The sequence below is a fragment of the Schistocerca americana genome, chromosome 11 (genome assembly GCF_021461395.2).
Source record: "Schistocerca americana isolate TAMUIC-IGC-003095 chromosome 11, iqSchAmer2.1, whole genome shotgun sequence".
NCBI classification, from domain to species: Eukaryota; Metazoa; Arthropoda; class Insecta; order Orthoptera; family Acrididae; genus Schistocerca; species Schistocerca americana.
Window position 1 is genome coordinate 181,807,642 of NC_060129.1, and position 63,493 is coordinate 181,871,134.

General features: G+C 42.3%; 1 protein-coding gene across 1 annotated transcript; it reads right to left on the reverse strand.

The window, feature by feature from the left end:
• Positions 1-11,683: 11,683 nt before the first annotated feature.
• LOC124553616 (ankyrin repeat and KH domain-containing protein 1-like) lies at positions 11,684-56,191 on the reverse strand. The gene is made up of 8 exons (XM_047127469.1): positions 56,157-56,191; positions 51,416-51,587; positions 51,254-51,301; positions 43,694-44,270; positions 39,479-39,556; positions 34,750-34,890; positions 23,102-23,251; positions 11,684-12,505 (listed from the first exon to the last, which is right to left on the reverse strand). Exons 2-8 carry the CDS (start codon positions 51,561-51,563, stop codon positions 11,827-11,829), a joined length of 1,821 nt encoding a protein of 606 aa, XP_046983425.1. The 5' UTR covers positions 51,564-51,587; positions 56,157-56,191; the 3' UTR covers positions 11,684-11,826.
• Between the last annotated feature and the right edge of the window lie 7,302 nt (positions 56,192-63,493).

Consider the following 63,493-nt stretch of genomic DNA (forward strand, 5'->3'; position numbering starts at 1 on the left):
GTCGCTAAATTTATAATTGAGAGGGGGAGAGTAAGTTGAGTGGTACACACAAATGTTAATAAGAATTGGAAAGTGGAAACTCAGCTTAAAAACTTGCATTGTTCTTCAGAGCAGACACACATGCTGGCAGCTGTTTTCTCTTGACAGTAAGATGAAAGGGGCACTATTAAGTGAGATGAGTGAGATGAACAAGGGAGGTGCTTAAGGGAATGGTTAGATAAAGAGTGGTTAGGAGAGTGACAAACAACTGAAGAAAAAGATGTCAACATTATGATCTGTATTGCTGCTCTCTCACTCCCTTGGTTTAGTTTGCTTTGTGACCCTTTGAGTCTGTGAATTTTAATCCACAGTGTACACTTTGCAGCCTCTCTGTTCTACTCTGCTACTTGATTGTTTGTCACTATCATCACTTTGTGTCAGTAATTTCTAACTGTACCTGCTTCCTCTGGTGCCATGTTCTTACCTCTGACTTATACTGAACTTTCCTCATCCACTCCTTGGTGCTTCCTTTGACCTTCTTTTGTTTATCTTTCCTGCTCCAATCAAGTCACCTAATCATCAGGGTTGTGCCACATTGCCAGTACAATGTAGCTATGTTTATATCTGTGTACTCTGAAAAAGTTCTTATTCGGAGGTACCATTTTGCATTTTTCTTTATGTCACGCAATGTCTCAACTATGCAATGACTGGTTCTGTTTATTCATGCCATTATTTCCAAGTGTAGATCTAATGGAGAGAGAACTTGTATTTTAATTTTTTGGTTTGTTATTTGGGGCTCCTCTTGACAATTTTTCACATTTGGGCCATATGTTTCTTTCAAATTGTTATGTCAAATGAAGAAAAGGCACCCACTCACCAATAGCTGACTGATATGTGGTGCATAAAGACGCACAGAAGAATGAGTCTTATAATGGCCACTGACGTCTGCATGGTTGTGTGTGGCAGTGTGTGCTACAGAAAGAGCAAGAGCTCAAATGCTACTGTAAATACTTTTTTCTGTGGAGTGTCTCTATGCACCACACACCAGTTAGCTTCAGATCTGTGTGTGTTTGCCTGTCCTTCATTTTACATATTATTCTATCCAGGAATTTCCATTCTCTCAAACTTTTTAATACTAAGTGAGAGTATTCTCCTCATGTGATTTCTAAGTGCACAAGTGTTTGTGTACATACAATGGCTGTAAATAAAGTATTGGCAACATTGATAGAATACAATATTTAATGAAGTAACAAGTACAATTGCATTATGTTTCGTCAGTGTAGTCACCCACAAAGTCTATTACCTTTTGCCACTGCCGGGAAGCTGTTGGGGACCACTGGCAACGAGTTCTCTGTTGATGATAGCAACAGAGGACTCTACTCTCTAGAGTACAGGTGCCACACCAGAAAATTGGTGATCTTGAAGGGGTTCCTTCAACTTTGGAAACATGTTGAAGTAGCAAGGACACGTATCTGATAAGTACAAAAGGTGCTCCAAGACATCCCAATGCCACTGTTGCAATAATATCTCGCTATTGTTTGCGATGTGGAAACATGGGTTATCATGGCATGTAACAGTATAATGATCTGACAATAAAAGTGGATGTTTGCACCACATAGCTGGATACAGAAAATGCTCTAGTAATTGGCCGTAATAGTCACAACACCCATAAGAATAATACCTTCATAGTTGTATGCTAAAATCTGGATAAACTTCTCCCAACTTCGTCTCTGTCAAAATTTCTGTGGACATAGCGAATCAGGGTGATCCCTTTGCTTGATTGATGCTTTAATTCAGGCTTGTAGGCTCTTGTTCACATCAGATCAGTGGTGAAAGTATACTGTAGAAATGCGATATCTGTCCAGATGGTTGCCAGCCAGTTCATACTGGTGCAACTTCTGTACACTGGTGAGTCAATGTTGAACCCAATGGGATGCAATATTCCTCATTTTAATACATTTCTTCAATAGGTGCCAGACATACTGGTGACTGAAATCAACCTTGTTGGAAAGATTCTCTAACAGTCCATCAAAACTGTATGGAAACAAGACTGTCTGTGATGTCAGTCTCATCTTGAGAAGGCAGACTGTGAGGCGAAAATCTGCAGTCTCATTCTGACCCACATGAAATTCCTTGACCCATCGTGTAACCATCCTGTATGGTAATGCATTCTTGCCACAAACTTCATGCAATCATAGACAATATTCTGATGAATTTCTGCCACAAGTACATTTGATTTTAATGCATGACTTTTGATCATTTTTTGAAAATGTGCTTTAGAGTGGTGAAATGTCTGTGACAGCTGTTCTGCCTAATTAGGCAGTTTCCTTTCTCACATCTTTTATACATGTGGTATGAAACATTTGATGGCAATGTGTAACTGTCTTTGCCTCAAGGTGAATTTTTTTTTTAAAAAGGCAGCTATATTTGATATAGTCTTGTATTAAATTGTTTCACTTTGGTCAGCATACTTCCAGTGACATTGATTCATCCTTGAAGTGAGATTCAGGAAGGTCTGTAAAATACTAATTTTTGGCTACCATGTTCAGAACACATTTTCTGGCAACAAATGTCTTCTGATGTGGGAAAAATTGAAAATAACGGGATGCCAATTCAAGTTAATTGCTGGATGTTTGTATAGTCTGCAATTCAGACCCTTCACTTTTCCTAATGCAACAGCACCTTAATGGGTATATGCATTGCTTGCATGGAAAATAAAGTATTTTCTTTCACAATCCATCTGCTGTGTAGTAACCTTTGTTTCAATGAATTCGTGGAGAAAGCATGTGTGATGTTTTCCAGCTATTGTTTTATCCCATGTAAGGTAATTAATAACCAGAATCCAGTTTGCTAGGAATTTACATATTGCCAAATGGAAGTCACACAGCACCAACATAATTACATTTACTGAAATTTTATAAAACTTCATGTTCAAAGTGCATAACTGGAATTGTTGTTTATCATGATGAAGCCATTAATGTATTGATAACATGTGAATATGGCAATAAGGTGCTACAACTAATAATGTAAACACTGTAGTTTCAGGTGATCATGATGTAATAAATTATTATGTAACCCATTTTGCATCTTGGTAAACAGTTTGATAACTTTTTTATCACTTGGTTTTGCTCAGCATTGACCAACTGTGACATCTGATAGAAGAATGCTTTCTAAAAACTAATTATTGATGTATAACATACTCATCTGTATTATGATATTCCTATCCCATCAGGCATTTAATTGCGGATCATCCAATACCACATGGCACACTGTTTGTGGTTGCTGTTACTTGACATTATTCATCTGGATTATCTTCAAGAATAGTCATATTTGAATTCTGACAATCTTTTCATAACCATAGAAAATGAAAGGAAAGGACACCTGTAACTGTTCATGAATTTTGAGCAAATTTAGATTGATGATGAATCATGCAAGATAATGTTTTTGTTGGTACAGCATTCCAGTTTGTTTGTTTCAGTGCTGCTATCCAAAGACTGTTTTGATGCAGTTCATACTAGTTTATTCTGTGATAGCCTCTTAATCTGTGTAACTACCGCAACTGACATCCATATGAACTTACGTCTCTGTCTACCTACACAGTTTTTTGCCCCCTGCCCCTTCACGCATGTATGCATGTGTACGGGGCATGTGTGTCCACACAAACAACTCAGAGAGAGAGAGAGAGAGAGAGAGAGAGAGAGAGAGAGAGAGAGAAGGAGAGAGAGTGCAGATAGGTATTTAGTTTCAGAGTAACTGCTTAGTTTTTCAAGGTCACAGATTCTTTAAAATTATGAAATAAAATTTATTTAAGAAGGCTCTAACTGTTGCAGAGGGTCCATCTTCATCCTCTCCTCTACACTGTGTAAGGTAATGGAGGTTGCTTTTTTTTATATGTCCAGTGGGATAGCTAGTTTACACTATATGGGTGGCAAAACTGAATTTATTTACATGTTTTAAATGTAGTGAGTCAGTGTGCTCTTTTGTATCAAATCTTAAAATTTCATGCTGTTTGTTCTGTGTACTAGCAGGAGAAGTTGTCACATGTTAGTTTATATACTCCAGACCAGCAAAAAGTTGTTGTGAATCTATTGTTTTTTGAATTTTAATGTTTGACTGAAAGCTTATTTTGATATTGTATTGTTCATACAACTTTGTGAATCGATATGTTACTGAGAAAAGGTGAGAAACACATTTGATTTCTTCTGCTAATGGGGACTGGTGTATTGATGGTGTTTAGTTTGAATTTTTGTATCATATGTCCTGTCCAAAATTTTCCTTTGCCTCTTTCACTGCTTGATGAATGTCCACTTTGAACAACATGGGGGATGGTCTGCAGCCTTGTCTCATTCCCTTCTCAACAACTGCTTCCCCTTTACGTCCTTTGACTCTTATAACTACAGTCTGTTGTAAATAGCCTTTTGCTCCCTTTCTTTTATCTCTGCTACCTTCAGAATTTCTAAGAGTGTGTTCTAGCCAACATTGTCAAAAGCCTTTTCTAAATCTAAAAGTGCTATGAATGTGGTTTTGTCATTCTTCAAACTATGTTTTAAACTAAATTGTAGTCAGTATTGCTTGCTGGGTCCCTGTAGTTATCTAGATCCCAAAGTAGCCTTCTCCCAGATTGGCTTTTAGTGGGTTAGTGACACTTTCTAGACAATTTGGATTAGTATTTTACAACCCTGACTTGTTAAAATAATGATTGTGTTGTATTCTCATGTCACTACTGCCTTCTTTGGTACTTTTATTTTGTTGTTCTTGAAGGCTGGTGGTATTTCAACAGCATCACATATCTTGAGCACCAGATGGAACAATTTTGTCCTGACTGAGCTTAATAATTCTAAAGAACGTATTTCAGCTTACATCTTTGAGTGTTCCATCAAGTTTTTCATGCAGTATTGCTTCTTCTGTTTCATTTTATCCATTTCGTCTACCCCTTTCTTTTCTATTATAATATTTTAAGTTTGTTTCCTTTATACGAATGTTCCATGTGTTCCTCCCACCTTTAACCTTCCTTTCTTTGCTAAGTACTAGCATAAATAAAAATTGCAGTTGGCTATGTTAAGAAGTCAGTTAAATTTAAACTACATAAAGAAAGTTGACTCTTCTCTCATATTATTGCAAAACATGTAATAAGACAACATGGGGATACACTAACCATCACCTTTGCCTGAATTGGAGGATAATCAGCAAGTTAGATGGGTTTCTACAGGAGGCCACTGGCCAGGAAGATTAAGTTACTATGGTTATTAGTATCAGTAATTTTGTTGCATTAGTCAATGTGGCCTTTCTATCTTGGTACTGGAAACATCGCATGTAGCTCTACTGTTGTCTTAATGATAATGGCATCCTTTCAGGTAAAGTATTCCAGAGGTAAGAGAATCCCCCATTCGGATCCCTGGGTGGGAGTTAACTCGGGAGGTGGTCATCATCAGGAAAAGCAAATCTGGTGTTCTATGGTTCCAAGTGTGAAATGTTAGATCCCTTAGGTAGGTTAGGGATTGTGCAAAGGGAAACAATGACTGAAATTACATATTGAGAATTAGTGAAGTGCAATGGCAGAAATAAAGACTTCTGGACAGGTAGGTTTATGATTGTAAATATATAATGAAATAGTGGTAGTGCAGGAGGGGTCTAATAATAAATAACAAAATTAGAATGTGTATAAGCTATTATGAACAAGATAGTGAATGCATTATTACAATGAAGAGGTTGAAGCAATCTATAATTATACAAAAGAAATTCTTAAGAGAGTTGAGGCAAATGAAAATCTGATTGTGTAGGGCAAGGGATTGCATTTCAATAGTAGGAGAAGGAAGAGAATATGATGAATATGGACTGGGGGAAAAGAAAGAAAGAGAAACCACCTGGTAGAATTATGCATATAGCGTAATTCCATCATTTCAGGTACTTGGTTTAAGATTCATGAGAGAGAGTTGTGTGTGTGGTGGACACCAGGAGACACTGGTATGTTCCAGATTGCTTATAAAATAGTTAGAGATTTTTACAAACCAGAATTTAAACTGTAAGAAATTTTCAGTTGCTGATGTGGTCTCTGACCATTATTTATTGGTTATAAACTTCAGATTAAACTAAAGGAAAAAATGCTGAAAGGTGGGAAATTAAGGAGAGGGTACCTACATCATTTGAAAGAATCAGAGGTAATTAAGAGATCATAGGCAGCCCTTCTGTACCCCCAACTACTCACTATAGATGTGAGTGCTACTCATCACAGTTTTGTGTGTGTGTGTGTGTGTGTGTGTGTGTGTGTGTGTGTTTGGGCGCGCGCGTGTGTGTCCTCACTCACTTTCCTTCATGTCTCATGAAGGACTTTAATAGTACAATAATATCCAGTTCATACTATTGTTATTCCATTCAGATTTTTAACTGTTTTACAGTACCTGATGAATTTGACAGAGCACAGAGAGATCAAAGTTGAAATGAGTCCCCTACAGTGGACTACATTCCTTCAGAATTATTGAGAGCCTCGGTGGAGCCAGCTTTGACAAAACTAGGCCACCTGGTTTGCAAGAAATAGGAGACAAGCAAAAATACCTTCAGGCTTGGAGAAAGAAGTAACAATTCTAATTCCAAAGAACGCAAGTGCTGAGAAGTACGAATACCACCAGACCATCAGTTTAACAAGTCATGGTTGCAAAATATTGACTCTGTGGAAGAACGGAAAAAGTGGTACTGAGTGACCTTGGAGAAGATCTGTGTTTGCACTCTGGAGAATTGTTGGAATACATAAGGTAATACTAACCCTACGGCATATCTTAAACACACCTTAAGAGCAAACCTATGTTTATAATATTTTAGATTTAGAAAAAAGTTTTGACAGTTTTGACTGGAGTACACTCTCTGAAATTCTAAAGAAAGCAGGAATGAAATGCAGAGAGCTAAAATTATTAACATATTGTACAGTATCCAGGTTGCAGTTGTAAGAGTTGAAGGATACGCAAGAAAAGCAGTAATTGAAAAGGGAGTGGAACAGATTGTAGCCTATCCCCAATGTTATTCAGTGTGTAGAGGAAACCAAAGAGAAATCTGTAACAGGAGATGAAGTTCATGGAGAAGAAATAAAAACTGTAAAGCTTCCTGGCAGATTAAAACTGTGTGCCCGACCGAGACTCGAACTCGGGACCTTTGCCTTTCGCGGGCAAGCTTCGCAGGAGAGCTTCTGTAAAGTTTGGAAGGTAGGAGACGAGGTACTGGCAGAAGTAAAGCTGTGAGTACCGGGCGTGAGTCGTGCTTCGGTAGCTCAGTTGGTAGAGCACTTGCCCGCGAAAGGCAAAGGTCCCGAGTTCGAGTCTCGGTCGGGCACACAGTTTTAATCTGCCAGGAAGTTTCATATCAGCGCACACTCCGCTGCAGAGTGAAAATCTCATTCTGAAAAACTGTAAAGTCTGTCGAGGATGTAGTAATTCTGTCAGAGACAGCAATAGGCTTGGATGAACAGTTGAATGCCATGGATAGTGTCTTGAAAAGAGGCTAGAAGATGAACACTAGCAAAAGAAAGAGGAGGGTAATGGAACGTAGGTGGTTGAATTAAATAAGAAGGTGCTGAGGGAATGACATTAAGAACTAAGATACTAAAATTATTAGTATCTGGTTTTGCTATTTGAGCAGCAAAGTAACTGACCATGGTTGAAATGGAGAGGGTGTAAAATGTAGACTGCTAATAGCAAGGATAATGTTCTGAAAAAGAGAAATAATAAATGTAAATATAAATTTTAGGAATTTTTTTCATCAGGGATTTGTCTGCAGTGAAACCTCGCACAGAAAAGAAATATGGATGATAAGCAGTTCAGACATGAAAGGAACAGGAGTTTTTGAAGAGTTGTGCTATAAGAGAACGCTGAAGATTAAGTGCATACGTCAGATGAGACTGAATTAAATTGAGCAGAAAAGAAATCTATAGCATGACTTGACTAAAAGAGGGAATCAGATGACAGTACATGTTCTGAGGCAGCAAGGAACTGTCAATTTGGTAACTGAGGGAAGATGCAAATTGTAGAGGAAGACCAAGGTTCAAAATGGATGTAAGTTGCAGTACTTAAGCGATGATGGTGGGTCTTTCACAGTATAGACTGTTGTGGAGAGCTACTTGAAACCAGTCTTTAAGCCAACAATAGTGTGTTATAAGGTATTTGAACCTATTCAAGGTAAATGTAATATAACAACATTTACAAGAATGCCACTGAATTGGAGAAGAAAAAACACTGGCTATTCAGCTACATTCACAGCTGCTCATGATCACATTTTTATCTGTCGTGCACAAACAGCTACTGATACATTGTAAGAATGTAGGCCTATTCATAGTGGATATCACCCACTGAGTGAGATGCTTCATTGGTTAGTTCACTATACTTACATTAGGGATTATGGTGATTTTTAAGTTCCCGTGCAGCAGCACAGGTTTAGGAGTTCCATGCTTTTACCAAATTTATTGCTGAAATTAAAGTGTAATAGACACAGATGCTACCTAAAGCGACATATGAAAATTTGTGCCAGATCACGACTTTAGCATGGATTTTCCAATTATTGTCTGTCTGGCACAAATTTTCATGTGTAGTTTTAGATAGTACGTTTATACCTATTACGTCTAAGTTGATTTACAAGTATAAATTTCAGCATGGGAAACTGTAGTTCACCATTTATATATCAGGCTGAGGTGGCTGTGTGTCAAAAATGACAACGATAGTCTATGACTTCACGTTGTCTGTTGTCTTGATTATGAAACCTGACATTTGGATCTGTCTGGGGAATGTGCTCAGATAGCCTAAGTTGAAATTTAACTGCTCATGATCCATGGGTAATCAGTGTTAGAGTCCCGGTTTGGCAACAAATTTTCATATGGTGTGTGAGGTAGTACAGCTATAGCTACTAAAGTTAAGTGCAATTCCTGAAGTAAATTTCAATATTTGCAACTTTAGTTCACCATCAAATATAAATGCTTTACTAATTTGCTGAAGGCAAATTACATGTTCGTTCATTTGAAAACAACGTGGCTGATGTCCTTCACTGTCATTTTGCATATGTGAGGATGTGCTCCGTCTGTAATGACCTCGTCGCTCACATGTGCTCCCAGAAATATGTTAGAATTTAAATATGGTTTTGCGATCTAGATTACCATTGTATAATCTCTCTGGAATCTTTCAGTAACCCCAGATCTCTTCCACATATACAATCTTCATGATTCGTAAACTAAATATTATGAGTTGTCCCATCGTGATGATCCAAATGAGGGACTATTTTACCTCTGGAATATTTTACCCAGGAGGATGCATCATCATTTAACCATACAGAATAGCTCACTGGAGCCATACTTGCTAATGTTACAAAGCTCAGTCAATCACCCATACTGTTGCCCCTGCAGCTGCTGAAAATGCTGCCTCCCATTTTCATGAACAACATGTTATTTTGGCCTCTCCACAGATACCCCTCCATTGTGGGTGCAACTACCATATGGCTATCTACATCTTTAAAGCACTCAACCCATTTCAACATGGCAAATTCCAGAGTTTCTGTGGTGATGTAGTATCCTGTGACTTCCATACAATGAGACACAATAGGAATTAGTTACTCGTATAAGTACCTGGTTATAACAGTTTTTAGAAATATGAAATGAAGTGATCACGTATGCTCTGTTGTAGATAAAATGGGGCTCAGGCTTTGGTCCATTGATAGATATTTACAGAAATGTGTGTGTTTTTATAAATCTTGTGAAGGATTTTGTCTGTGAGCTGTGCTTACTTTGAAATGTACTGTGAAGTGTTCTGTTCAGCAACTCAGTGCCTCCTCTGTGCAGTGAGTAGCAGTCTATCCTCTCATATTGTTATTAAGACTATTACACCCTGTCACTCTAGATTCAGCTTGAACTATTTATAATACACTGGGGCATCAAACAGACAACAATTACAGATTCCTTCATGGAATGCATAAATGATTCACAATTAGCTTTAAATTTTGTGAAGTAAGTGAATAAAAACTGTCTACATTACCTGGAAATTGTGCCTTTGCTGTGTACAAGTTAGTGTTTCAGAGGAGGGGTTCATGTGCTGCATATCAAAAAGCTATAATCTAACTTCATTCAATATTAAGAGAAGGATAACTTATTTTGTGTACTTTTTATGTATTTTTTTTTTTTGTTTTTTCTTCATTATAAATGTAAACCACTAAATTCAAATTGTGAACGGCCAGGCTAGTGGCCCCACGTTTGTCTCTCTGTCAATAGATGGCAGCACTTTTGCCACTCTGATGTACCAATTTGCCTCCTCGTTCACATCCACTACTCCCTGTTCTGCGCTCACAGGTAGCACACCCTGCATAGTACATGTCCACTTCGGCACTTGGGGCCACAGCACAGCGTAAGTGTCATGATATTATTTGTATATTTGCCTACCTAGACAGTCATCCGTAGTTCTGACTGGTGTCACTTTCGCATTGACATAGGTTTCACAGCACATAGCCTGACTGACAGTTTCTAAATGTTTTTTAGAAGTTTTTAGAATTCTTTTTTTCCATGCGTGTTGCAGCGTGTGAAAATTGTCTCCCATCTTGTGATATTTCCAGTACAACACCAGAATATGGGCTTATAACAGTCTGAAACCAGTCGTATGAAAATAAAGAAATTTACAACTGAAGTGGTATTTTCAACATATAATTCTTAGTTGCGAATGTTCTTCCAGCAGGATTGTTTGTAGTAAAATGCCACATAGGTCAATTGGAACGTATTACTGATTTCTGAATTAACGCAAGAGACTCTGTCTGACATCAGCCACCATTAATTTTAATAAACTGTGTCTAGCATATAACGTGATCCCCAATTCTATCAGAAGACTGTTCCATAGAATTACTGGTAGCTCACTATGTTACATTCAGCAGCTCATGAAAACTGCTATAATTAAAGAAATTAGACATTTATATTTAAAAAGTGTCCTAAATAGGAAAGCCTATGTAATGCACCTTAAATTTTCTAATGAACTGACCCATTTTATTTTCGGCGATGCATATGCACATATTATGTATCTCGTTGATTGTCTGAAGGATAATATTATTAGTTCTAATGTCAGGAAGCTGGAGAGATTATGTGTCAGGTTTGACTCTGCTTCACAAGTAGCTCCTGAATGTAATTTTAACTTTTACCATACGGTTTAGAACCAAACTAGAATCATTTTTAATCACGAGCAAATGTGTTTTCTAAATAAAGGGCTAGCCCTTAGTCTCAGATCCCCATGTAATCAAAATATGGCATCCTCTTTGGTGGCCCACACTATCGTTGCCCTGGAACAGGCTAAATGAGATAACACTGCATAGTAGATCATTAAATACTGGCACTGTAAATACTGTTTTCATGTCTAGTCAAAGGTCATAACTATAATAATGAGTCTTCTTCTGTGCAGCAATCACAGTGACTGTGTGAATGCAGGAGATGAATACGGGGTGAGAAATGGAGGTCACAGCTGTAGTCTCGCCATATTTGCAATTGAGAACACATTTCTTGCAAATTCACAGTAGTTTCTCAATGCACCAGACATGTTCCTATCAAGTATCTTTCAGTACTCAGATATAGAGAACTGGTCTTTATCAGTAGCTGGGGCATGTTTCGATTTTTTCGAATTTTCACGAAAGGAAGCGTGCTTCCTGGTGTTTACATTAGTTAGTAGGTATCTCTCATTATTGTTTTTGTTGTAGTGCTAGTAGATTAGATGTAAGCACTATATTAATTTGTGTACAAAGAACAACTGTCAGATTATCTTTTTATATTCTTTGTTTTAAAAAGAACCAAAATTCACTTGATGAAACTCATCTGGTTTTGGTCTAGACATATCTGACGGACTTCTAGCTTCATCGTAGCATATCTATCAACTTCTGGAGTTTTTTCAGCCTTGCGAGGTCTAGTGATGTGTTCCCATCATTATCTCTGGCCTCCCTGTTAGCCCCTGCCTCGAGCAGCAGTGTCGCCACCTCACTGTGGCCCTGCTGGGCCGCATAGTGCAGCGGCGTCATCCCAAATTTATTCACGGCATTGGGGTTGGCTTTAGACGCCAACAGCAGCCGCACCACAGCTGTGTGGCCTTTCCATGCAGAAATGTGCAGAGCTGTGCTCTGCTTCCCATTCCTGGCATCCACTTCTCCCCTTGCCTCCAGCAACGTATTCACAATTTCTGCATGGCCGTGCTCTGCCGCATAGTGCATTGCTGTACTCTCATACTGATTCTTGGCATTGACGTCGGCATTAGACGCTATGAGTAACTGCACCATAGCTGCGTGGCCTCTCTCTGCAGCCAGTTGCAGCGGCGTGCTCTTCCTATCGTTCCTGGCTTCCACTTCTGCCCCGGCCTCCAACAGACGCCTCGCTACCTCCACGTGGCCCTGCTTCGCTGCCCAGTGCAAGGCGGTCTCCATGTTCCCATCCATCGCCTCCACGTCTGCTCCAGCCTTAAGCAGGGCCTGCAGCTCCTCCACTGCCCCTTCCTTAGCTGCGTGTATCAGCCTCCGGCCCTTCTCCTCTCCAGAAATACTCCTGCACAAAAGAAAGAAATTCTTAAACTCTTCAGGAAACACACAACTTGATGAAGAACACTATCACAGAAGCAACACTAAGGGCAGTTCTAAACACACATCTGTGTATTGACAACTGATCAGTCTATAATCCACAGTTCTCTCCAATAAAAAACAATGCGAAAGTCTCTGTATGAGAAGGTATAAATTTTCAATGGTACCATCCTCTCAATGTGTTCATCCACTGTCCAATTTGAATTGCTACATTCTATCTTTCAGGATGTTCACTTGTTACACTGTCACACTGAATCCTGACAGTGAGCCGCTTTGACCTCAGGATGTTTTTGTTAAGCCTTCATTGCTCTGCAATGAAAGAGTTGCTTCATGCAGCTGATACTGATCTTTCGAATGCAGCAATCCCTCCCCACACTTATACATAGGACACACAGAACAAATCACATCTCTAGATATTTAAAGAAACTTTGTCATGGCATAAGAACATCAGTCCACATACTTGCAACTTTACTGACAGCCTAACCAAACAGAGAATTAGTATGTCTAACAGGAAACCATTTACTGGAAACATTTCAGAAGCAGCAATGATGGTAACTAGATTTCCTGGGCTACACACACAAATATGCTGATTACTACATGCACACTGGCAGTGATAAACATCCTTGCATGTATAACCAATACACACTCACACATATGAGAGTAAATTAATGTGTCATGCAACTGTCTCGATTGCCATAGGAAATACTGCTCCAACTAAATCTTGGTTCCCTGAATATCCTGTAGTCAACACACCACGTTATTTGCAAGTGACAGACTCCCTACAAAGAGCTTAACGGATAGTACCTCGATACTGATAGAAGAAGATTCATGTTGCAAATGCCCAGCAGCTAGAAATAACGAATTCTTTGTGGAGTAATTATAATTAAGAACAAATTCATTCTGTTTTTCTGCCAAGTGGCATATTACAGCTGATAATTCCAATTTCCATCCATCGATCAGGTACTTACTATCTTCTTCTGTAAACGTTATGTGGATATGGAGGTACTAATGTGGCTGTTTCAACTGAAAATTGTACAGTGCATATACAAAAATGAATCTTAGTGTTCTGAAAACTGTGTCAAATGTGTCTTGATCTTTCCTATCTAATGGTGAGACATTAAACATGATTACTGCACTACTGTACAGTGGTTAACAGTCTGGAAGTGGTTTCCACCCCCACAGTTCTTTCCTGGGAGTGACCTTGGTGGAGACAGTGGGTCTTTGCCGGCGTCTAGAGAGTGTTCCCCACTTTGGAAACCTGGAGTCCTTTTAATGTATTGTTCAACTGCGTTTAATCTTACTGACAACACACATCCCTGGGGAATCATGCATGTTATCGATAATGGTGTTGTAATATAGCTGTACAACTAATTCTGGATGCCTTATCTATTGTAATGTTGTAGACTGTGATTTAAGAATTGAGGTGAGATATGAAATATGTCTGTATATTCTGCCAATAAATCTGTCTTGCTGCTAACTATGGTGATACTGAGTTTTTATGGTACTAATTCGTTTTCAGAAGCAGTTTTAATCTCACATTTACTAGTCATGCCAGAAGTTGTAATCAGCAAATATTATCAATCTACAGTCGTACAGTGATGATCTGGTTTAGTATTTTGTCATGAACGCTGCAAGATTGTCAATAAGATCTCTAGGAAATACTAGTTTGGCCAAAAGTTAATTATGTGTGCAGGTAAACTCTGTGCTAACTGCCATCAATAGCAATTCAATAAATGCAAAGGTATACTATCAATGCTGGCCGCTGTGTCTTTGAAGACGGTTTATCTCGCCAATTTCTTGTTTGGTATAAGTATTCACATATAGGGTGGTAGATCGCCTAAAGCATGTTCACTAATTTCATCCTTGGTCTGGTGTTGCATTCTGTCCTTGCTCATTAACTGTTCTTTTGTGGATCCCGATTTCCTTTTTATTCTCTGTGTAATATGCGTAACCTTTGGTTTATATTGAGTGTAATTCTATCCAACACACACTAACTTGTAAATATTAGATGTGCTATATTTATATAATTCTATGCCAGACACAATAACTTGTAAACATTAGAAGTGTTATATTTGTGTAATTCTATCCCACTCACACTAACTTGTAAATATTAGATGTGTTAAATTTATTATTACAAACTCTTTCCAGTTAATCATCTCAAAGTTGCTTTTTGTGTTACATCACTTTAGGCACATGCCATGAAGACCCATTCTGTGGTTTTCTTGATCTATCCTTTGTTTGCTGTGTCACATGTGTGTCACCATTTAACCCTCAAAACACTTGTATAGGAGGGGTGAAACACACTTCTGCCTTGATTTCTTTTTTGTAGCAGTGGGTAGTTCCTAATTTGATAATCACATTTCTGTCTATGCACACGTTACGCTATTTCCATAAATTACCGGATGATGGTCTAGAGGAGTGGAGATGCCACCTGGTAATGTCCTGGGAGTGTTATATTGTGCTCAGATCAGCCGAATTTCGTGGCCAAGTCATCGACATGAGTTTCCTATCATGCTCATCAAATCTGTATACCATGATTCTGGCCCTATGACTGGCAGTTACCGGAATTCAGTGGACAAGGAATCAATGCGAGTTCACCATCGTGCTCAACAAATCTGTATACCATGATTATGCCCATTTGAAACTAACAGTTATCCGAAACTGGTGGACAGAATATCACTCCCATTTTCCTGAAACAGTGTCGTAGTGACAGGGACAATTATCCTCCTGGAAGATGCAATCACTATCAAGAGACACACAAAGAATTCAAGCATGCAGCTGGTGTGCGGTAATGTTCACATAGTTCACAGCTGCCTTGATACCTCTGATTAGGGTTTACAGGACCCAAGCAAACCCACAAGAATGCCACTCACAGTATAATTCTTCTCCCAGAGTCCTGCATCTGTGGCACAAGTGTGCAGCCACTCACCTGGATGATGGTGTATCCAGACATGGCCATGGACACGAAGCAACAAGAAACGTCATTCATCTATGAAGGCAGTACCTTCACATTGATACACATCTGTGTTTCTATCTCGGTGATAGAAACACAGTCCTATCTCGATTTTCTGTGTAAAGCATAGATAAAAAATGTAATGTATTAAGTTATTTAAGGAATAATGCAATGAAGTAGCTATGAGCTACATTCTATTTCTGTTAACAAATTTACAAACATAAGTGTATTTATCATGTAAAGCTAAAATTCATGTGTTCCACGTATCAAATGCCTAGACAGTATTTAATGTATATAATACCAGGTGTATGTATCTAAGGTATCACATAGAATATACCGTAACTTCCAACAATGGGGCAAACAGCTGCTCATTGTTATGTAGTGTCCTGACTTGGAACATTTCCAGTAATATAATCACACACACAAACGCAGTAAACACACATAAGCACAAACCATTTCAGATGAGAATAGCTCGAGGTTCTCCCAAGACCTTTTCACCAGAAATAGGTAGAAACAGGGCATTACCAACCAACATGCTACATATGCTTTATTACACATCCAGATAGAGTACACCACTTCCCTCTACATATTGCAAATTATTTTCACCACACTCATTGTATAACTTTTTTTACGTTTGCATTGTACGAATTATATTCTCATCAACTAGGCAGAGACAAATTATATAGAACCATTTTAACAATTGTTAAGCACTCAATTCGCTGTAGCCTTAGAGAGATTTTTATATATTATGTTCTTTCTATTATTTAAAAAAGCATTAACAACTGTATACCAATAACATTGTAATAATGAGAAGTGTTTGCTGTTCCATTTATAAACATCCGACCTACCTTACATTTCAAGGCAGTGGGTTGATCTGTACTGTTAATGAAATAAATAAATAAATAAATATCTCGATCTTGTGCTCACTCAAGTTGTAGCTGACGACGTCATTGGGTCAATGGGGAACTCTCAGGGGTGGTGTGTTACAGAGTCCTGTGTTCGATCAATGAGTACTCGAAAATGTGCTTCAAATTGCTGCGCCTACACCAGCACTGAGCTCCATCGTCAGATGTGCCACAAACTGCCGCCTATGCTGATTTACAGAATGGATAAGGCTCCGATATCCATGTTCTCTGACATGAAATATAGGTACAAATTCTCGTCCCCTACTCTTGTTTTCACGACATTCATTGCCTGCTTACAACAGTTGCACATCAACTGTTGAGCCCTTTTCCCCGACGCCAGGCTGTCACAATTTGCCCTTAGTCAGAGTCTGTTAGATCATTAGATTTCCTCATTTGAGGCCCATACCGTTTCTAGATCTTCCACTCGTCTCTTTTCTGCTTACATACAGTCTTTAGCGGGTCGCGTGTCCATAACTGCAACATCTTGCATTTCATATTAAGGTCTCATCAGAATTTATTCTTGTCATGGACTGTTGTGTAAGTATAATGAGGTGCAGTATTGTGGATGTCTGAAGCATTTACCTCTTTCATAAAATTAAAATTTGGCTTCTACACAACTTTATGAACACACAGTTAAAATGTTCCCCTAATGAGAGCGCAGGCGCAAAAAAATATGCACTAACAGGTCCTTTGGCCATGCCACTGCATCTTTTCGATTTTTAAGTAATGCTGATGTTTTGCAGTTTACTCCATCACCAAATGGAATTGTTTTCCCATTCTTGTCGCTTACATTATGTACTGTGTCATCACAAAGTATTTAGTTTTTGTTGGTTTCTACTTCCTGTAAAAAAATTGTATATTATTCTACGGTCTAAAAGACAGTTTTTCAGAGTTTGTAATTTTACTTATGACCATGTACAGTTTATGTTTAAAGTACAGTGTGTTTGAAAAAGAATTTCCTAGTTTAAATGTGTCCTAGAATCTGTACAAAGACATACACCAGTTTGTGCTGTTTGATTAATCAACTCTCCAAGTTTGGCTCCCCTGCAGTTGGCAGGTCTGTTTGATCTTAAGATGGCACCACCGCTATTTTCCCCTCTGTTCCCTCAGTTCAGTCCAGGCGTTCACTGTGACATGTTGACAGAGCACGTCTTTCCCAAATGGACTATACTGAGGCGGAAAAGGGGCTTGTGTTTTTCCAAGAAGATGGCGCCCCACCTCATTACAGTAACCGTGTGTGTGTGGCTCTTGGTGCTCGCTATCCAGGAAGGTGGATAGGATAGGTAGGGCTGGCCCAATGCCTTGGGTACCACGAAGCCCGGACTTAACCCCACTGGACCTTTTCTTTTGGAGCAACATAACAAATGTTGTGTACAGTGAAAAGATCAGGGACATCAATCACTTACTGGAAAGAATCGTCAAGGCGGATGGGAGTTACACCTGAAATGTTGGTCAATACGTGGCGAGAAGTGGAACATTGTCTTGACGTGGGTAGGGCAACAAATGTATCCCACGTTGAAGCCTGCTAACATTAAATAAAACTTTATGGAATTCTCTTTCATGATATCTACTTATTGATGTAATTTTTCATTGATTTCCCCATTAAATTTATATTTAAAACTAGGGAGTTCTTTTTCCAACACCATTAATTGTATTTAGCCTTAGTTAGGCACTGATTTTTTTTTTTTTTTTATGTAGGTTCTTTTATATGTCCCCACATCAGGCAACTGCATATCAAAGAAGGAAATCTTCATTTTCTTTACCTTGTACGTCGTTTTTCGTATTTATATACCTATGTGCTATTTCTAAACAGTTGTCTTGTCTTTACTGACAAATTTTTAGCTTTGTATTTCACATATTGTCCTACTTTGTTTTATTTTCTGCTCTAACACTTTTACTTCTTCCTCTGCTTGTACATTTATCACGTTTTTCAGTTGTTGATAAACTGCTGTGGTTGTCTGCGGCAACATTTTTTCACACTCTATATTGATGTACCTTAAAAAGTTCTTTCCTTCCCATGTCATATTTCTGATTCTATTCCTCTACAGGTTTTTATTTTATGTAATGTTCCTTTCTCTGTAAAGGATCTACTACTTTATATTTTAGTATGTGCTACACAATTTAAGCCATTTCCTGGTCACACTCCACTGAACGTTACTCACTGCATTTATGGATATACATGTTGCTGTGTCATCTATCATTGACAGGTTGCCATCTTTTTTAGAAAGTGATCTCCACTTTGATCTGTCTGCTTATTCTTCAGTGGCACCGTCTTGTGGCTGGTTGTTAACATGCACATCTTCATGCGTCACATGATTCACATTACTTTTATGCATCAAATGTGGCAAATACTTCTCAGGCTCCTATTCTTGACATAATTTCAGAATAAGTGTTGTGTTTTCCATGATTATCTGTCACAGTGAGTAAACTTTTTTGTCAGCCTATACCATATGAGGGTTTTATTTGTACATTCGACCCAGGGTCATGTCTGACAGTAACTATGTTGGAACACATATTGTGGATTATGTGCTCAAGTTGTGATTATGTCCAAGGTGATAGAGAATTCCACTGAGAATGCTAAGTGTTCCTGATATCGGAGATTGGCACTGGCCACGATGTCATAGTAAACCATTTATAATGCTTATCGTGCTTCCAAGGAACTGGCCTTGTGGATTTTTGTAGAATTGACTACCTTCCAACATTCTCCCTGCAAGTTCTTAACTCAAAATTGTTACAGGTGGCATTTTATTGCAATGTGTTGTTGCCAAGGAGGGCTTTGAGTAAATTTTCTTATCGCTAGCTGGTGATTTTTCATGAAATTCCAGTTTATTCTTAATAATTGGAATATTTTCTTAATTTACGTTTGCGTATTGTATCAGAGCCTGATGTCTGCAAGTCTGTTGTTTAGTGCAGATGAGTTTACTGGTGTTTCTTCTAAAATTATGGGTAACTTTTGTTAATGAATGATTTCAGAGACTATTGTGAGTTGAATTTTTACTAATTTTTGGATTGTCTCTGTTTTTCTTAAATACATGTATATGAAAGGTACAGATCTGCTAACGCTAAATGAGTCGTCCCGCTCTTCCAGCCTCCTATTACATTTTTGGTAAGTAGTGCATTCTTAAAGTTAAGTAGTGGATTTTAATTAATTTGTATTTTCCACAATGTCTGGTGTTGTCAAGGATCCGGCTTGTCAGATGCGAGGTGACTTACTTTACGAATTGGAGCGACATGAGCTAGAGTGATGGGGTACGGTACAGAAGTTCACTGAACAAGTATGTCAGCACAGCCATCGTCAGATGGTACATAAAGTTACCACACCTGATGAGATAAGTTTCTCCCTGCTGCCATTTGTGATGCATTGATAGAAATCGTAGAAATTATTCAGGATAGTAGCAGAGTGTCAGTATAGACCCACTTAGATCATTATATTGATAGCCTGAATGACTTGGTCGGTGTTGATGCACAACAGGTGAAGGAAATACAGGATTATATTTTGGCGATTAAAGAATGGTATAAAAAAATGGAGATGTGGGTGTGAATTCGGAAAGTAATTTAGCCGTCCATGATGGGGACAAGAGCAAAAGATTTATGTGCCTTTGTTGTTCAAATATTTTCACGAATTCCCAGTAGGAGGGCATTTAGGTGTCTACAAGACGCAGGAAAAAATCCGACAGTCCTTGTTACCGAAAGTGGATGGGAGGGTAGCCAGCTGTCAGGTATGTGCTATGACCAAGCCAGCTCAGGATAACAGGGTTGGTAAATTCGCATCTAAACCCACAAAGAAAGCTTCCCACCAAATGTATATCGATTTTGCTGGCCCGTTACCAAGGTCTAAGAAGGGGAATAGATACATTTTCGTGTGTACTGATGCGTGTACTAGATTTATGTGATTGCTGTCAATCAGAGGTGCGACGACCTGAGCAATTACCCAGAATTTAGTCCAGTATTTTTAAAACTTTCGGGCCGCCACAGTCAATGGTCACCGATAATGCAAGGCTGAGGCGTTTTGATTTGATTTTGACAGGGAAGCCAAAACAACTTTGGTCTAACCCGTCACTACCTGTTATAAGTGCCATTTTATTGCACTGTGTTGGTCTGCAAGCACTAAAGCAAATATGTATCAGAGCGTTATTATTGGCAGGAGAAGCAAGAACCAAGAAGAAAGACTGATGTTGTATGGAAGAATTTCACTCGGTGGAAACACACCGATACTAGGGAAAAGATGATGCTTTATTTCAATTATTTATTGCACATTAACTAAACATTGTACACATGTCATACATATCGTATTTTGAAGACAAACTCGCAAAATTTTGCACAAACATTCGATATGTGAATCATGAGTGACCTGGCAGATGTCAATAGGGTAATCGAATTCTTGCGTGTTGAATTATATTAATTTTTGGAGTGTCTTCGATTTTTAAATGCATTTATAAGAAACGTAAAGGTTCCTAACATCAATCAATCATTCTGTCCCTCTACTTCCAGCTATCTGTTATTACTCAAACCAGAAATGGTGTCCAACAAACCAATACAGTCAATATTTTAGTAAAAGAATTTATATTTGTAGCACACACACACACACACACACACACACACACACACACACACACACACATATATCCTATGAGATCAAGATGTTGCTGTGTTCGATTATATTGTTTATTACAATGGTCTTCTTTTGGTGTGAGTGCCATCGTCAGGTTATCTGTGGCAAGTGTGTAATTTTGAGTTTGATTAAAAATTTCAAATTTTGGAATGGATAATACAACATATTATAGAATTCTGATTTGCTATGTACATCAGGTGGTCTTGATATCTATAAGAGGTTGATGTCACAGTTTCTGTCATGCTACATTATAAGCTTGCTTGTTTGATGTTGATGGAGCTACTGTAGCTGTTAAACTTTTGCTGGAACAGTTCTATACTGCTCCAGGAAAAGTTAAACGCACACTACAGCTCCATCAGTATCGAAGGAGCAAACTTCCATAGTTTGGCAACAGCGAGTGATACATTGATGTCATGCAGATATAAAGGCCACCTGAGGTACATAGCAAATCATAATTCAATAATAAGATGTATTGTCTACTGCAAAATTTGAAATACGCTACCAAATTGTGTACTTTCCACACATGACTTGAAGATGGCAGCCACATAAATACTGGCCTATTTTAGTAAACTATATAATCGAACACAACAACATCTTGGTCTCATAGCATAACATTCAACATCCTTATATGAGATATACGATGCAGTGGACCCACATGAGTACAGCCTGTAGCATATTTCCTATGTATCAGCGTTTATTAAATCATACCCATTCTGATCTGAATGTAATTCACACACCTATTTGAATGTCAAATTTTATGAAGGGAATAAATTTTCCTGGTAACTACACTGAAGCGCCAAAGAAACTGGTGCAGGTATTTTTATTCACATACAGAATTATGTAAGCAGGCAGAATATGGCGCTGCAGTTGCCAATGCCTATGTAGGGCAACAAGTGTCTGGCGCACTTGTTACATCTGTTACTGCTACTACAATGGCAGGTTCTCAAGATTTAAGAGGGTTTGAAGGTGGTGTTATAGTCGGCGTTCAAGCAATGGGACATAGCATCCCTGAGGTAGCGATGAAGTGGGGATTTTCCTGTACGACCATTTCACGAGCGTAATGTGAATATCAGGAATCTGGTAAAACGTCAAATCTCCGACATCTCTGGGGCTAGAAGAAGATCCTGCAAGAATGGGACCAACAACAACTGAAGAGAATCATTCAACGTGACAGATGTGCAACCGTTCCGCATATTTCTGCAGATTTAAATGGTGGGCCATCAACAAATGTCAATGTGCGAACTATTCAATGAAACATCATTGATATGGGCTTTTGGAGCCTAAGACCCACTCCTGTAACCTTGATGACTGCACGACAAAGCTTTACGCATTGCCTGGGCCCGTCAACACTGACATTGGACTTATGATGACTGTAAATGTGTTACCTCATCAGATGAGTCTTGTTTAAAATTGTATCAGGTGGATGGACTTGTGAGGGTATGGAGACAACCTTATGACTCCATGGACCCTGCATGTCAGCAGGGAATTGTTCAAGCTGGTGGAGGCTCTGTAATGGTGTGGGGCATGTCCTGTTGGGTTGACGTGGGACCGCTGATACATCTAGATACAGCTCTGACAGGTGTCATGTACTTCTGATCATCTGCATCCATTCACACCCACTGTGCATCCGATGGACTTGGGAAATTACAGGAGGACAATGTGACACCCGACATGTCCAGAATTGCGACAGAGTGGCTCCAGGAACACTCAGTATAAATTAAACACTTCCACTGGCCACCAAAATCCCCAGGCATGAATATAATTGAGCATATTTGGGATGGCTGGCAACATGCTGTTCAGAAGAGATCTCCACCCCCTCATACTCTTACGGATTTATGCACAGCCCTGTGCGATTCATGATGTCAGTTCCTTCCAGCACTACTTCAGACATAGTCAAGTCCAGGCCACATCATGTTGTGGCAATTATGCGTGCTCGATAATATTGGGCAGATGTACCAGTTTCTTTGTTTCTTCAGCGTATATATCATAAAAAAATACAAGACATCTGTCTTTCTGGGCATAACACTTCGTTCAAAACCCACATGAGTTGTTCTATGAATGTGAAGAAAGGGCACATGTCATGACAAAACTCACCTCAGCAGAGTGATGGCGGCGCTATCGGTTGAGGGAGTCGGGCTGGCAGCTGTGGGCGTGGTAGCTGAGGCGGAAGTCCGGCTGTGGTCACCATGGTTGCTCTCCAGCTTAGTGGTGGGGGCGACTGAGCTGTCTGTAGTGGCTGGTGTGCTGTGTGGGAGAAGCTACGTGAAAAAGTGCATTCACATGTGGGCGAGAGGGCAGCTTTTTGCAGGCAGTAACTGCTGGGGGACTGTCTACACACACATAATGGAACACACATAGTCAACAACAGTAATGTGCATACTTAGACAAATGACTTACTGTTGACCACATCATTTTACAATTTCGGTCTCCTGAGCCCCTCATACAAGTAGCTTAGCAGACCAAACAACAGTTTGTACATAATAAAGCACAGCTGGAAGGTACATACAAGTTTCAATAGTTATGCTGGAGGGATTGGACAGTTTAGTTTGAATATATAACAACGAAAATCACACAGAAATTGAAACGGCAATATCCTTTTAACATACGAGGTGTGACAATAAAGTAATGAGATTGATTTTACTTGCAAGATGTGGCAACTCTGCAGTCTTGCGTAGGCCCAATATCTTTGACCTTGGTCTATAAGCTGCTTCTAGTCCAAGTGGCACATCGATGCAGCTGCTCAGTCGTGAGTTGTTGTAAAAATTTTACACGTTTTTGAGTTTCTCGTCACAGAAATGGAACCGCATAATATTACGCAACGGTATGCCATTTCTTTTTGTGTTAAACTGGGTGAAAACGCGACGACAACTTACGGTAGGCTTCAGAAGGCTTTTGGAGAGGAGGTTATGCCAAGAGCTCAAGTTTTTCGTTGGTATAAAATGTTTGGTGAAGGCAGAACGAATGTTGAAGATGAAGACCGCAGTGGACGACCATCCACCTCACGGACGGATGTCAACTTGGCCAGGGTGCGTGAACTCGTACGATGTGATCGAAGATTATCCATGAAAATGAAAATATTGCAGAAGGACTGAACATCAATCGAGAAACGGTTCGTCGAATAATAACTGAAGATCTTGGTATGAGAAATATTTGTGCAAAAATGGTCCCAAAAAATCTCACAACGCCGGCCGGCCTGAGTGGACGAGCGGTTCTAGACGCTACAGTTTGGAACCGCGCGACCGCTCCGGTCGCAGGTTCGAATCCTGACTCGGGCATGGATGTGTGTGATGTCCTTAGGTTAGTTAGGTTTAAGTAGTTCTAAGTTCTAGGGGACTGATGGCCTCAGAAGTTAAGTCCCATAGTGCTCAGAGCCATGTGACCCAATCTCACATCACAACAGCAAGAAACACGGAAAAATGTGGCAGTCGATCTGTTAGAGGTAACGGAAATCAGTCCAGATTTGTTATCGTGATGAAACTTGTTTTTTTTTCAGTACGATACAGTGACAAAACGCCAAAGTTCGCAATGGTGCTCAAAGAGATCACCCAGACCTAAAAAAGCTCGCATGTCAAAGTCAAAAGCAAAATGCATGCTTGTGTGCTTCTTTGATTCGAAGGGAATTGATCATAAAGAGTGGGTGCCTCCTGGACAAACAGTTAAACGATATTACTACAGAGAAATTTTAGAAAGACTTTGTAAAAGAGTTCTTCGTGTCAGTGCGAATATTGCAGATAATTGGTTTCTGCATCACAATAACGTGCCATCCGAGACTGCTCTGTCAGTACAGAAATTTTTAGCCTCAAAACAAATTTCAGTACTACCACAGCCACCTTATTCACCAGATATCGCTCCATGCGACTTTTCTCTATTTCCAAGAGTCAAAACAGCAGTCAAGGGACACCATTTTCAAACTGCACAAGATGTCCAAAAAGGTGTGGCGAGGTTTTTGGATGATATTACAGAAGATGAGTTCAAGAAATGTTACCATCAGTGGCAGAAACGTTGGAAAAAGTGTGTGCAATCAGATAGGAACTGCTTTGAAGGAGACAACACTAAACTTGACTAAAACGGTAAGCAACATTTTTTTTTTCACATCAACCTCATTGCTTTATTGTCGCACATGGCGTGGGGCTGCAATTATCTGTGTTTGTAGCTCACATTTCTGGAGTCAGGTTGAAAGAGGAACAGGTGGGACACAGAGGTGCTAAAAATCTCTTTGTGTTACTCTGTGTAAACATCTACCTCATACTCCGCAAGCCACCTAATGGTGCGTGGCGGAGGGTACTTTCGGTACCACTCTCTGATCCCTCCAACCCTGTTCCACTTGCGAATAGTGCGTGGGAAGAATGATTATCTGTAAGCCTCTGTATTGGCTATAATTTATCAAATTTTCTCCTCATGGTCAATACGCGAGATGTATGTGGGAGGAAGTAATATGTTGTCAGACTCCTCCTGAAATGTGCTGTCCCTAAATTTCAATAGTAAATATCTCCATGACGCACGATGCCTCTCTTGTAACGTCTGCCAGTGGAGATTCTTTAGCATCTCTGTAACGCTCTGTAGTCAGCTAAACTACCCCGTGACGAAATGCGCCGCTCTTCGTTGGATCTTCTGTCTCTCCTATTAGTCCTATCAGATAGGGATCCCATATAGATGAACAATACTCAAGAATCAGGCTAACAAGCGCCTTGTAAGCCATTTCTTTCGCGGATGAGTTTCATTTCCCTAAGATTCTTCCGATGAATCTGAGTCTGGTGTCTGATTTTTCCACTATCTTCTCTATATGATCATTCAACTTAAGGTCGCTCTGGATAGTTACACCTAGATGTTTTACGGTAGACGCTGTCTCCAGCTGTTTGTAATCAATAGTGTAGCTGTACAGTAGTGGATTTCTCTTCCTATGTGTGAGCAATATGTTACATATATTTACGTTCAGGGTCAACTGCCAGAACCTGCTACATTCATCATTTCTCTGCAGGTCGTTCTGCAACTTCTTAGTATCTTCTGGCGTTGCTACTTTGATATAAACAACTGTTTCATCTGTGAATAGCCTTAAAGAGCATCGGACACTTTCTACTAGATCATTTACATATACTGTAAACAGCATCAGTCCTAACACTCTTCCCTGTGGCACTCCAGATATTAACTTTACATTTGCCGATTTAGTTCTGTTAAGAGTGACATGTTGAGTTCTATCTGCAAGAATGTCTTGAATCCAATCACAGGTCTGCTCCGATACTCCGTTAGCTTGTATTTTTTTCATTAAATGGCAATGTGGGACGGTGTCAAATGCCTTACTGAAATCAAACAACACAGCATCTGGTGGCTAACACACAATAAATCCACCTAGAAAGAAATATGAAGTAAACATCGGAAAGAATAATGTACACTGAGATAAGTCTTGGCATAACGATATGTGTAGGTATGGACGGCGGCAGTATCACGCACACAACGTACAGAAGGGTAGTTCACTGGCAGAGCTGTCGCTTGTACTCGGGTAGGACATGTGGAAAGGTTTCTGATGTGATTATGAGTGCGCGACTGGAAATAACAGACTTCGAACACTGAGAGGTAGTTGGAGCTAGATGCGTGGGGCACTCCATTATGGATACCACAATTTGGACATTACCACTCATCGCAGACAATGCAGTGGCTGACATGCTTCACTAAACGAATGAGAGTGATAGTGTTTGCGTAGAGTTGTCAATGCTAATGGACAATAAATGCTGTGTCATATAATGGGGTAAACACGAGGAACGTATTCGTTTGTAGAGTGATTAAAATTTTGCGGTAATGGGGTATGGCAGCAGATGTTCGACTCGAGTGCCTTTAATAACAACACGACATTGCCTACAGTATCTCTCGTGGGCTTGTGACCGTATCAGTTGGACTCTAGAAACATGGAAAACTGTGGCCTGTTCAGATGAGTCCTGATTTCAGTTAGTGAGTTCTGATGGTAGGGTTTGAGTGTGGCGCGGTCCCCACGAAACTATGGACCCTGATTGTCTGCAAGACACTGTGCAAGCTGGTGGTAGCTCAAAAATGCTGTGGGATGTGCCTACATGGAATGGACTGGGTCGTCTGGTCCAACCTGAACCTACAATTGACTGGCAGGAGCTATGTTCAGCTACTTGCGACCATTTGTAACCATTCAACCATTTCATGTTCCCAAACAACGTCATATCACCACTTCACAGTTGGTTTGAAGACCATTCTGGACAGTTCGAGCATTTTATTTAGTGAACCCAATCCTCTGACACGAATCCTATCGAAAATTTACTGGACATAATCGAGATGTCGCTTTGTGCACAATATCCTGAATCCTCAACACTTTTGTAATTATGGACAGCTACAGGCAGCATGGCCCAGTGTTTCAGCAGGGGACTTCTAACGACTTGTTGAGTCGGTGCCACGGGCAAAAAGAGCTCTGACATGTTATTAGGAAATATCCCATGACTTCCGTCACTTCAGTGTGGTATCACTGATTCGATGTTTTGAGAAGTTGGCAGAATGTGCGACCTCACTTTCTGCCCCTACTGATGGCCCAAAAAATGTTCATTGACATCTGTATTCCGTGAGAAAACATGTGTAATGGTACCAATTCTGTCTTGGGATTGGATGGGAAAAACATGAAACGGCACATGTGCCAGGAATAACGTGCTACAGTGACTGTACGACAAAGAGGCTGGTGCTTACGTAAATGGTGCCGCTGGGCGAGGCGGATCTCACAACAAAAAATAGAAGTGACCTCTTTGTCTGCGCGCAACAGAAGCTGTTTGAAAACGCGCCATCACGCCCATGTCGACCAGACTGATGTCAGCCAAGACGTCATTTCCATCTCACCGCTAGCTACTCGCTTTTCAAACAAACAAACTGAGACCCAGTATATACACAATGTCATCAAAAGTATCCGGACACCCGTAAAATCATACTTTTTTTTCATATTAGCGGTATTGTGCTGCCACCTACTGCCAGGTACTGCATATCAGCGACCTCAGCCGTCATTAGACATCGTGAGAGAGTAGAATACGGTGCTCTGCGGAACTCACGGACTTCGTACGTGATCAGGTGATTGGGTGTCACTTGTATCATACATCTGTACTTGTATCATACATCCACACTCATAAGCATCCCTAGGTCCACTGTTTCCCATGTGGTAGTGAAGTGGAAACGTGAAGAGATACATACACCACAAAAGCGTACAGGCCGACCTCGTCTGTTGACTGATAGAGACTGCAGACCCTTGAAGAGGGTCTTAATGTGTAGTAGGCAGACATCTACCCAGACCATCACACAGAAATTCCAAACTGCATCAGGGTCCACTGCAAGTTCTATGACAGTTAGGTGGGTGGTGAGGAAACTTGGATTTCATGGTCGAGCGGCTGCTCATCACATCACGCCAGTAAATGCCAAACGACACCTCGCTTGGTGTAAGGAGCGTAAACAATGGACGATTGAACAGTGGAAAAACGTTGTGTGGAGTGAAGAATCATGGTACACAATGTGGTGATCCGATGGAAGGGTGTGGGTATGGCAAATACCAGCTGAACGTAATCTGCCTGCATGTGTAGTGCCAACAGTAAAATTTGGAGGCGGTTGTGTTGGTGTGGTCGTGTTTTTCATGGAGGGGACTTTCACCCATTGTTGTTTTGCATGGCACTATCACAGCACAGGCCTACATTGATGCTTTAAGCACCTTCTTGCTTCCCACTGTTGAAGAGCAATTTGGGGTTGGCGATAGCATCTTTCAACATGATTGAGCAACTGTTCATAGTGCACAGCCTGTGGCAGAGTGGTTACTCGACAATAACATCATTGTAATGGACTGGCCTGCACATGGTCCTGACCTAAATCCTATAGCACACCTTTGGGATGTTTTGGAACGCCGACTTCATGCCAGGCCTCACCGACCGATGTTGATACCTCTCCTCAGTGCAGCACTCCGTGAAGAACGGGCTGCCATTCCCCAAGAAACATTCCAGCACCTGAGTGAAGGTATGCATGCGAGAGTGGAAGCTGTCATCAAGGCTAAGGGTGGGCCAACACCATACAGAATTCCAGCATTACCAATGGAGGACGCCACGAAATTGTAAATCATTTTCAGCCATGTGTCTGGATACTTTCGATCACATAGTGTATATCCTACAATATTAGAAATGATTTTTGTGTAATTGAAGTAGATATGTAACATCTAATGCTTAATTTTAATGAGCTGTTATCTGTCTGAGCTGGCTGGAGTGGCCGTGCGGTTCTAGGTGCTACAGTCTGAGGCCGAGCAACCGCTACGGTCACAGGTTCGAATCCTGCCTCGGGCATGGATGTGTGTGATGTCCTTAGGTTAGTTAGGTTTAATTAGTTCTAAGTTCTAGGCGACTGATGACCTCAGAGGTTAAGTCGCATAGTGCTCAGAGCCATTGTTATCTGTCTGAAGTAGTTCAGCTTCCACGTGTTCCTGAGTGAGTGCTATTCGGCTGTTGTCAAGAAATAGGTGCCCGCTGTAAGTATTTTTCAAATATTCAAATGTTTCTGAATTCCTAAGGGACCAAACTGCTGATATCATCTGTCCCTAGACTTACACACAACTTATGCTAAGAACAATACACACATCCATGCCTGGGGAAGGACTCGAACCTCTGGAGGGAGAGGCCATGCATTCCGTGACTTAGCGCCTCAAACTGCGCAGCCGCTACGTGCGGCAAGTATTTTTCTCCACGAGGAACTGGACATGTAGTGGATAAACATGATCTCTTCAAATCTTGACTTGGATTACAAGTGGTGCTTAACGTATAAGAAATTAATAGATAGTATACTTTTAAAAGTAAAAGTCGCACTAGAATATGGCGGCAGATGTAGCTGTGCATTTGCATCGAGTCGTTTAATGTGCAGAAACATACCGTAATATCAAAAAGTTGTGGGATGTAGAGTTTCTACGAACTGCATTTAGTCATTTTCTTCCTCGTGTTCTAAAGTCCTCCACGTCACGCCTTATTCGTCATGTACACTATGTGATCAATAGCATTCGGACAACAGGCTGAAAATGACTTACAAGTTTGAGGCACCCTCCATCAGTAATGCTGGAATTCAATACGGTGATGGTCCACCCTTAACCTTGATGAGAGCTTCCACTCTCACAGGCATACGTTCAATCCAGTGCTGGAAGGTTTCTTGGGGAATGACAGCCAATTCTTCACGGAGTGCTGCACTGAGAAGAGGTTCCAAAACATCCCAAAGGTGTTTTATAGGATTCAGGTCAGGACTCTGTGCAGGCCATTCCACTATAGGGATGTTATTGTGTGTAACCACTCCGCCACAGGCCGTGCATTATGAACAGGTGCTCGATCGTGTTGAGAGATGCAGTTGCCATCACTGAATTGCTCTTCAATAGAGGGAAGCAAAAATTTGCTTAAAACATCAATGTAGGCCTGTGGTGGGATAGTGCCACGCAAAACAACAAAGGGTGCAAGCCTCCTCGATGAAAAACACTACCACACCGTAACACCACCACCTCCGAATTTTACTGTTGGCACTACACACTCTGGCAGATGATGTTCACCGGGCATTCGCCATACTCACACCCTGCCATCGGATCACCACATTGTGTACCGTGATTTGTCACTCCACACAAGTTTTTCCACTGATCAATCATCCAGTTTTTACGCTCCTTACACCAAGCGAGGCGTCGTTTGGGATTGCCAGTGTGATTTGTGGTTTATGAGCAGCCGCTCGACCATGAAATCCAAGTTTTCTCACCTCCCGCCTAACTGTCATAGTACTTGAAGTGGATCCTGATGCAGTTCGGAATTCTTGTGTGATGGTCTGGATAGATGTCTGCCTATGACACATTAAGATCCTCTTCAACTGTCGGCGGTCTCTGTCAGTCAACAGAAGAAGTCAGCCTATACACTTTTGTGCTGTCCGTGTCCCTTGCCGTTTCCACTTCACTATCACATTGGAAACAGTGGACCTACGGATGTTTAGGAGTGTGGAAATCTCGCGTACAGACGTATGACGCAAGTGACGCCCAATCAGCTGACCACGTTCGAAGTTCCGCACAGCGCCCCGATCTGCTCTCTCACGATGTCTAATGACTGCTGAGGTCGCTGATAGGTAGTACCTGGCAGTAAGTCTCAGCACAATGCACATACTGTGAAAAACGTATGTTTTTTGAGGTGTCCATGTACTTTTGATTACTTAGAGTATGTTGTGTAATGAAGACTCATAGTTGTGAGCTAAACACATCGAATTAACCTCTAATGATCCAAAGGATTGGTTTACTAAGTTTTACAGTATATTTATGAGTGGCAGTGAGGTGCCCAGAAGTTTCAGTAGTGATTAAATCGTACCTCGAAACACTGGATATGTGTTGTAATCAGATCGACCATTCTTTCAACAGAAATTAGATATTTTCGATTCATGTTAATTGGCAAGAATAGAAGTTTAACACAGTAAGAAATGGAAGCTGACATGTTTCTGAAGTTGTACAGTAGTGACTGCTGGTAATTTTTCTCATGCTAATGAAATCACAGTGAGTGTCAAAGAAGTCTGGTACACAAATCGAACTTCGTCTCGACACACACTAAAAATTTCAAAATCGTGTAGTTCACAGAAATATGACAATGATAAATCCAAGCTCTGACTGTTCTGAACGTAGACTCTGACTATAGATAATCTTTCACTTGCTACTGAATACATAAAATCAGACAATGGGTGCACTAACCTGACGATCTCAAACTGGCAACAACTGAATGGGAAAAGCCCTTAAGATAGTGTTAATTGTCAAGTAGTGTTTACTCTGAATTGATGCAGTGCGTGTAATGGAATTTCTACCAACTTCAAAAAGATAAAGAGTTTTCAGTATGTGTTGTGCTCACAACTTAAATTTTAAACCAAAGTAATTCATTGAAAAGTGTCCTCCAATTGTGTGTTTTGAACTGAATAGTGAAGTGAGAACTAATTTCTGTTTGGACTGGTTCCAAATAGTGCAGTGATTTGATCGAACTTTGACTGAGCTAATCTCTCAAGTTTCATAATTAAAGTAAATGCAGGAAAGTGTCTTAGGTCAGTGTTTAATCCAAAGGAGTGAGTGTATTCTGTTTAACACTGTGACCAGGAGAAACTTCTTTAATTTTTTTATTTTACACATCTAGTTTCGTAGTACCAAATTAAGGAGCCAGTCTCAAAGGTCAAGGAACGTGTCAGTACATGAAAGTACAACGTAAAAGTGATAGCAGACAAAATAAAGTGTTTATGAACCCAAAAAAAGACAAGTCATAAGTTCATGTAAATGCAATCAACAACATAACACAGGGATCAGCTTAATTTTTCAAGGACTTATCGACAGAATAGAAGGAGTGACGCATGAGAAAAAACTTCAGTTTGGATTTGAAAGCTTGTGGATTATTGCTAAGATTTTTGAATTCTTGTGGTAGCTCACTGAAAATGGATGCAGCAGTATACTATACATCTTTCTACAAAAAAGGAATTGCGACCCAAATGGAGATTGGATTTCTGTCTTGTATTAACTGAGTGAAAACTGCTAATTCTTGGGAATAAGGTGATATTGTCAACAAGAAACGTCAGCAAAGTGTTTGTATATTGAGAGGCCAATCATAGAAAACCCAGACTATTGAACAAGGCTCGACAAGAGATTCATGAACTTAGATTCACTTAAAACACACAATTAAGTAGCATGGTACTTAAATGGAACTTTGGACGATTTTGGTGGAGCGAGTGAGATGTGTTAGTTAAATATTTTACCTCAAAGGTGTAACTTAAGTGTTCTCCTTTCGTACTTTCTCAAAGACAGTACGTCTTTGGTTAGAGTTCTAACATTAACAACTGACATTGACTGATGTTCAAGATATTCGGCTCCACGGAACTTGGAAGCACGTGTCAGATCTACAGAGGATAATGGCTGTGCACATCACTATAGTCACACTCTGCAGGCATCTTCGAAGTGTGGTGTGTGCTCTCATCGTTCTCGTCATCTTGAGTAGTACATCTCGACATTTCCTGTTGCAACCACAGCCATTATTGTCCTGCAGTACAGCGTAGAGATAAGTACATGAGGCTGAAGCTCTAACTGCAGCTACAAGCTTATGACTAGGCAGGAGCAAGCTAGTGGGTGTACGAGTAAGTGTGAGACTTCAGATGCTGACAAGGGGAACTCTGTTGGTGAATAACAAGGTGCGTTATGAGGATATTACCAAATACACACACACAAAAAAAAAGTTTTGCACCACCACAGTGCCCAGAACTCCTGAAGATAGACGTTGACTGTGGATATTGTATCACAGGCACAGTCCCTTTGACTGTTCAGAGATGTCACTAAACCTGCCCAAAGATGTAAACAACAATGCATGAGCAGCGCCTATTAGATGGAGGGGGTACGACAGCCCTTCAGTTCCAGTCATCCCACCAGGAAGGAGGTACACGGCTTGTGTTGTCTGTAGTTCAACCACACCTAGAAAAACAATAGCGCGGTTCGATCGCGTCTCTATTATTATTTTGTGCCAGGAAGGGCTCTCAAGAATGGAAGTGTCCAGGTATCTCAGAGAGAACCGAAACGACGTTGTTTGAAAATGGAGGAGATACAGAGAGACATGAAGTGTCGATGATATGCCTCACTCAGGGTGGCCAAGGGCTACTACTGCAGTGGATGACCGCTACTTACGGATTATGGCTCGGAAAAGCCCTGACAGCAACGCCACCATGTTGAATAATGCTTTTCGTGCAGCTACAGAACATCTTGTTACGACTCAAACTGTGCACATAAGCTCCATGGCGAGGTCCATCCTTGCAACCATGACACAATGCAGCGAGGTACAGATGGGCCCAACAGCGTGCCGAATGGACTGCTCAGGATTGGCATTATGTTCTCCTCACCGATGAGTGCTGCATATACCTTCAACCAAACAACTGTCAGAGAAGTGTTTGGAGGCAACCCGGTCAGGCTGAACGTGTTAGACACACTGTCCAGCGAGTGCAGCAAGGCGGAGGTTCCCTTCTGTTTTGGGGTGGCATTATGTGGGGCCGACGTATGCAGCTGGTGCTCATGGATGGCCCCGTAGTGGCTGTAGGATACGTGAATGCCATCCTTCGACCAATAGTGCAACCACATTGACAGTGTATTGGCGAGGCATTCGTCTTTGTGGACGACAACTCGCGCCGCCATCTTGCACATCCTGTGAATGGCTTCCTTCAGGATAATGACATCACTCAACTAGAGGGGCCAGCATGTTCTCGAGATGTGAACCCTATCGAGCATACCTGGGATATACTGAAAAGGGCTATTTATGGACGACGTGACCCACTAACCACTCTGATGGATCTACGCCGAATCGCTGGTGAGGAGACAGACAATGTTGATGATCAGTGCGTTGATGAACTTTTGGATAGTATGCGACGACAAGTACAGGCATGCATCAATGCAAGAGGATGTGCTACTGGGTATTAGAGGTATTGGTGTGTACAGTAGTCTGGACCACCATCTCTGAAGGTCTCGCTGTATGGTGGTACAACATGCAATGTGTGGTTTTCATGAGCAATAAAAAGGGCGGAAATGGTGCCTATGTTGATTTATATTCTAATTGACTGCACAGATTCTGGAACCCTCGGAACCGAGCTGATGCAAAACTTTTTTTGATGTGTGTACAATAAAACGATATTTGCTTTTCTAACTTATGCCGCTGTACGCTGTACTATGGATGTGGAAAAAGAGCACATGTAGTGATGGAACTCACTGCAGAGTAGAGGCGGTGCTGCCATCAGGCCAGAGTGTGGAGTGCAGAGTCGTGGGTGGTGCAGCTGTGACCGAAGTCCAGCCACGGTTGCTGAGCAGCTCAGTAGCGGCGGTGGCCCTGCCGTCTGCAGTTGCTGGCGGTCTGCACAGAGAGGCAATAGTTAGGATAGAGTTTCACATGGAGGCTGGAGGACAGTTTACCACAGACAGTAGTGCTGAGGAATTGTGTGCGCACGCGCGCACACACACACACACACACACACACACACACACACACACACACACACAAATAATGGGATACACATTGCCGACAAAAACAGTGGTTCAGCTAAGATAGATGACTTACCATTGCTCTAATCAGTTTACACTATGCTTCTCCAGAGTTCCCCACAGCAATAGCCTGGCATCTGAATCGACGGCATGCACCGAAATAAAGCAGAGATGAAAGGTACATAAAAGAGTCGACAGTTATGGTGGACTGATGTGATAATGACTGGTTGGCAGATTTAGAATACATAACAACAATCACTCATAAATTTCAAAGGCAACAGCACTTAATGTACTGCATATAGTTCAATTATTGTGCGTGGGCATCAGCCACTGGTCTGTAGGAAATAGAGAACAGTAAATGGGGAGGCTAAAGAGCTCTTTGAGTTATTCCATTCCAGCTGTCTGCAGAAAGAAGGCGTGAAAAGAAATCGAACATACAAAAATATGGAAAATACAATTAAAAACGTAAAATGAAACCAGTGATATGATGTGAGAAGGCGTTAGCATGTGTGATGTTACTTCCTGGGGATATCAAAAACTAAACTAAACCCCTCCCAAACAGGCCATGAAGACCCAACGGTTCCGACCGGCCGCCGTGTCATCCTCAGCCCATTGGCGTCACTGGATGGGGATATGGAGTGGCATGTGGTCAGCACACCACTCTGCTGATCGTATGACGGTTTCCAAGATCGGAGCCGCTACTCAATCAAGTAGCTCCTCAGTTTGCCTCACAAGGGCTGAGTGTACCCCACTTGCCAACAGCACTCGGCAGACCGGATGGTCACCCATACAAGTGCTAGCCCAAGCCGACAGCGCTTAATTTCGGTGATCTGTTGAGAACTGGTGTTGCCACTGCAGCAAGGCCATTGGCTCCTGGGGCTATTTGTGACACTAAAAACCGTAACCGACAGGAGTGTGCCTCGACATCCACAGGGACTCGCGCCAATTGAAACATACGTGCCGTTAGAATATACAAGCGCCAACTGCCTGTACTGTTCTGGGACCAGCATGGCGACAGTTTCAAACATCACGCGCCCTGGATATGCTGCTGCGCTTTCGACACGGGACAAACAGAGTGGCTGTTGTGTGGTTTTTGCCAATAGGGGAAGCAGATGGCGTGACACAGAAAGCAAGGGTATCTATGTCCGTGTGCTGTGAGAGCTTCTTGAAAGACGCCAACCAAGACATTTCCATTCCGCTGCTCATTACTTGATTTCCAAGACAACTGAGAACAATTTTATGTATCCCACAGTAGAAAATAAGTAGATATATAAGAACCAACAATTAATTTTAATCGGGTTCTGGATGTGTCAAATTTATAAATTTCCATGAGTTCCCCACCATGACTACTTCCACCGCCATTGTCAAGTGAAAGAGGTGCCGGCTGTAACAATTTTTTTAATATTGCTGTCTTAGTGCCCCACGGAAAAGTGTGTAGGCAGCAGATGGTCACTGTCTCTTGAAAGCAAGATCGGTTTCGAAATTCTGCATTATCTAAAAGAACAGAGGTGATATTATTCTTCTAATTGTAAACATCACAAAAGAATTGACCAGCTATGAAATGTTTAAAGGCAGTATGGACATGTGGTGAGTCGAGAATGATAAGTGTAGAATTGAAGGTATGACATTCAGCCGCCAAAATGAACCCGCTAATGTAAAGGAGGTAGAGATCGACTGAAACAAAAAGTTTGCTGGGGTGGATTAAAACTGTGCAATGGGACATCCTCCTCAACATTACCCTTTTTTTATAGAAATAGTCGCTACCAAGTATACCTTCGATTCTTGCATAGGTGAACATAATCTCAGCTGTTTAAGTAAATGAATTTCATTTTATTTTGTCTATGAACCATTACATTTCAGGCTAAAATGTATAAAAAAGAAATTAATTTATTACAATCGATATATATGTTCAGTTAAAATTACTCTTCCTTTAGAAATATTTGAAATTACGAAATATCTGGCATACTTAAAATTCATATTATTAATTGCACAATCTAATTCTAATTATTAAATTGGTGTCTGGATGCACTTATAAAAAAATGATATAACTTGATGAAGCTGCTTCTTTTGTCATGAAAGTTTGTATTCTCTTTTGCTTTGTAAACTCTTTGGATTATAGTTAGTTCCGCAGAATGTTAGGAATAGTGGGCATGCCTCTGATGGAATCAGACATGTTTTAATTTTGGCATTAACGCTGTAATTATTGTTTTTATGGAAGTGGAAATTGTAAAGACGGTGTGACATAAAAGAATGGGAAAAACAAAGAAAAATGTCACAGAAAGAGAAATTACTTCATCAGTTATCAGATCAACAGGAACCCACTGAGTTAAAGGACTTACAGCCTCAAGATTAATCTCCTAGGCGTGACTGCAGCCAACAACGAGAAAATGAAGTAAGTAAAAAAGGTTTTTTTTTATATCTTACGCCTCTCTAAGCTTTTTAAACTAATGAAGAGACTAGAAAATTTAATGTGGGAAGGTAAGATTACAATTGGAACTGTAAACTGGGACTATAGCCTTCCCATTCATGTGCTCTACCAACAGCGCATGTGCTCTACCCGAACGCGACTTTGGACCCGCCCTCATAGCTTTACATCCTTTAATGCCCTACTTTCCAAACTTCTCAAAAGTTCTGCTGCGAAATTTGCAGAACCAGCATTGCCAGAAAAAAGGAAAAAAAATGTTCAAATGTGTGTGAAATCTTATGGGACTTAACTGCTAAGGTCATCAGCCCCTAAGCTTATGTACTACTCAACCTGAATTATCCTAAAATCACACACACACACACACACACACACACACACAAACACACACACACACACACACACACACCCATGCCTGAGGGAGGACTCAAACCTCCACTGGGACCAGCCGCACAGTCCATGACTGCAGTGCCCTAGACCGCTTGGCTAAGAAAGGAAACACACTCACAGGCTGTGGGTAAGCCACTTCTCCACAATAACCTTTCTGCCAGGAGAACGATTCTACCAACCATCGCAGGAAAACTTCTGTGTGATTTGGAATTTATGAGGTGTGCTAGTGGAAGTATTATGCGGGGGATCATCAGTTGGTAGAGCAGTTGCCTCCAAAAGGCTAAGGTCCCTGGTGCGATTCCTGGTCCAGGCACCATTTACATGTGCCAGGAAGTTTCATTTGAGTGTACACTCTGTCTCAAAGTGAAAGATTCCGTCTGTGAGCAAGTTTGCTGTCAACAGTCTTAACCTCAGCTTTATTGAAAAATCCATTAAAGTGATATTCCATTTTTGGTCCATAACACTTGCTGAATGCCCCCGTAAGTTATAATGTGAATGTAGAAAATGTGCGCAGAGAACTTACCGCAGGACAGACGTGGTGGCGTTACAAGGTGTGGGAGAGAGGCGGGGAGCCGTGGACAGTGCAGCTGAGGCAAGAGTCCAGAAATAGTCGCTGTGGTCGTGGTGAAGGGGAGTGGCTGGGGATTCCCCACTGTCTCCAGTGGCTTGCGTGCCCCCACAGAGAGACTGACGTGGCAAAGTGTTTTCATGTGGAGGTCAGACAGCAGATTACTACTTCTGATGGATCGGCCATACACAAATCATATAACACACAGTAACAACGACAGTAATAGGTCCTCTAAGATGAATGAATTACCATTGACCTAATTTATCACTGCTCTTCATGAAAACCCAATACTAGAAGCTTAGCACACCGATCAACACTTCGTACAGAAAACGAAAGACTCCAAAGTACATACAGGAGTGAACAGTTATGCTGGAGTTATGTGGCAAAAATTGGACATCACTCTGAATACATATCGACAACAACGGTACAGAAATTAAAATCGGAAATAGGGTGAAGTCCCTCCACAGTCACACTGGCATGACGCCCAGCACGAAAGGTCTACAGCCGTCTCTGCATATTGGTCGCTTGTCACTAAGTAAGGTCTCGCAGGATGTGGGTACTGCAATGTTTGTGTATGTCTGTTATGATTAATGCGCTCGTCTAGAGAGATGATGATGATGAAGTCCCATTCTCCTTCACAGAGCGTGGGGGATGCTGCAGGAGACCCCCACCACTGTACCAGGCAAGGTCCTAGCGGAGGTGGTTTGCCATTGCCCTCCTCTGACTGTAATGGGGATGAATGATGATGATGAAGACGACACAACAACACCCAGTCATCTCGAGGCAGGTGAAAATCCCTGACCCCTCCGGGAATCGAACCTGGGACCCCGTGGTAGGGAAAAGAGAACACTACCGCGAGACCACGAGCTGCGGACTCTGGAGAGGGATTAGGTCTAAAGTTGACAGAAGGGTAGCGGTTTGAAGGGAAGTAGGGGGGAAAAGGTCCCTAGGCAAGAGCCAAGGCGAAACACCTCTGCGATAGTTGGGGCGGGTTGTAAGAGCAGTAGCCGTTTTGTTGCTGACTGTATAGCTCACGCAAGGGTAGACTTTGTTAGTAATGGGTATCATACAGGTGCATACCTTTGACGTTGTGCAGTGGTGTTACTCGGCGTCTGCAGTGGGGTGCCAGTGTTGGCTTCTCGGTGAGCGTCAGCATATCTGTAACAGTTAGGTTCATCATCGTTTGGTGTCCAAATGGTCATATATCGTATTCAAAGTGTAGGGTAGAGTTGGCGGTTTGTTTGCGCGCCAGTGTGTGAGCTTGTCAGCTTCCCTACTCTAGCCTGCTTTAATAGCAGCTGGCATATCCAGTCAGTGTTCCTAATTTGTAGGGGCTTGCTTATGTTGTCGCTTGTGGATGTATGTTAACTCCTAATAGGGGGCTACACCCAAGCTAATGGCAATAGCCATTAAATGTAGTTCAGGCGTTAGGGACCATGCTGTAGGAGGCACAGTGGTAAGTATGGATGCTAGATAGCTCTCTGTGTTATTCGAAACTGTTGTCTACTAGAAAGACACCAAAATGAATCCAGAATAAGAAGATATGGGAAAATAGAACAGGAAATGTTGAATTAAACCAGAGATATTATGTTGTGACAAGTCATCAGCATGAGTCGTTTCACTTTCTGATAATAATGATGGCCTAGAAAATGGTCAGCATAGCCCATGTAGCGTGAGAAATCATGGGCGCTGGGGCCAGATCTGCTCTGAAACAAGGATGCTAACTGTGTTAAAAGTTGAATGTACTGTGCATCGCATCACGCTGTAGATATAGGACGAAGACAAGTACGTCTGTGTGGTTGACACAGACAAGTACGTCTGTGTGGTTGACACTGCTAGGAGAAGTGGATGACGTGACACAAAAGTAAAGGGACATCTATGTCCTTGCACCACAGGCGCTACTGAAAGCGTGTCACTTGACTTGCACACAGCTGACTGGCACCAGACAAGGCGTCATTTCTGCCTCGCCGTGTGTTACTTGCCTTTCAAAAAACTATATACTCCAGTTATGTATCACATTATACAAAGCTGTACCACTGTGCACTAAGAGATTTAAATCCTGACAATTAATTTTAATGAGCTTCCACATGTGTCAACACATTGTTCCTCAATATGTTCTGGATCAAGACCTCTTTGGCTACTGGCAAGTTATACCGTATCTTCCATTGGTACTTTAGTAACCCACGTTGAGGTGTGTAGGTAGCAGATTATCAATGTCTCTTGAAAGCTCAATTGTTTTACAAATGTTGCATAATATAAAACAAATAAGGAGATAATATTCTTTTAAAATTGAACACAGAAAACATTCACTCAATTGTAAAATGTTTAGGGGCAGTCTGCATACACGGTGAATCGAGAAAAGTATGTGGAGCATCAATGGAATGACATCCACTCTCGAAACTTAGTGCAATTCTGTACATGATTGCTATGATGGTTGTAGAAATCAACTGAAACAATAAGTTTGCTGTTAACAGTCATAAGCTCTGCTTCATTTAAGACATAAAAATGCAATACTGCTAAATTCAATTTTTTTTCCACAGCGTTTGGTTAGTGCCAGCATAAGCAACACTGTGGATGTGGAAGATGTGCGTCTGTAGTGACAGAACTCACCGCAGGAGAGAGAGGGCGTCGCCATCAGGTGGAGCGGCTGGGCGTTGAGTGGTGGGTGGTGCAGCTGTGGCAGGGGTCCCGCCGTGGTCGCTGTGTGGCTGAGTGGCGGGGGTGGGGGTGGCCCCGCTGTCACTGTCTCCAACAGCTGACGCGCTGCACAAAGAGATACTACTCAGGAGAGTGTCTTCACATGGGGGCCAGAGGACAGTTTCCTGCAGACAGTACTGATGGGAAATTGACAGCACACAAATAACAGTGGTCAACACATTGCCAACAATGGTAGTAGCTCCAGTAAGATGCATAACTTACCACTGATCTAATCACCGTATCCACCACTTTTGCCGAGCTCCCCATACTGGTACATTACCATACCAAGCAACAGTGTACAGAAAGAGGCACATATGAGAGGTATCTAAACGGGCATACAAGGCAACAGCAGACTCTTACATGCTCCATAAATCATCGAACATTCATCGTCCACTTGCACCAGCGTGCACCAAATGATAGGTAGGTGTGAGGGCAATAAGCACTGTGTAAGTGTTGTAATGCTTAGAGCCAATATCTGTTCGATGTCCAAATGATATTTAAGATCTGGTCACAGTATACTGCCTGTTATGATATGTCATAGCTCGCTACATGACAACAGTGTCATGTTGAGTAACCCCCTTTTCAATATGTTGAAGGAATACAATGATGCTAATTGGGTTCCCAATTAGAAGTTATGAAATATTGCCTCACGTACTCTCACAGCATGGAGGTTGGGATCACAGTTCCATCTTTGGCGGAAGGAGAAAAATGCTTCAGACAAAATGTTTGTAGATTTAGTTGCTGAATCGTAAAAATAAAAAGCGAGGGTTCCCACTGAAGCTTTCTAAGTTGCTTTCCACCATCCACACATGGGATGGGGTGACAGGTTTTGTGTGGTATCGTTGGATTTCTTCCTCTGAACAAACAAATTGGAATTACAACTTTTTTTTAAATCTTTATATATATAGGAAGCGAGAGAGATAGAAAGAAAATGAGAAGTAGATCAGGCAGGAATTCCAGTGTATCCAATACTGCATAAATATTTAAGCATATAAGAAAGACAACCCCCCATGAACCATGGACCTTGCCGTTGGTGGGGAGGCTTGCGTGCCTCAGCGATACAGATAGCCGTACCGTAGGTGCAACCACAACGGAGGGGTATCTGTTGAGAGGCCAGACAAACGTGTGGTTCCTGAAGAGGGGCAGCAGCCTTTTCAGTAGTTGCAAGGGCAACAGTCTGGATGATTGACTTATCTGGCCTTGTAACAATAACCAAAACGGCCTTGCTGTGCTGGTACTGCGAACGGGTGAAAGCAAGGGGAAACTACAGCCGTAATTTTTCCCGAGGGCATGCAGCTTTACTGTATGATTACATGATGATGGCGTCCTCTTGGGTAAAATATTCCGGAGGTAAAATAGTCCCCCATTCGGATCTCCGGGTGGGGACTATTCAGAAGAATGTAGGTTGCAGTAGGTACTGGGAGATGAAAAAGCTTGCACAGGATAGAGTAGCATGGAGAGCTGCATCAAACCAGTCTCAGGACTGAACACCACAACAACAACAAGAAAGACAAAGGAGATATGTGGGAATTATTAGGCACTACACTTGTAGGGAATACTTGTATTGTGATAGAGTATGCAACAAAGGACAGTTGTATCGATAGGTCCCCGTCCCATCAGTATTGTCGTTGTTAGAGATGAATTAGTAACAGCAATAGGTGGGATAGCGAAGGTCTCAGTAGATGGAACCACTGCAGAATAGACTGGACAGAAATGAGTAACGCTGTAGAGATTTTCAAGCAAGATGGGTGGGCAGAGATTTGACCTGCTCCTCCAAGAGGCAAGTACAGCGTCTTGACGGGTAATGTTCTCTCCTGTGCATGCTATAGACTGGAGTGTTCCAAAGTACAGTACACATTTTGGGGATGAAAGGGCCTGCGTCATGTGCAGCTGACTGAGGCTGCCTTGTTGTTGTGAGGGCTAGTTCTTTTTTGCCTTGTGGGGTGTTCACAGGATCTGCGAGGAGCAAGCAGCTGCAACCTGGTGCACATGTGCTCACGTCACCTGCTATAATAGATGTATTCCACACATGCTCCAACTGAGAACAACACACATCTTCTTGGAGCCTAATTTACTTCTGAAAAGTTATTCCTAACGTCCACGTATTGCTTGGAGGAATAAACTAACGATGCTATGGAATTTGCAGACATATTGCACACATGTATCTAGAAAGTGAAAAAGAAGCTGTAGTACTGATGTGGGAATAGCGATTACTTCATCTGTCTGCTTTGTTATAACTAACTTTTCTACAGGTGAGTATTCACAGCACAGTAACGCGATAGTCGGGAAATTATAATACGTTTCTGGCCTTCTTGAACCTTAGTGCAGGGTCGTAAAGAGTTCCCGGTGCAAATAATACGTGACGCACATGCTTCTCATCTTTATGTTCCCAATTTACAGCATGATAGCAGCAGCAGAGACAACAAGGCTACTTGCATGAACTAGTTAACAGTAGCCTAATGGGACACAAAATAGATGGCCATCGATGATACACGACAGACACGTCTAAGGAAACTCAGCGTCAAACAACGCTGGTAAATTTACATACACACACACACATATGGAAGTGGACAGCACAGAAGAGTGCCCTATGCTTACCTGGTTTCCATTGGCGTCTCCAAGAGCAGGCGATACACATCAGCCATGTCTTGAGGCTGGGAGCGCACTGCGTCAGCCCAGCCCCGTGTGAAAATCACCTGCACCAAGTGAGCCCTTATGAATTTAATGGCCGCCTGCTTGAGGCTGTCAGAGGAGTGCCTGACCGCGAGAGCAGCCGTGGCCGCCGCTGTCTCGACGGACAGCTGTGCGGCCAGCTGCAGCTCGCACTCCGCCTTCAGGGCCGACACGCCGTACTTATCAGCTGCGGCCAGCAGCTGTGCAGACATGCCGGGCAGCCGGGGGGCCTGGAGTGTATACAGGTAGGCCAGCAGCTGGCGCAGCACCGGGCCCTCCACGTCCTGGACTGCGACCTGACCGCTGCTGGCCTCCAGCGGGTCCTGCCGGAACATGGCTTGGAACACGGGGCTCCTGGAAGCCAGGACGGCCCTGTGCGCTGCGAGACGCGTGTCGCCGGCCACCAGGGTCACCACGGCGTCCTCCCCGGCGTCCAGCAGGGCGCTCAGACCCACACCTGTGGTCTCCTTACCCTCTGTTTCTGGTACCACTGCAGACTGTCCTTAAACACACAGCGTCACTAAGAACCTTGTGCCCCCATAGAGCACTCTGCTTACTTACTTGAGCCCTATGCAGATCTGCATCAAGTAACTATTGCGAATATTTTACATTTTATGTGGGTCGCAACAATATGCTTTCTCTCTCGAAATAATGAAATAGGTAAACAGCTGCAAATCTCAATGTACATTGAAAAGCGAAAGAAGCAGGTATAGGCACGCATATTCAAATACAGATTTACGTAAACAGGCAGAATACAACAGTGTGGTCAGCAACGCCTGCCTAAGACAACAAGTGTCGGACACAGTTGTTAGACCGTTTACAAAGTGAGTTTGAAAGTGGTGCTATAGTCGGCGCACGAGCCATTGGACGCAGCATATCCGAGGTAGCAAAGAAGTGGGGATTTTCCGGTACGACTATCTCGCAAGTGTACCACAAGTATCAGAAATCCGGTATAAACACCAAGTCTCTGACAACACTGCGGCTGGAAGAAGATCCTGCAAGAACAGAACCAATGACAACTCATGAGATCATTCAACGTGACGGAAGTCCAACCCTTTAGTAAATTGCTACAGATTTCAATGCTGGGCCATGCAGAAGTGTCTGCGTGTGAACCATTCAACGAAACATTATCGATGTGGGCTTTTGGAGCCAAAAGCCCACACGTGTACCCTCGATGACTGCACGAAACAAAGCTTTATACCTCGCGTGGGCCCGCCAACCATAACATTCTACTGTTGATGACTGGAAACATGTTGCCTGGTCGGACGAATCTCGTTTCAAACTGTATCGAGTGGATGGATGTGTGCAGGTATGGAGACAACCTCATCAATCTGTGTACCCTGCATGTCAGCAGCGGACTGTTCAAGCTGGTGGAGGCTCTCTAGTCATGTGGGTGTGTGCAGTTGGAGTGATATCTGACCCCTGATATGTCTAGGTACGACTCTGGCAGGTGACATGTATGTCAGCATCTTGTCTGATCACCTGCATTCATTAATGTCCATTCTGCATATCGACGGACTTTCGAAATTCTGGTGGGGAAATGCGACACCACACATGTCCACAATTGCTACAGACTGCTCCGCAAACACTCTTCTGAGTTTAAACACTTCTGCTGGCCACCAAACTTCCCATACATGAACATTATTGAGCGTATCTGGGATGCCTTGTAACGTGCTGCTCATAAGAGATCGCACTCGCTCGTACTCTTAGGGATTTATGGACAGCCCTTCAGGATTCATGGTGTCAGTTCCCTTCAGCACTACTTCAACCATTAGTCGAGTCCATGACACTTCATGCTGCGACACTTCTGCGTGCTTGCTCGGGCCCTACACGATGTTAGGCTTTCTTTGGCTCTGCAGTGTATGAAGGCCAATGACTGAATCACTCACTGACCCATCATCGCCCATCCCAATCCGCTAAGGATAGAAAGTTGAAATTTGGAGAGCATGTTGATCTTAAATTGTAGGCGTCGTTTAAGAAGGCGTTTTTCGGAATTCCACCCCTAAGGCGGTGAAATGGGGGATAAAGCGTTTTTTGAAAATAGGTCATTGGCAACTCCTTAATGCCTTTCTAAATGAAATGTAATAAACAAAAACTGTGGTGCTTTAGATGTGGCCAAGAATACAACACTTGTCAGAAGCTTTGTAAGATTCATGAAGAATCAGTATCTAGCGGCAGTGCTATTAAATAACAGTTAAACTTCCATTTATTAGTAGAGCACTGGTATGACGCGAATTCGCGATACTCGGCATTAAAGGCTTGTGGCAATTTTGAAGCTAGAACTACGAAAATTGGTATGTGATTTTTCAGTCAGAAATAAATAATACTTTGAGAATTTTTGGAAACTGAGCCACTAAGGGGCTAAAATAGTGGGTGAAAGTTTATTTGAAAATAAATCATGTTGAATAACTAATGAAATAAAAAAAGTACATCTGTGGAAATTGGTATTTGACAAAAAAAATGTGTTTCAGTGTTTCTGGAAGTTCAAGGTCTAGGGGGAGTGAGACAGGATGAAAAGTTTAATGGAATTTATTCATCACGAAAGCATACTAAACGCTAAATGTACAGAAATTTGTATTTGCCTTCTATGTTACAAATATATACATTACGTGTTTCGCTTTGTTTGCAAACTGAACCCCCCAGTGGGTGAAATGGGGGATGGAAAATTTCAAGACAATATTTCATTAAAAACTGTAGAGTTAAGTCTATGAAAATGGTATTTCAATTCTCGATTAGATATAAATAAATATGGATTAGAGGATGAAAGTTTCTAAGTAAATATCATCACAAGAACGTAAAACGCATGATTAACAAAAAAACTTGGACTTCAGCTACCAGAATAATCTTTTTGGCAGAAGTATGTTCAGAAAAGACCACGCTTCGGTGGCCTTAATTTGCGTGAAATGTTTAGAACGTGTAGAAATTTGTAAACAATATAAAGATTCGATTAAAGAAAGAAATGTGTGCACACCATACAGTCTGCGTGGGAGAAGCAGCGAGTGGTAATGTAGTCTTTAATTAAACCACCTAAACAATTTTCTATTGGTTTCAGCACATTTCGTCTGCAAAACAAGCTACAGATGTGGTGCAAATCTCATATCCTTAATTTCCTTCTACAGTTGTTTGCCAGGAGATCATTCACAAAGTGGCAGTTCTTTATTCAACGAGGTATCATCCTGATATTTCCATTTATTTAAAGGAACAACAATATTGTACTGCAGGAAATTGTATTGCTCTGCTCCTGATACTCCTCTTTGTTGCCAGTTACACAGGATCAACAACGGGCTAATAGTGTGTCGGGTGCGTTTCTAGGAACCATTAACTTGGGGTAGCAGCATAATCAGACTGCAACCAGTTTTCAGCACTTCTTACACATGCCAATACTATAAAATGTGATCAAAAGTATACGGACACCCCCAAAAACATATGTTTTCATATTAGGTGCATTGAGCCACCACCTATTGCCACGTACTCCATATCAGCGACCTCAATAGTCATTAGACATCGTGAGAGAGCAGAATGGGGCGCTCCGCAGAACTCATGGACTTTGAATGTGGTAAGGTTATTGAATATATTGGGTGTCACTTGTGTCTTACGTCTGTACGCGAGATTTCCACACTCTTAAACATCCATAGGTCCACTGTTTCTGATGTGATAGTGAAGTGGAAACGTGAAAAAGGACACATACAGAACGACTGCGTACAGGCTGATATCGTCTGTTGACTGACAGAGACCGCCGACAGTTGAAAAGGGTCGTAATGTGTAATAGGCAGACATCTATCCAACCCATAACACAGGAATTCCAAACTGCATCAGGATCCACTGCAAGTACTATGACAGTTCGGCAGGAGGTGAGAAAACTGGTTTCGTGGTCGAGCGGCTGCTCATAAGCCACACATCACGCCAGTAAAAACCAAACGACGCCTCGCTTGGTGTAAGGAGCGTAAACACTGGGCGATTGAACAGTAGAAGAACGTTGTGTAGAGTGACGAATCACGATACACAATGTGGCGATCCGATGGCGGAGTGTGTGTATGGCGAATCCCCAGTGGACATCATCTGCCAGCGTGTGTAGTGCCAACAGTAAAATTCGGAGTCGGTGGTGTTATGGTGTGGTCGTGTTTTTCATGGAAGGGACTTACACCCATTGTTGTTTTGCGTGGCACTATCACACCACAGGTGTACACTGATGTTCTAAGCAACTTCTTGCTTCCCACTGTTGAAGAGCAATTCGGGGATTGCAATTGCACCTTTCAACACGATCAAGCACCTGTTCATAATGCACGACCTATGGCGAAGTGATTACACGACAATAACATCCCTGTAATGGACTGGCTTGCACAGAGTCCTGACCTGAACCCTACAGCACACTTTCGGAATGTTTTGGAACGCCGTCTTTGTGCAAGGCCTTACCGAACATTGTAGATACCTCTGCACAGTGTAGCACTTCGTGAAGAATGGGCTGCCATTCCTCAAGAAATCTTCCAGCGCCTGATTGAGCGTATGCCTGCGAAAGAAGCAGCTGTCATCACGGCAAAGGGTGGGCCAACACCGTACTGAATTCCAACATTACCGGTGGAGGGCGGTACGAACTTGTCATTTTCAGCCAGGTGTCAGGATACTTTTGATCACATAGTGCACCTTTCCTTCCTGATATTATTTTAACTGATGTACGCTAAAACAGCGTTTCAGATGACATTAATAATTTGAAAGGTTAAGTTCTCAATTGCAAGATCTAATTTTCGTTCAAAAAATTACCAGTTCCTGTTCATAACCAGTGTCTAGAAAATCCTGTTTAGATGATAAGGGGATACCTCAAATGAGAAGTTAAATTACGTTTTACATATATGCAATGTCCTTCTGTCTACCAGCCCAAGACTTCGTTATATTCATTTTAAGATCAGAATTTGTAGTAGCTCCAAAAAAACATGAGCAACTAGGTACCCTAGGAATCGACAATATTCTGTCCTAACTTCTCTATGTGGCTGGAACGGATATCAAAGTCCTGTTATATGCTCTTAACTGTAGCGTACATGAACACGGAAAACTGCCAGCTGATTTTGAGAGAAGCCCACCCGCAAAATTAAGAATGTCTTAAAAAGCGAAAATTACAGAAAAGCTTCACCATCCAACTCCTTCGTCCTCGAACAGTTGGCGCCACATTCTCAGAAAATCAATTTGGTGCCAAAAAAAAATTTAAAATCACTTTAGAGAGCTGTACGAAAGAAATTTAAGAATGTACATAGCTTTTGCAGATTTATAGTAGGTGTGTGATAATATGAAAGTAGGAATAAACTTGATAGCTTTGAAAGCATTATAAAAACGAGATAACACTTACTGGTCGGCATTGTACACAGGTAAAAACTTATATTCGCAAAGGAATCGAAGAAGAAAGTGGCGTGTCAGCAGCTACTTTTACTCCATACAAAGAGAAGACATCTAAACATGTGAGAGAACAGCTAGATATAGGTGTAGTGAAAGTGAACAACATCTCGAACCCATGATAAATGAAACAGGTAAAGTTACAGGGAGATACTATAACATTAAAGGATATAAGGGCCAAAATCATAGGTGAAGGCTTTTTGATAAAGCACGAGAAACCAGTATTCCAGAGTATCTATGTGACGAGCTACTCATATCTCGAAACGAGTCACCTTTTTCGAATCTATCTGCTGAGGATCCCATACAGCAAAAACTCCAGCACTGTTTTTAAACAGTCCCTTTGCATCTTCTGGCTGCTCCTCAATCTCTGCCCTGCCATCCCTGGAGATTCGTCTATGTTATGGTCCCAGCCTAAGTCGGACCTGAACGGAAGTCAGAGAGGGCTATTTCTGTGACCTTCTGCATCTCGCGGAGAAACAGGACGAGCTGAGTTAATGGGGCAGGAGTGCGTTTTGACCACTCAGCGGAAATGGGAGGATGTTGCCGTAACCCCGCCAACCGTGTACAATGTGTAATGTCAGCGCCAAGTGAATCTTTCCCCTGGAGCACGAGGTAGTAGAAAAGATAGTACGAGCAGTTACGGTGGGGTTTCTTATCGAGAAAATCAGAAAGACTTAACATCATACAGGTACTCCACTCCACACATAGTCAGCTACCTGGGTAGCAGCTTCTAATGTACACCTGACCATTTTAGTGGGACCTTACAGTTCTCAAGCCAATGGTGCAAGCCCTGGAAACTGCAGCCAAGCGTTTCATAGAACTGGCTTCCTCTAGAGTCAGAACCAGGAGGCACTATCAGTTCTTCAGACACTGCTGCAGATTGTGAGCTTCGCCAGAACTCCTTGAACAAGGCTTGCGTTCTCTATCTTCTCTGCCAGATGCTGGAATGATCCAAGCACGATCTCGGAGCTGCAACGACAGGCATTTTCGTTCCAATGTGTGCCACAATCTGCAGCAGGTGCATCCTGTTCCCTCAGCAGCTGCCGGAATAGCCTCTACAGCATGTCAAATGAGAATATCGGGTGTGCAAAATGAGTGAAACTCGTGTTGCTCCCCAACCCTTGTTGCAATTTCTCTAAGGGTTACCATCATTCGCCATTCATTGGAATTGCCGACGATTTATAGACCACTAGCATTTTTGCGTTTGGCTAGTCCTCACACGGGACGCAGCATGTTTCCAAACATGTGAAGTGAGTCACTTGTTGGTCAGAGGTATGGGTAAAACACCATGAGCTCTCTCTGATCACTCTCTCTCCTTTTCATGGCGTCTACTCACTCAGTGTCAAGTGCATCAGTAATGATGAAAGCTGTACATCCTGTAGAGGAGACAGAATATACACGAGGCGTATGCTTGCTGTCTCTGGTACACGACTGTGGAGAGCCCTCCAAACACACCTATTCGCACAGTTTCTAATTGTTTGACCACAGTCAGGGTGAATTCCAGCTATGAACGAATGTCAGCCAGCTCCTCAGCATTCACCGTGGAGCTGCGTTGTGGTCGCTGCAATTTTTTATAGAATAACAAACAAATGTCACTAAAGTGAGCTAGCGGATTGTCTTTTAATTTTTGGACCAGTTAAGCTAAAGGTATAAATAATTACAGTTGAGAACTAGTATCTATTAACACAGCAGAAAAATCAGGGATAAAAATATATTAGTTTTTGTTAAACGTCTTTTGAAGTTACAGTAGCTAACAGACTCAAAAACAGCTATAATTTGCGATAACATGTGCTTCACTAAGCGATCAACCAAAGTCCATTTACTAAAAAAATTTTTTAGATGTCGCACTCGTAAATACGGAAAAATCTCCAAAATTTAGGTTGCTTCACGTTGATATACGCTGAAATTTGGGATGAAGATGATACAAGTAATAAAATCGTATAAAGTACACGTGCTGATTACAACTGACATTACAGCAGGTAACAGATTTTGCGAGGCAGTTATTAAATCACGGAAGTGGAGAACCACAACGAGATAGGTCAGCACCAAATGAAGCTATCAGACCTTGAAATGCCCTAAGAAATTATGCAAAAGAATATTTACCTGGGTTTTCAGATCTTAAGCGTAAAACATTGACTTCCAGATCGGGTCCTGTAAAAGAAATTCATACAAATCTCAATGGAAAAACTGAAAATATATTTTATTACTGACTATGAAATTGTTATTCGTTATCTAGACTTACACCAACAGAAAAAGAGAATTTACCTGTAATGGAATCTGAGTCACTGCAATTTACAGTTATGACTACGGCCACAAAAATGCAGATGAACCAACTAATGCTTCCGCAGAACATGACGCAAGGACTAAGATGTCGGACCAAGAGTGCAGAACTTTTCCCACGAAATATTTTCATCAGATTTGCACACTGTTGCACAACCTGTAATTTTATGAACAAATAGAGTTACAAAATTGATTTTCCTTTGCAAGCTGTATAGCATATTAATTACTGTAAATTCATGTAACTTGGATTACGTCATTCTAAGAGACAGATGTCACTTCGGTCAGTGCATTATATTTCTGTTTACCTCTGACTAACTGTCGGAAAGTGCTCTCTAAATGACTTATAGTCTTTTGTCACACCTATACCAGTTGCACAGGTATCGGTATCAACTTCAGTTTCTTTAATGAGGCTGCAGTATTGTACATGGTGTGCTAATGTTTCACACAGGTAGAGAGAGGGGTGGGGGTGTGTGTTGCCTGCAGCAAAGGCATCAGGTGGCTACATGAGCCTCAGGCGTGTAAGGACAGGCCTGGGGGAGCTTCCCAGCGAGGTCGTGGGGAGAACTGTTGTATTGGGAATACAACGGCGGCTACAGAGCTCTGTGTCGAATATGGCTGTTGCAAGCTCCTAGTCACCCGCTGTGATGAGCAGAAGACTCTTAGAAGCTGACCTCGGTGAGACGAATTCAAAGGAACATAGGTCACGATTTTGCAATAGTTACTGCAAAAGCTACGAATTTTTATGATTGTGAAAATTACGATAGGTAGTAGAAAGTAATAACTAAGAACTACTTTGAGCTATTGTGGAAAACCAGATATTAAATGAATGCTAAGGAAGTCAGTAAATACTACAGAAGTCACATCTCAGTCATTTTACGTGTTCTAAATACTGCAACAGATTTTAGAACAGTATGATGGTGTAAATGTGCCATTACTCTGAATCTGTCAAGGTTACACATAATGTTAAAATAGCATGAGTTACGCGCTTCTGTTCGTAATAATACATCATCATGAATATTTGAAGTTTGATGATATTTAATCGTCGGTGTATTCATTATGTAAATGCGCATTCATAATATTTCCGAATAAAAATTATGTGGTCAACATTGTGACTTTCTTCAACGTCATATACACCGAAGAGCCAAAGAAACTGGTACACCTGCCTAAAATCGTGTAGTGCCCCAGCGAGCACGCAGATGTTTCGCAGCACGACGTGGCAAGAACTCGACTAATGTCTGAAGTTGTGCTGAAGGGAACTGACACCAAGAATCCAGCAGGGCTGTCCATAAATCCGTAAGAGTGTGAGGGAATGGAAATCTCTTCTGAACAGCACGTTGCAAGCCATCCCAGATATGCTGAATAATGTTTATGTATGAGGAGTTTGGTGCCTAGCGAAACTGTTTAAACTCAGAAGAGTGTTCCTCGAGCCACTCTCTAGCAATTCTGGCCGTTTGGGGTGTAACATTGTCCTGTTGGAATTGCCCAAGTCCATCGTAATCCACAATGGACATCAATGAATGCAGGTGACCAGGTAGGATACTTATATATGTGCCATCTGTCAAAGTCGTATCTGGACATATCAGGGGCCCCATATCACTCCAACTGCACACGCCCCACACCATTACGAAGCCTCCACCACCTTGGACAGTCCCCTGCTGAGATGCAGGGTCCATGGATTCAGGAGGCTGTCTCCATACCCATAGACGTCCATCCTCTCGATATAATTTGAAACGAGACTCGTCCGACCAGGCAGCGTGTTTCCAGCCATCAACAGTCCAATGTCGGTGTCGCCGGGCCCAGGGGAGGCGTAAAGCTTTGTGTCGTGCAGTCATCAAGGGTACACGAGTGGGTCTTCGGCTCTGAAAGTCCCTAACGATGATGTTTCGTTGAATGGTTCGCATGATCACACTTGTTGATGGCCCAGCATAGAAATCTGCAGCAGTTTGCGGAACGGTTGCACTTCTGTCACGTTGAACGATTCTCTTCAGTCGTCGTTGGTCCCGTTCTTGCAGGATCTTCTTCCGACAGCAGTGATGTCGTAGATTCTTGTTTTACCAGATTCCTGCTACTCGCGGTACACTCTTGAAATGGTCACACAAGAAAATCCCAACTTCATCGCCACGTCGGAGCTGCTGTGTCACATCGCTCGTGCGCCGACTATAACGCCACGTTCAAACCCACTTAAATCTTGATAACCTGCCAGTACAGCAGCAGTAACCGATCTACAAATACACCAGACACTTGTCTTACGTAGGCGTTGCCGACTGCAGTGCAGTATTCTGCCTTTTTATGTATCTCTGTATTTGATCACGCATAGGTATACCAGTTACTTTGGCGCTTCGGTCTATAATAAACAGTGTACTCAATAATATCGTTGAGATGATGTGCAAAATGGCAACTACTAGATTCATTACACGCGTAATACCGACGTACAAATGTCTTGGACACTTCGCCAAGTACACCAGACGTCACACAGATTTCATCAGAACCAACAAGCTGCCAACAAAAGTAACATTCATAGAGGAACTTGATGCATGGGCATTCACCATGTAAGAGTAATAGGAACTGCTAGTAGCGCCTTTAGTTGGTGAGGAGTCGTCTGCTAATGCACGTAACTGACGCGGACCGATACAGGAAGACACAGAAGAGCATTCGCGCTACAAGTCGTGGAAAATAGGTGAGAAAAAAATAAAATGACCTGGTGCTTTCTTTAGTTTGCCTCGTTTTTATAACCAACTCTTTTAAGAATGAGTAAGACTGAGAAGTTTACACCCGCGGATACACCATGGGTAACAGAAGAAATACTTGAATTCATCGATGAAAGGAGGAAGTCCAAAAACGTTGAGGGAATTTCGGCAATACAGAAATACAAGTCGCTGAGGAATGAGACAAATAGGAAATGCAAGGAAGCTAAGACGAAATGACAGCATGAAAAATGTGCAGAAATCGAAAAGAAATGATGGTTGGAAGGACTGACTCAGCATAGAGGAAGTGAAACCAATGTTTGGTGAAATTAAAGGCAATGGTGGTAACATTAACAGTGCAACGGGAATTCCCTGTTAAATTCAGAGGAGAGAGCGAATGTGTAGAAAGAGTACACAAAAGGCCTTTATGAGGGGGAAAATTTAACTGATGTGATAGAAGAAGAAACGGTACTCGATTTAGAAGAGATAGGGAATCCAGTATTAGAATCACAATTTAAGAGTGCTTTGGAGGAATTAAAATCAAATAAGACAGAAGACATGGACCACATTCTATCAGAATTTCTAAAATCATAACGGGAAATGCCAACAAAACGTCTATTCACGTTGGTATGTAGAATGTATGAGTCTGGCGACATACCATCTGCCTTTCGGAAACTGCAGGAGCTGACAAGTGCGACAATTATAGCACAACCAGCTTAATAGTTCTTGTATCCACGTTGCTGGCAGGAATAGAAAAGAAAATCGGGGATATGTTAGATGACGATCAGTTTGGATTTAACGAAATGTAAAGGCACCAGCGAGGCAATTCTGACGTTCCTGTTGATAATGGAAGCAAGACTAAAGAAAAAGCAAGAAATGTTCATAGGATTTGTCGACATGGAAAAAGCGTTCGACAGTGTGAAATGGTACAAGATGTTCGAAATCATGAAAGAAATAGTGGTAAGCTATAGGGAGAGACGGGTAATATACAATATGTACAAGAGCCAAGAAGAAATAATAAGAGAGGACGACCAAGAAAGAAGTACTAGGATTAAAAAGAGTGTAAGACAGGACTGTAGTCTTTCGCCCCTACTGTTCAATCCGTACATCGAAGAAGAAAAGAAAAGAAAAATTCAGGCGTGGAATTAAAATTCGACGTGAAACGATATCAATGATACGATTTGCTGGTGACACTGCTATCCTGAGTAAAAGTGAAGAAGAATTACATAATTTGCTGAATGGGATGAACAGTGAAATGAGTACAGAATATGGATTGTGAGTAAATTGAAGAAAGTGGACATTAATGAGAAGTAACAGAAATGAGAATAGCGAGGGGCCTAACATCAGAATTGTTGCTCACGAAGTAGATGTAGTTAAGGAGTTCTTCTAGCTAGGCGGCAAATTAACCAATGGTGGGTGGAGCAAAGAGGACATCAAAAGCAGACTAGCACTGGCAAAAAGGAGATTCCTAGTCAAGAGAAGCCTAGTAGTATAAAAAATAGGCCTTAATTTGAGAAAGAAATTTCTGAGACTGTACGTTTGGAGCGCAGCATTGTGTGGTACTGAAACGTGGACTGTGGGAAAACCAGAACAGAAGGGAATAGAAGCATTTGAGAGGTGGTGCTGCAGACAAATGTTGAAAATTAGATGGGCTGATAAGGTAGGGATGGGGAGTTTGTGCGCACAATCGGACAGGAAAGGAATATGTGGAAAACACTGACAAGGAGAAGGTACCAGATGATAGGACATCTGTTAAAACATCAGGGAATGACTTCCATAGCACTAGAGGGAGCTGTAGAGGGCAAAAACTGTAGAGAAAGAGATTGGGGTAAACATAAAAAATAATGGAGGGCGTAGGTTGGATGTGCTGCTCTGAGATGAAAGAGATTGGTACAAGAGAGGAATAGGTGGCGGGTCGCATCAAACCAGTCAGAAAGTCAGAAAAAAAACAAAAAAGGACAGAGAACAGGATAGTGTCAAATTCCAGAAAGAGATACGTTCAGCACACGGCACGGTGATGGAGAAAACAAGTAGAGACTTACCAGGCACGTGTTACTCCGGTCCGCGTCGTAGCAGCCTGCTATATAGCGGTCGGCGGTCGCGAGTCGCTCCTTTTATACTTGGGCTGTGCACGGCTGGGCAGGGCTGCCACCTCCCACCCACTCTGTTCTCCGATTTCCCTCTACTCCATACCCCGCTCCACATTCCCCTGCCCCTTTCCTGCAGTGATAACGCGTGAGCACGTCTGACGTCCGCAGTCTCGCTACGCGATGTCTGACAGCAACAAACGCCAAAGACACGTGACTTCTGTGGCGTTCACTAACTTTCAAGGTAAAGTTTGTCCAAACGATCTGACCAAAAGGCCCTAAGAATATTTTGTTCTTACATATAATAAGTAAGTGTATCGAAATTTTGTATGAAACCACTCAGTGACCACACTACGTCTATAGTGTGAAATGACAGAACAGGCCGAAATACTGAATTCGTTCTTTCGCAAGAGTTTCACGGCGGAAGATAGTGACGTGGTCTCTCTTTTCTAGCCGAAATGCTAGATACTGAGGTAAGCGATCGAGGAACCGAATAGGAACAAACGCTTAGTAGTAGGAGGACATGCGGACGAAATCAGACATTACGCAAAAGAACTTGCTCCCCTACTACAGCAGTTAATCATTGGTCGCTACAGAAACGAACAGTGCGTAGTGAAAAGAAAAAAGCGTAGGTCATTCCCATTTCGGCCGGCCGGTGTGGTCGATCGGTTCTAGGCGCTTCAGTCTGATGACCTCAGATGTTAAGTCCCATAGTGCTCCGAGCCGTTTGAACCATTCCCGTTTCCACGAAGTGCCGTAGGACACATGCACAAAATTACATCCCCACGTTGCCGACGTCTGTCTGTTGTGGAATTACGGCACGTGTTCTATGCTCACCTATTAGGTCTGTTCTTGAGAGCAAATAATCTCCTGTATAAAAATGAGCATGGATTCCAGAAATTGGGGTCTGATCGAATGTTCTCGTTTTGAGAAGACAGAAGGAGGGATCTGTTATACTTGCTAAAAACAAAGATCGCACAAATATTTCTCTATTTAAAACAAGGGGTTTCGACAGACTTTGCTGTCATCTTCATGTTTTAAAAAACCTTTTTCTTATGAATCGCGTTCATTTTAAGTTGGACCTCTCGCCAAGTTGTCATAAGTGACATTATGAAAGTTTATACACAGGGTGTTACAAAAAGGTACGGCCAAACTTTCAGGAAACATTCCCCAGACACAAATAAAGAAAAGATGTTATGTGTACATGTGCCCGGAAACGCTTAATTTCCATGTTAGAGCTCATTTTAGTTTCGTATGTATGTATTGTACTTCCTCGATTCACCGCCATGATTTTATATACTCTACCTGTGCTGCTAGAACATGTGCCTTTACAAGTACTACACAACATGTGGTTCATGCACGATGGAGCTCCTGCACATTTCAATCGAAGTGTTCGTACGCTTCTCAACAACAGATTCGGTGACCGACGGATTGGTAGAGGCGGACCATGGCCTCCACGCTCTCCTGACCTCAACCCTCTCGACTTTCATTTATGGGAGCATTTGAAAGCTCTCGTCTACGCAACCCCCGTACCAAATGTAGAGACTCTTGGTGCTCGTATTGTGGACGGCTGTGATACAATACGCCATTCTCCAGGGCTGCATCAGCGCATCAGGGATTCCGTGTGATGGAGGGTGGACGCACGTATCCTCGCTAACAGAGGACATTTTGAACATTTCCTGTAACGAAGTGTTTGAAGTCACGCTGGTACGTTCTGTTGCTGTGTGTTTCCATTCCATGGTTAATGTGATTTGAAGAGAAGTAATAAAATGAGCTCTAAACAGGGAAAGTAAGCGTTTGCGGACACATGTCCACATAACATATTTCCTATCTTTGTGTGTGAGGAATGTTTCCTGAAAGTTTGGCCGTACCTTTTTGTAACACCCTGTATATACCGCTCACATATGGTTCTAACGTCACAAAAGCGCAGTACTCGAAGCACATCTGTTTACATAAGCTGGACATTTTCTGAGATTAACTGGTCGCTACTATAAGGTCCACAGCCCCGTAGATACCGCCGCTGCTGCGATGGCCCGGTAATCGACCTCAGAGATGCTCTTCACACAGTACCCCACTGCCGTTTAGTGAGAAGAAAAGTAAGAGCCTAGCGCGTCTTGGACCAGATTTGTGACTGGATTCGCGACCTCCTTGCAGACAAAAGACAAAACGTCGCTTCTAATGGAACAGAACCGAAAGATCTGAAGGTAATTTCAGGAGTACCACGATGGAGTGTGGTAGGACCGTTACTGTTTACAATATGTACAAAAATGATGTTGTATACAACGTCGGCAGCTCCATTCGCGGATGATGCTCTTCTGTATAAGAAGGTAACAACTCCGAAAAAATGTCAAATTCTGATGAATGTAACGCATTGTGCATACTTAGGAGAAGAAATCTACTGCTGTGCAATTGGACTGTTGTTGACAAACTGCTGGAAACTGTTATTACCGTAAAATATCATGCAGTAACCACCTGGACACTGTCTCCGCTAATCACTCTACCACGCAAACATTGGGGTTGCACACGTCTGGTATGAGACACTCCCGGGGGTGGTGGGGAGGGGGTGTCTGGAGCCGCACAATAACCCTGTGTTCGGTGTGGGGCGGCGGTGGCGTGGGTGGACTGCTGTGGCCTGTTGTGGGGTTGTGAACCACTGAGGGCTATGGCGGGGACGAAGCGTCTCCGTCGTTCTAGTTTCCCAGTTTAATACATACAACCATCTGGAACGGCCTTAAGTGGAGTGGCAACATATAGAAAAAAAAAAACAGTAGGCAAAGCAGATATCTGACTCATATTCACACGAGTCTTGAAAAAAACGCAACTCATCCACGAAATTAGTGCCTTACAGGATACTTCTTCGACTTATTTTCAGTATTGTTTATTAGTGTGGGATCCTTACCAAGTCGGATTAACAGAAGAAGTTGACAGGACCCAAACAAGAGCGGTGCGTGACGTCACTCGGTCACACTGTTGGAGAGCGGTCGTTGCAGAGGTACCCAACAACCCCCAGTGGGCGACGCTACAAGAGGGGTGTTGAGGTTTCCTGTTGACATTCCGAGAGAGTTCGTTCCAGGAGGAGTCAGATAACGTATCAGTCGCTCCATCATACGTCTAGCGAAATGACAGCAGCGAGAAAATTAGAGCAAATATGAAAGTTTACTGTGAAACATTCTATCGCGCTATTCGTGAATGGAAGGGGGAAGAGGCATGAGATAACTGTAGCTGAAGCACCCTCTGGCGCACACCGTTGATGTAGATGTAGATGACGTCACCGGTTAATGGGGCAGAAATGCGGGTACTGCAGCCACACTACGCGAAACATTCAGCTGTCAAGTGTGAGTTGCGCAAAACGCAGCCCAGAGTTTTCGCTGCAGAAGCAGGAGGTGACCGTGAGTGTATCTGCGACCGTTCAACCCGAGATAACCTCTCGACAGTACGACTTCTTCCTCGACGCGATTCAGCCTCGTATCGGCTGGACATCTGCTTCCTGGTCTGTATCCTGCACCGTAGTTTGCTAAATGTAATTTTCAGACGAAGGAAGATTATGGTTTAGGGTCCTGTCGACTCCGAGGTCATTAGTCACAGAATGCAATCTCGGACAGTGTGCGGGAGAGGGAAACAAATCGACCGAGTGGTTTCAAAGGAACTACACCGGCGTTTGTCTGAAGCGAATCAGGGAAATCACTCGAAACATAAATATGGATGGCCAAATTGCAAGTCCAGCTTACTAACCAATGCGCTACATCCCTCGCTAACTGTAATTCAGGCTTCCTGCTACTTGGGGTTGCAAACTTTTGAACTGCTGACTTCCACTGTCCCAGCCCAGTCTCCACAACCTCTGCACAAGTCTGACGTTCCAAGAATTCGTGCGCATTGCCTAACACTACAGATGCAAAGTACACGCGATAACTACATCCACTGCTCTGCTGCAAATTCTCAGCGGCTGGCCGCTACCGACTCAACTCCACGGTAGACACGTACCTGACTGCTGTGGAGTGTTCCCCTCAGCAGTCTACCGGGTGATCAAAAAGTCAGTATAAATTTGAAAACAATAAATCACGGAATAATGTAGATAGAGAGGTACAAATTGACACACATGCTTGGAATGACACGGGGTTTTATTAGATAAAAAAAAAAAAAACAGAAGTTGAAAAAATGTCCGACAGATGGCGCTTCATCTGATCAGAATACCAATAATTAGCATAACAAAGTAAGACAAAGCAAAGATTATGTCCTTTAAAAATGGTTCAAATGGCTCTGAGCACTATGGGACTTAACATCTGTGGTCATCAGTCCCCTAGAACTTAGAACTACTTAAACCTAACTAACCTAAGGACATCACACACATCCATGCCCGAGGCAGGATTCGAACCTGCGACTGTAGCAGCGATGTTCTTTACAGGAAATGCTCAATATGTCCGCCATCATTCCTCAACAATAGCTGTAGTCGAGGAGTAATGTTGTGAACAGTACTGTAAAGCATGTCCGGAGTTACGGTGAGGCATTGGCATCGGATGTCGTCTTTCAGCATCCCTAGAGATGTCGGTCGATCACGATACACTTGCGACTTCAGATAACCCCGAAGCCAATAATCAATCGCACGGACTGAGGTCTGGGGACCTGGGAGGCCAAGCATGACGAAAGTGGCGGCTGAGCACACGACCATCACCAAACGACGCGCGCAAGAGTTCACGCGTCATTTTGTGAACTTTTTTTTTTTTTTTTTTTTTCCCTAATGAAACCCTGTGGTGTCACCGCCAGACACCACACTTGCTAGGTGGTAGCCTTTAAATCGGCCGCGGTCCGTTAGTATACGTCGGACCCGCGTGTCGCCACTATCAGTGATTGCAGACCGAGCGCCGCCACACGGCAGGTCTAGAGAGACTTCCTAGCACTCGCCCCAGTTGTGCAGCCGACTTTGCTAGCGATGCTACACTGACAAATACGCTCTCGCCGAGACGATAGTTAGCATAGCCTTCAGCTACGTCATTTGCTACGATCTAGCAAGGTGCCATTATCAATTGCTATTTATCTTGTGATGCATGTACCGTCAGACCGATGTTCACCAATTATGGATTAAAGTTAAGTATTCCAACAGCTATGTACTTTATTTGCTAAACTCTAATCCTTTAACTGTTCCAGACCTCACGTCAGCCTGCGTGAGCTTAAACGCGTGCCTTTCGGCTACCCGTCACTGTGGATTGGCTGTCTTGCCAGTCCACAACAAACCCCATGTCATTCCAAGCATGTGTGTCAATTTTTACCTCTCTACCTACATTATTCCGTGGTTTATTAAGTTTTCAGATTTATAATGACTTTTTGATCACCCGGTATGTCTCCCCTCCTCTGAGTCGAGCACACTGGACAAAAATCAGAGACCTTCTCGTGTGACGTCACGCACATACTGCCAACACCTCACCTAGCCCCGACAGCATTCGCGATTCGGAAACCGTGTACTACAAGCTGGTTGTTGGCTGCCACACGCTGTTCGTAGTTAATGGAGGCTCCTATTACATCACCTCACTGCAGTCTTTGAGACTTGAATGTTCAGAGTTTTGTCCTGTAGGGTTCCGCCCACCGCTGCAAGCACACAGGCGGACACGTGGTCCTCTATGGCGGGAGTTACCACTGATCCGTACAGGGTGTCTCCACAAGAGAGTGCAGAAATACCAGAGAACTTAGAGAATGCTCCAGTGAACGATTTAAAGTAAGGGACGTGTGGTCGGAGAAGCCAGCTTGAGGTGATAAACTTGTCTACGAGGGTTGTTTTTTAAGTAAAGGCCGTTCGCGCGTATAGTCCCGTAGTTCGCGCGGACGCCGCAACAAGCCACCGCGCCACTTGCCGGCATCCTTCCCGTTCACACTGATGAAAGTTGCAGCTCTGTAGCTGACGTGTACGCATCGCTGTGCTACTTTATAATGTTTACGATTATTGAATCGCCCGCCGCGTGTGAGATACGGTCAGTGATACGTTTTTGACCGCGAGAAGCCTATATCAGCTGCAGAAATTCATCGTCAGTTAACAGAAGTTTATGGCTCGAATGCAATGAGTGAAGGTAAAGTGCGTCAATGGGTTAGAGAGTTTAAAAATGGCCGTCAAAACGCCCGTGACGAGGAACGCTCAGGCCGTCCCTCCGTGATCACTGATGATTTGGTGGCTGCAGTCGAAACAAAGATTCGTGAGAACAGAAGATTCACAATTTCTACTATTTCTTTGGAATTTCCACAAGTTTCGAGATCGGTTTTGTACAAAATTGTGTCTGAAAACCTAAACTTTAAGAAACTGTGTTCTCGGTGGGTACCCAGACTCCTCACAGAGGACCACAAAGGGAAGAGATTTGCCACTTCATTGGACTTTTTGATTCGCTACGAGGAAGAAGGGGATGACATGTTGAGTCAAATTGTCACTGGAGATGAAACATGGGTATCCCATATCACTCCCGAAAGCGAGCGACAATCGACGGAATGGCGACACACAACCTCACCCGTCAAGGTCAAAGCCAAACAGACGCTGTCAAAGCGCAAGATTATGGCAACTGTGTTCTGGGACCGGCGCGGTGTTTTGCTAGTGGACTTTATGCCACGAGGAACGACAATCAACTCAGATGCCTACTGTGCAACTCTAAAGAAGCTCCGCGGAGCAATTCAAAACAAAAGGCGCGGCATGCTGACAAAAGGAGTTTTGCTCCTGCACGATAACGCTAGGCCTCACACCTCTCAAAAGACTCGGGATTTGATTGATTCTTTTGGCTGGGAAGTTTTGGACCATGCACCATACAGCCCCGACCTTGCTCCTAGCGATTTTCACCTTATCCAGTACCTGAAACACCATCTTGGCGGGCGGCGCTTCAGTGACGACGATGAAGTGAAAGCGGCCGTGAACTCTTGGCTGTCGGAGCAGGCGGCCGAATTCTTTGAAGAGGGAATTAAAAACTTAGTTGTACGACATGACAAGTGCTTGAATAAACAAGGCAACTATGTAGAAAAATAGGTAAAAGTGTGTAGAATCAGAAAATAAAAGTTTTTTTACAAAAGTATTTCTATCTTTTTTTTAAAATAAAAACGGCCCTTATTTAAAAAACAACCCTCGTATTACTTTGTCTAACATTACTGTTTTCCATCTTTTTTACAACTAAAATGCGTACAAGTTTACGTATACTGCGCTGTTTATTCGCATGGACGTTCTTTATTTCCCACGGGGAAATGAGGAGGACGAGCCTGATTACTAGGAAATCATGAAGCAGGTTTTGTTTACTTTACTTGTCCGTGAGGTGACTCTGTTGCATTGTACT

Bases quoted from the DNA above. Each gene is read 5' to 3' on its own strand.
- LOC124553616 (XM_047127469.1), bottom strand. From the start codon at position 51,563: ATGAAAATATTTCGTGGGAAAAGTTCTGCACTCTTGGTCCGACATCTT. The intron at 44,271-51,253 runs GTAAATATTCTT...TGTGTGTTTAAG, and splicing joins CTTAAGATCTGAAAACCCAG to GACAGTCTGCAGTGGTACCA. The intron at 12,506-23,101 runs GTGAGTTTTGTC...TCTTTTGTGCAG, and splicing joins GCCGCCATCACTCTGCTGAG to GAGTATTTCTGGAGAGGAGA.